This window comes from Beta vulgaris, chromosome 6, assembly GCF_026745355.1.
Source record: "Beta vulgaris subsp. vulgaris cultivar EL10 chromosome 6, EL10.2, whole genome shotgun sequence".
Classification (NCBI taxonomy): Eukaryota; Viridiplantae; Streptophyta; class Magnoliopsida; order Caryophyllales; family Amaranthaceae; genus Beta; species Beta vulgaris.
The window spans coordinates 12,763,055-12,820,557 of NC_079207.1; the positions used below are offsets into that span (position 1 = coordinate 12,763,055).

The following is a 57,503-nucleotide window of genomic DNA, read 5'->3' on the forward strand; positions in this document are numbered from 1 at the left end:
CATTTCATTATATAGCATTAAAGAAAACATTTTGCTAAGAAACAACCCATCAAGTTTTCTTCTTTTCTTTCCTTTTTTTTCTATAGCAACTATATTAAGCATGTAAATTATATTAAAGTAGACATTTTTTGTTAATAAAAAAGAGTAGAAATTACTTAACTGGTTGAACATCAGCAGTTGAAGATAATAGTTGGGTGTTATTATTAATGGAGGATAAATCAATGGAAATACCATCAAGTATGAATGAAATACCACACATCTCTCTAATTCTTTCTCTTTTCTCTCTCCTCTTTTTCCTCTTCTCGACTCTTTTGTACCTTGCCTGTTGACTGGTGTAAAATGAAATTGTACGTGGAAATAAATATACTATATAGAGGAGGTCGAAAAATTAGTCAAAGAACTGCCTCCATAGCATAGTGGTAGTGCGTTCGCTTCGTAAGCGAAAGGTCGCGAGTTCGATCCTCGCTGGGGGCTTGTTTTAGTTTGATTTAGTTATATTATTTTTAAATATTGTACTTTATAAAAATACTACTTTAAATAAATCGTCTTTTTTTTTTTTTTGTTCGTCTGATCTTTTTATTATCATATTATAGTCTTTAGAATTTTATAGACAATGAAATGCTCTCGATAATTATTGGGTGATTTGTTGAGTTCATGTTAAAACATGAAATTCATACAATTGCTAATTATTTTAGCTTCATTTAGTTCTATTATCGTTAAGAATTGTACTTTATAAAAATACTAGTTTAAAAGCTTTGGTTAAGATGATTAAATGCTCTCGATGAATATTGGATGGATGGTTGAATAGATAATTAATGTAAATCAACTTTGACAGTAAAACTCTCTCTCTAAAAACCTTCGGAAAACAAAACCTAACCCTAATAAAACCCTTCTCCAAGCTCTGCTACAGAGCACGCCAGCTAGGCATGCTCATAAAAAATCAAAACTAAAACCATAAAACTATATCGGAATACCGAAAAATCGGTCTAAATGGGCGGTTACCGTAACGATAAAAAAAAGTTTCAACGGTATGGTTACGAAACCGCTAATATTAACGGTTAAACGGTACGGTTATGATTTCTGAGTGAATGGTTAGCCGAAATATTTTTTCTCTATATAATTGTTGTAAAACATGTTCAAACAATTACATTGATTCTAATATTTTTGAAGTTACAACAATTAGAGTAAGTATGTAATTACTTGAAAACTCTAGTGCTAATATAAACATTATAATTAAGATATGAAGTGAATTATTAGTGTTAGTTATATTTTCCAATGGATTTAGTATCCACTTTATAATACATTTTATATCATAGTATATATAATATTAAAATATATGCACAAAAAAATTGAAAATATATAGTAGTACATTAAGTAAAACACAATAGTATAAATTAAATATCGATTAATGGTTAACCGAAAAACCATATTGAAAAATCGGTTAATCGCTTAAGTAGTAACCGAACGGTTACGGTCACGGTTCACAAAAAAGAGCGAACCAAAAATTTCGATTATCGAACCGAAATGTTGTTTCGGGACACTTAAGCACCCATGAACACCCCTAATAACGCTAGCCGGCGGCCTGCCACAACGTGTGCCGCTTACCAAGCCACCGATTGCCTGCTTACCCTCTCTACCATTGTCAGGTCTTGTGTTCATTTCCCCTCCCTTACCGTACGTCTTTGTCGGGTTAGTTCGTTTCCCATGGCCCGAACGTCCAGGCCAGAAATTCGGGCCATGGGAAGAATGTCCACGGCGGACGTTCGCCCACGACCCTAAAAAAAATTCGCCAGTTTTTTCGAGTGAGTGATGGAGGTCGCGAATGGGTGGAGAAGGTCGCAGGTGGGTGGTGGAGGAAGGTGATGGCGGTGGAGCTCGAGAGTGGGTGGAGAAGGTTGGTGGTGGTGGTGGTGAGGGTGGTGGAGGTAGGTGGTGGTAGTGTGGAAAAGAGGAAGGGTAAAATAGTCTATAAAAATATACTCGGAGCGATTTTAAGTAATTCTAGGGTGATGTTTAACAAACCTCATTTCTAAACCATAAACCCTGGCCTTACCACAACCACAAGGTAGTTTTTAGGAATGAGTTAGTTTTATACTTCTAGAAAATTTAGGCATACCAAACGTGTTTGGTCAAATCACTCCACCTTAAAATTATTTGTCCCAACCTTTTTATTTTTATTTTTGTAAGTATTTAACGTTTTATTTAACTTTTACTATTTCATGAAGTAACTAATTAACAATATGACCATACAACAAACTCATGATTTATTTTTTTCACTTTATTTTTCAGTCCTTTCAAGAAAATATAAGTTATGACATATTAGGTTTAATAAGTTTAGTTCAATAAAAATAATGCTTGGCACACTTACATAATAAGGCCTAATAAGTTCACATGAGTATGATAAATTTGACAAAAACTCATATAAGTTCAACTAGAGAAATTAAGTTGAAACGAACAAACTCTTAAACTTTGCAATCGGATAATCGAATGTCTGGTAAGGAAGTAAAAAAAAAAGAACCTTGAAAACATTAGGGTTAATAAGAAGGGGTGTACCAACACATGCTTAGATCAACTGGTAAAGAAGCTGTTCTAGCTTAATCAGAGGTCTCGGGTTCGAGCCCTGGGAACGCAGCAGTGTATGTTGGGAGAGCTTTCCCCCCAATTGGGGCCTGACCCGGCTCGAATCCGGATGAGCCGGATCCAAAAATGGATTTCGGAAACCGGATGGGTTCACCAAAAAAAAAAAATTAAGAAGGGGTGTAGGTTCGATTTGGTTTTAGGGCAAAACCAAACCAAACCAAAATAAATCCGATTTTCACATTTCCAAGTCCAAATCCAAACCGCAATTTATCCCAAATCAAACCAAACCAAACCGAAATTACAAAATCAAAATTAAACCAAATCGAAAAATTAAAATTCTTTTATGATGCAAAAAATTGTTTCCAAATCTTACAAATAATACGGAAATTATCAAGTTTCAAATCATCAAACATATAAGAATTACTTCAAATTACAATCAAAGCTTAAAATTAAAGTACTAGAACTAATGATAATTGATAAAATTAACAAAAATAATGAAAAAAGGTAAATACAATACAAGATGGGCAAAGTTTGGTTTGGTCTTTTTTCGATTTTTCAAAAAAACAAAAAAAACAAACTGAAAACTGAAAAAATGAAAATTTTGCAATCCAAACCAAACCGAAATTTGAAAAAAAAACAAACCAAATTACTAATTCGGTTTGGTTCGATTTTCGTTTCAAACCAAATAGCTTACACCCCTATTAATAAGGCCAAACTGAACTCAAAATATAAACAAAAACAACAACCAAAAATTACCCCACCAAAAACAGAAATCGGAAATATATGAGGCCGTTCGTTATCGTTTTTTATTTTCAGTTTTCAGTTTTTTTGGAAACTATAAACAGAAAACTAGAAAAAGTGGTTCACTTTTTAGTTGTCAGTTTCCAAAATCATCATGTTTCTAATAAATTTCACTAATTTTTTATTCATTATAGGACATAAATCATATAACTTTGAAAATCAAAAAACCAAAAAACAAAAAACCACAGTAATACGAACAGGCCTAAAAGTTTCGTTTCCGATTTTGCTCTCTTTTTCATTTTATCCAAACAACCTCTTGAGTCTTTACGGTCGGCGTTCATCCAAGACAAAAAAAAAACGTAGTCCACTCTGTAGGGGTGTGCTATATACATCACTTCGTCTTTTTCTTTTGTGTGAAGCATCCTATTTTGTATACTTGGATAAAATTTCCAAAGAGTGAAATGACATACTTGTAAAATTCAGTGTGCACAATATTATCAAGTTCAATAGATATTCACCAAATAAAATTTTCTTTTATTTTAGTTACTATTAAAGTTCAAAATATAATTCCACAACTATTACCCATTAAAGTAAAATTTGATAATTTACCTTCACTCACCCCATACATTTTTTCCTGTACCATGTTAATACTCTCAGCACCCCATCTTTTATTATAATTTGGCTTCAACGATGGAGGTCGTTTTAATAAACTACAACACATTTGTTCGGTGAGTACTCAATCAATTGTGTAAATTCAAATTTATTGTCAAAGTATACTAGGAAGTCAAATTCTTTTTTCTTTTCTTTTTCAGGGAGGGGTATCATACATGACCCCCTACAAGAGGATCATTTGGATATGATATAGATTGTAATACTGAGATACGTTTTTGGAGAACAAATTTGCAAGAACGATTTGATCAATAAAACATTTTAGATAGAACATAAATATTTATACGTTTAATTTCCTATGGCATGGACTAAGGCTATGTTTAGTTCACCTGAAATTTTCTGATCTGAACTTATCTGATCTGATCTGAACTTATTTTTTCTGATCTGATCTGATCTGATCTGAACTTATTTTTTCTTATCTGATCTGATCTGATCTGAACTGATCAGCTCTGATCTGATTTGATCTGGATTACAAGATCTTATCTTTTATAAAATATATTATTACTTTGTAAGTCATTATTATGCAATTTCCTATGGCATGGACTAAGGCTATGTTTAGTTCACCTGAAATTTTCTGATCTGAACTTATCTGATCTGATCTGAACTTATTTTTTCTGATCTGATCTGATCTGAACTTATTTTTTCTTATCTTATCTGATCTGATCTGAACTGATCTGCTCTGATCTGATTTGATCTGGATTACAAGATCTTATCTTTTATAAAATATATTATTACTTTGTAAGTCATTATTATGCAATACATTATAAGATATTATTTATAGTATTACTATTATTATCATTTTATTTCTATTACAACTTTTACACAACTTTTATTAATAATAATAATTATTATTATCATTGTTATAAGAACAACAACAATAATTATAATCATAATATTAATAATTATTACTAAAAATATTTATATAACCCAAGTCATTAATTTATAAGACCACTTGCACAATGTTTCATACTTTCCCTTAAAAAAAATGTTTCACACTTGAGAAGTCGGCAGGCTCAACTCTTTTTTTTTCATATAAAATAAAATAAGATATACAAACAACTATGACTCGCGCAAGAAAGAAATAAATAGCGTGCAACTTCAAGTAGCTAGAGAGATTTGGAATTCAGTAGGAAGAGGTATACCGAATCTAAATTTATAGTTTGTATCTCGCACTTAGCTTATTTTGGAATGTAATCCGAACTTAGTAGTTTCGTTGTCATAAATTTGAGCTATCATATTTTATATATTTCTTATTTTTGTGTCAATCTTATGTTCTTAACACGTGGCTTTTAGTTTTTTATTATTTAATAACAACAAAATAACTTAAAATAATGATAATACTGACATTTATAATGATAACAACAAGATTAATAATAATTGTCAATATTAATAATTAATAAGTACAACAACAACAATAATAATCCTTTTGAACAAATGTACTAGTAAATAATAATACTCCCTTTGTATTTTTTTATCTTTCTCACTTAGAATCTTGACACAATTCACAATTACAGAGAATCTTTTAGATTTTTCTCAATATATAAGAAAAAAGATAGTCATATGGGGTCTTGTTTGATTCGTCTCAATTAGTACTTTATTAATATTCAATTATTATAATTTTTACTAATATGTAATAAAAGATATTTAATAATAATGATGATTTTTTAAATATAAGCATGATCTGATTTGGTCTGATATGATCTGGTCTGATTTGAACTTATTTTTTCTGATCTGATATGATCTGATTAGATCTAAAATAAGCAAAAATAAGGTGAACTGAACATAGCCTAAGTAGTAGAATTTAATTTTCTTTCATAACTATTCTACTTATGCGTTTGTAAACACAAATTTTTGATGTCTGCAAAATGGAATCAAAATATGTGAACAAATGATAATTTTATTAATGTAAAATTATGAGTACAATCTCTAAATTAAATATCCACTGGTTCGATCTCCACGAATGATTTGATTTTTCTTGAATGAGGGCCTCTGGCTTGATCTCCTGAGTTTCTGAACTCTGGAGCAGCTTTCTCTCTCTTTTTTAGTCTTCTCCTTTTTTTGTTTTTTGTTCCCCTGACAAATGAGGAGGAGCTCTCTATTTATAGAGTTAGAAGAACCCTAGGATTTCCACTTGACCTGCCTCTTGGGCCTCACAAACATAAAAGTCCAACTTTCATTTAATTTGCTCACAAGTATTTTTGTGGTTGACTTTCCAAAATCAAGATATAATTTGCTCTTTCCTCAAAACGCTCGTCTTCCATGTTTGGCCGGATTTTACGGAATTTGAAGGAGATAATTGCTGCTTCAAACTTTAATCCAAATCTTTTGTGGTTTAGGATAAGTAAATTTTCAGAGTTTTATCCAACTCAAAAACTTATTACCTGGACAATTGTTTATCTTCCAGTCTCATAGGAATTAAGAATCATCCAATGATAACAGAAAACATTATACTTAAAGACTCCCTTGAACTGAACTATAGGTCGAAGAAGATAAAAATTTTCAATATAAAAATCAATCTAAATCCCTTACGTTTTAGGTTTAGGATAGATAAACTTATAGATTTTTTTTTTATCCAACTCAAACACTTCTTCCCACGGCCCACACTATATATATGCACCTTTGACGCCACAAATCTCACTCCACCATCAAAGCAAGACGCGACCTTCTACCGACGCGGAGGACCCGAAACCGAGACCGAGCATAAGTCGAAGCCACACACATTACTGCACTGCCCCGAGGCCCTTGCGTTCCCGAGTCGTGGTCTCGCCAGCACTACCACACCCGCATTGCTCTGCCCCCTGGCCCTGCGTTTCCGAGCCGTGGTCTCGCCAGCACTACCACACCCGCATTGCTCTGCCCCGAGGCCCAGGTGTTTGACAAGATTACGGCAAAGTGATCGACTTGGTATGATTTTTTTTTTTTCGCGACATCAGAAGATGTTACCATGTTTGATATAACAAAACCTTTAATGTTTCAGTGTAGGTGTGGTTGGATAGAGGCAATATGCATACTTGAATAAAGGAAAACAAAACTAATATGTGGCTTTTGTAAACGAACGGGAGAGTGACTATCCTTTCATGAGTGATTAATAAAATTGATTTTGTATTCCTTTTGATCATCATGGATGCCATCATGCTTCACCTCTTCAAGTTCACGTTTATTTTTCACCACCTGCCATATTTCATCAACTTTTCCATTCAAAATTTTCCTTCTTTTTTTTTTACCAATTTCCACAGATGCATCTTCAGATAATGATAGCAGATTTCCTCTAAGTTAATTAACACTTCCATCCTTGGGGATTTTGTGTGCTTCCATCCCTCTTTTTTAGCCGGTTTATTTTTGGTTGGAGCTTTCGCGGCGACGTCGGCTCTCTCGGCGGCGGACATCGGAAATCGAGGTGTTCACCGAGACAAACACGCCAAAAATCGACCGGAATATCGAAATTCCGGCGGCGTTCTTCTCGGCCAGTTTGTCTTTGACTTCTGGGCTCCATTGTTTGGGAGTTTTATTTGGTTTGAGGAGAAAGAAAATGAAAGTTTTGTATGCTTTGTTTTGTTAATGGAGGAGAGATAAGAGATAAGACTTGAGGAGTTTTTTTTTTTTTTTTTTCTGCCACAACAACAATACATAACTCCATGTCCCCATATATCATGGAATTCATGATACATAAGTTGCGTGCTCACGTTTTTTGTTTCTTTTTTGTTTCCTTTTTTTTTTTTTTTGCTTTTTTGTTTTATTCTACAAATCAATCTCACGTGTTTTTTGGTTGTACCACTAACTCCTTTTTCTTTCTTTTTTTTTTTTGAATTCTTTTTTTTTTTTTTTTTAACTTTTGTCTTATTATACATACATAAAATATATATGTACAATTCTGACTTTTCTTCCTTTTTTATTTTTTCAGGAATAAAATGGTGCGATTTGCATCCGTCAAGGCATCTACTGAAGATCATATGGAGACTGTTGACGATGCAAACGATGAACTTAACGCCCAATTACGTCCATATAGCCCCATGATCGGACCTTTTGCGAAGGATTGGGTAGTATTACATTACCCTCCCAGCCTGAAATATTGGTAAAAAGACATTTGTGAAGGCAAACCATCTGCCCAGAGACCCTCCAAACCAGTTCTTCTCGCCTCTCATCATCATTCATGCACTGAGATCAAACCACTGCCTACACTTCATGAACGCATTTCACAAAAAGAGGCTAGGTGGAGTCCGAATATGCACATTGGAGTCGAGTTCAGGCACATCCCCTGCCATTGGGAGTGGTTAGAAGACATCTTGCGCCATTTCAGAAGTGCCCTTTCCCGTATCCATCTACTCGATGCTGTCTATGCCTCCATGTTCATTTATAAGTGCGACAATTCAGTTATGCAAACTTTCTGCGAATCATGGTGTCCTCTAACAAACACTGTACTTCTGTCGGAGGGAGAGATGTCTATCAGCTTGTGGGACATTCATGTCCTTGGTGGTTTGCCCATCTCTGGTCTTCTTTATGACGAGGTGATCCCTGCCAAAGTGTTTGAAGAATCCAAAGCGGAGCACGATCTACGTCTTCCCCACAGTTGTACATACTTGTTTAAAGCTTTTCGCCACTTAACAACAAAATCAAACAGGTCAGGTGTAACTTTTTTGAAGAATGATGTCGTTTTTGGTTCCGTGACTCTCCCAAGTACTCAGCACCACCCAAAAGCACACGAAAAAAGGCGATTTACCCCGTATATGCCAAAGATTTTTCAGCATTTGGGAACCCTCAGCCATGGGGCGACACTACTCATGGAGCGCTTCTTGACCTAGACATTCCGGAGGCTCATCGTCGTGAAACCTATCTCGCAGCTTTCCTTTCATGTTGGATTTGCTCTTTTGCCCTTCCTTTAAGGAATCGGGGTCATATTCGTCATGGCGTTTTCAAACCTGCATCATACCTTGCAAGCGGTCGTGAAATTTCCTTAGCTATTCCTGTCCTTGCGAGCATTTATAGAGGCATGGGAGAGCTTTGTATTTCCTCTTCACCAGGCAAACATCCGGGTTCATTTCCTGCGCATTTTGTATATGCTTGGATCGCCAGCTACTTTCCAAGCCATCGTTCAACCGCACATGTTTCAGTTGGTGCCCGTATGATTAATTTTCACGGTCATGAAGCTGCCTTATCTTTCAATAGCTCAGAAGCAAGGTCTCTTATCCGATCGAACAAGTCAATTTCTTGGCTTGCTACTTTTGTGAACAGAAGCAGGGATGAAGATTTCATTGATGATAACATGCAATCCCGTCAGACCGCCGGACTATTCCTTAGTATGAGATCTAGCTTTGTAACCTTGAGGCATGATAATTGCTTTGTGATTCAGCAATACAGCCCTCATAGGTTTAGTCGACAATTTGGTTTTTACCAAGATCTGCCTGGCGAGCTGGAGATCCAAAAATTTCCTAGACAGGATCACCTATTTAGCTTATTCAGCACGAGTGTTCTTCTTGGGACCAACTCCTCTTTCCTAATACCTGGTCGTTGTACTAGCGTCCAAGCTCGGACTACCCCGGCCTTTGTATCTTGGTGGAAATCGGTCTATTCACTAACTTATTCGTTGCCCCCTTCGAGTCCTCCAGATGTCTCTAAAACTCGTGGCCAGATTAAGTTAAGAAAAAGAAAGGTGAATGATTCTCCTAGTTCACCAAAGGAGAAAGCTGCCAAGATTCTCATTGAGCCTGAAGAGAAGCGCAAGCTGAAGGTCAAGCTGACGAGTCATTGTGTACCTCCCCTTCCGCGTGACCTTGTTGCAAAAGGTGGGAAAGACGAGAAATCAGTTTTTGACGACATCTTCGGTAATGGCTATGATGAGGAATCAGATCATGAGGAAACACACGTAAGTTGCTTAATGTTCTACCTCATTCTCCTTTTTCTTTTTGTTTTTTGATTCTTACATCCTACCTCCTTCTTTGTGTATTTAGGATGACCCGAGTGAAATGGACATTGCTGAGGAGCTTCGAGCCTGCAACAATACATTCGCTTCTCCGGATCAAGAGTTGATTGATGCCTCGCATGATCCTGTCATAGTCCAAACTGCCGCCTGCATTTTGATGCGAGAGTCTAGCGACATTGTTGATGTCCCTCCTGTTTCTGCTAAGACGCCTTCTCAAAATGTTCGAGATGTGATCTCATGAGCAGAGCGACATGCTGCGAGCTATATGGTCCAGGCCATTAGGAAGAAGTTATTGGAAACCCCCCTAGAAGAAATACACGATTTAAAAGGAATGTGAAGAGCTTTTCCAGTATATTACGAGCAAAGGTATCGACATTTCCTTCTTACAAGGGCTTGCTGAAAAGTACATAGAGTGTGGCTTGAGATTTCGTTCTCAACAAAAGGCGCATGCAGAGAAACCTGCTTTGAGCGTGCTTGAGCAACAACTTTTGACAGCAGAATCAGACTTGAGTAGTGCTGTGAGTCGTCGCCACAAGGAAGAAGAACGAGTTCGGACACTTGAAGGAGAGATGAAAGACATCCACCAAAACCAAACTCGATTGAAGGCAGAACTCGCAGAGCTGACCATCAAGGAGAACAATCTTGTGATAGTCATTGCAGATTCAAAACACCTTCTTGAGGAGCATGCAACAATAGTGAAAGTCTTGACAAAATCACATACTTCTCTTGAAGAACGAGTTGTCGATGTCAAGCGAGTGGAGATTGAGCTATCGGCAACAAAGGAGTGTCTTGATGAGGTCCATGAGGCGTTGAAGACCCTGCGATGGGAACCATAGATCACTCTTTTCTTCCACTTTTTTTTTTTTTTGTTAGTTTTGATTTATGAGACTAGTGAATTGCCTTAGTTTGTTATTCCATTCGCTTTTGTGAAATAGAATACATAACCATTTGACTTAGTAATAAAGAATACTTGCGATACACGTTTGATTCTCTTATAAAACAAATGTCTGAATGTTTATGTTTTATTTATTTTTTTTAAACCGTTCACAGTTTATACTCTTGCGGGCCAGGAGTATTACATTTTTCATTTTGGTTTTCGTCGTTCACAGTTTATACTCTTGCGGGACAGGAGTATTACATTTTTTTTTTTTTTTTGGTGGGACTGGACTTGAAGTATAGATGACTTCTTCAAGCTGCCTACGTACTTGTGAAGCAAAGGAATTCACTCCACAAGATCAAGCCAACGTAGTTCGTCTAACACTAATTTTTTTTGTTTATTATATGAATATGCAGTTTATACTCTTACCTAGGAGTGTACATGGTGAAAAACTTCAAGGATAGTAACGCTTCAAGAACTTCCCGTTGATAGGGCCTATGCGCAATCCATCAGCATCAACAATCTTGTAAGCTCCATTTGTATATACTTCCTGAACCACATACGGGACATCCCATTTTGAGTCGAACTTGCTCCCTGTTTTGCGAGAGACAATGATGGGCCTCTTCACGGCAAGGACCATATCTCCAACTTGAAAAGAACGTACTCGCACCTTCTTATTGAATGCACGTGTCAGACGGGCTTGGTAGCACTCCAACTTTTGTTGTGCTTCAAGTCTTTTTTCATCAAGTGCTTCTAATTCTGCCAGCCGAATCTTAGCATTTTCTTCCGCCGTAAGATCTTCTTGAATGGCTATCCTCAATGATGGGACTTGTATTTCCAATGGCAATACTGACTCTACTCCATACACGAGTGCATAGGGTGTTGATTGAGTTGGTGTTTTATACGTAGTACGATATGCCACAATGCTTCACCGAGCTTCTCATGCCAATCTCGCTTATGCTTCGATACAACCTTACTGAGAAAAGTGCAAAGTGTTTTGTTGAAAGCCTCAGCCAACCCATTAGCAGGAGCGTTATACATCGAGGACTTACGTTGTGCAAATTTGAACTTCTCACAGAGACTTGTCATCAATCTGTTGCAAAATGGTGTGCCATTGTCTGTGATTATATAACGAGGTACACCGTAGCGATATATGATGTAATTTCGAACAAAATCAACGACATTTTCCTTCTTAACTTCTCGAAGAGCAACTGCTTCTGCCCATTTGGAGAAATAGTCTGTGCCTGCGAGGATGTAGGCGTGGCCGGCCGAGGACTTTGGTGTGATTGGACCAACAACGTCGAGACCCACGCTTCAAATGGCCAAGATGTCACAGTAGGATGCAGTGGCTCCGGAGGCTGATGAATGAAATTGGAATGATACTGACAAGCTTCGCATCTTTTTGCAAATTCCATGGAATCTTGAACCATGGTTGGCCAAAAATACCCCAATCTTTTGATCCGATCGTGAAGCTTTGGACCAGCTTGATGGGCACCGCAAACTCCTGAATGAGCCTCTTCTAATGTTTGATCGCTTCTTCGTCTCCAAGGCACCGCAACCAGGTTCCAAGAAATGAACGTCTATAAAGCGTCTCCTTGTAGTAGATGAAACGCGGAGCTCGTCGTCGAATTTCCGTCTTGTGTTTAGGATCACTTGGCAACTTTCCATGTTCTAAGTAATCTATGAGTGGTTGACGCCAATCATTTACATTTACTTCATAAACTGAGACTGCATTGGCACCTTCTTCTATTCCATCTTCAAGAGGTGTCACCACCCATCGATTGCAAACCGGGACTGACATGCTTTATTCTGCCCCCAGTGCCAATGTGGCTGCAAGGTTAGCAAGGGCGTCTGCCATCTTATTGGCACTCCTTGGAACGTGCTGTAATTTGACGCTCTGAAATGTCCCCAACAATTGTGAAGCATGTGTGTGATAGGGTATCAAATCCTCTTTCTTGACATCATAATCATTAAGCAGCTGATGTATCACCAATTTGGAATCTCCATAAACATCCATGTCTTGGATCTCCATCTCTTTGGCCATTTGAAGTCCAAAAATAAGCGCCTGGTACTCAGCGACATTATTGGAACAAAGCTCGGTAAGAACAAAAGAGTATGTGAGGATATGTTTTTCAGGAGAAATAAGAATCACTCCGGCCCCACACGATCTTGTCGCGCAGCGCCATCAAAGTACATTTCCCATGGTGGCAAGATGTCGATATAGAAGACTTCCTCTCCAGGTAAATCGTCTGAGAGTTCCCAATCTGACGGGGTTGGATGATCCGCCAAGAAGTCCGCCAAAGCTTGCCCCTTCATCGCCTTCTGAGAGACGTATACAATGTCATGTTGGCTTATGAGAATTGCCCACTTCGCGATTCGTCCGGACAATACTGGCCTTGACAAGATATACTTGATGGGATCCGCTTTGGAGATCACCCGCACGGTGTGTGCTTGCATGTAATGCTTCAATTTTTGAATGGCAAAAATCAACGCTAAACACATCTTCTCAATGGGAGAATATGTGCGCCCACCAATGTTCGACTAAGGTAGTATAGAGCTTTTTCTTTACCTTCGTCGTTTTCTTGTGCACATAATGCCCCCAATGATCTTTCTTGAGCTGCGATGTAGAGAAGAGAGGCCTTCCTGGAACTGGTGCCCCAAGCCGGAGGTGTAGATAAGTACTTTTTGATGCTTTCGAAGGCCCTGTGACATGACTCGTCCCATTGAATGGAGCACCTTTCTTCATAAGATGACTAAAGGGATGGCATCCTCCCGCTAAGTTTGAGATGAAGCGTCGGATATAGGCTAGCCTTCCTTGGAGTCCGCGTACGAATTCTCTAAGATTTCGTGGAGTGGCATGTCTTGGATTGCTATGATCTTGGATTGGTCAATCTCAATTCCCCTATGTCTCACAACGAATCCCAAGAACTTACCAGAGGTGACCCCAAATGCGCACTTCATAGGATTCATCTTTAACTGATACCTACGCAATTTCTCAAACACGTTACGCAAGTGAAGTAAATGATCGCCTCGTGTAACGCCCCGAAAATTCATAACCTTAATCAAACACAATTGCTCATACTTAGCAGCGGAAATGGAACTTAAGCCTGTGGGATATGGCCCACTAATACAATGCAACCTTAAATAGTCCTTGATAACTATACATAAATACTCGACCCAAATAATAATAATAATTTCTCCAACTCCAGATACCGCACACTTTCCCTTGAACATGTTCCTTATTAACAGCGCACTTGCAATGCCTATGCTCATACCTAAAACAGAAAACAAAACATCATGAGCCGAAGCTCAGTAACATACTACCCTAACAGCGTAAATTCATTTCAATTCATTTTATTTGCAAACAGGGAGAAGAGAATATAGTAAGACGTATTTAAATTCGTAATGAAATAATAGCAAAGTAAACAATTATAAATAGCATCGTGATACTTCATAAGTTCCCATTATCTTTTATCTTTTAGCTTGGTAACTGGCGAGTATAGACATGTGATGACCCTCAAGGAGCCCAGCTCCCTTTTTGGGTACACCACCATGTGATGATCCTCAAGGAGCCCAGCTCCCTTTTTGGATACACCACCATGCGATGATCTCAAGGAGCCCCGCTCCCTTTTTGGATACACCGCTCGCACCAAAATGCATGCGGTACCCCTCAAGGAGCCCAGCTCCCTTTTCGGGTGTACGGCGGGTGCGAAGGTACGTGCACGACCATGAAGTAGATAAGCGTAACATTATACTGCCAGAACCTCTTTCACTTTTATTTATCATGTTTCGTTCGTTTAGCATTTATCGGCATAAGCCATATATCTTTCATCAATCATACTTGAGCATCAATAACTCATAATATCATCATTTACGAAACTCATTCGAAAATAATTTAATCCCACAATCCATATAAGAATCACACTGCAAAATTCTTAACATAATTATAAACATCATTTCATAAACACATTTCGAAGGGGATCGTGGGTGTTAGCAATAGATGTTACCTGGAATCCTGCTTAATATCCTTGAAAGCCGGGGGAGGCTGTAATATCCTTTCCGTTTAATCTAATCAATTAAGGGATTAATAAAAAGGCTTGTTAATATTTTATTCTAAATTTGAGTTTCTTGATCCGTTTCCATCATGTTTCCATTTTAGGAGGTATTTAGGAGTTTTATATATTAACGTCTTTGGTGGTTGATAAAAAAGTCGTAGGTGTCCTTTCCACTTAACAACTTATAAGCGTCTAAGTCGTAATTCATTATTTATGAGCATGAACGTCTTGTTATAACCATTTCGTATTTTATAAATTGAACAATAAGATAATGTTATACTCTTGTTAACCTTTAGTTTGAAACTTCGTTCCACTAGTCATAGGGTCCCTTTTGAACATATTCGTCATTTCATAAATTAAAACAGTGGTTGTTGGTGATGTTACAAAGATTCATTATTTCAACTTTTATAATTAACTTTACTTATGTTACTATAATTAATAAAATTATAATTGGACTTATCATTTGTTTATACTACTAGGTATCTTATTCAATTTAATAAGTAAATTAGTTTCAACAAGTTCTATAATAATTTAAGTTATCATATGTTATCCTATTAAGTACCTGGTTCGATTTAATACGTAAATTATCTTCAACAAGTTAATAAAACCATTTCAATTATCGTAACCCAATTAATTGTAAATTACTAACATTCCTTTATTATTTTCATATTACAAGAGTAAATTGATAATTACTCAGTGACGTTATTGCTAAGTTTTCTTGTTAATCCGTTTATCATACATGGTTGTCATAAATTTATAATTTAATATATAAACTTAAGTGAATCTAACCAATTTCATATTACAAAAATAAGGTGAACTATTAGTGATAGTTAACCAAATTAGTTTAGTTCTTATTGCTTGATTTGAAATGTTAAATAAACATGTAGAGGTGTCAATTCAGTTCAACAGTTCAGTTATGGTTATAACCAAACAGTTCAGTTGATATCAGTTCAGTTTGTACCAGTTAAAATAATTAACAGTTCAGTTCAGTTCAGTTAACAAACTTTTCAGTTCAGTTTAATTCAGTTTTTTTTCCTTTCTATTTTCAGTTCAGTTCAGTTGCAGTTTAAATCAGTTTTATCCAAACAGTTAAACCAACCAACGGTTGAATCCATAGCAGTTAAAATTTGTTGCGGTTATTTATAGTTTCGTTTCGGTTTATTTCAGTTTTTGACGGAAACCAAATAACTTCGACGAGAATCGCATTGGTTCGGGTGGAAGTTAAACACGTTCTTGTATTTGTTCGGGGAAAATTGAGCTTCATGTCGGATTTGGCCAGATGTTTTTCGGGTCCGATTAAAAATTAATGCAGCAAATAAGTGTTATCGGCACTTCCGCAATTGCCTCGAAAAAAATAGTTGTACTTCATAAAAACGTGAATGAAAGTGACATCGGTAAAAGTTCTATTTTATTACTGATATATATGATTTGGAATAGGACAAATTTATATAATTCGATATTCAAACTTTTAGTTGTATGTAAATCATATCATACTTGGTTTAAAAAGGCCGTCTCATATCAATATAAATTATTATAAACTTCCTCAAAAGACGAGTTAAACATTTAAAAAAATGATTATAGTAATGTCTTACTCTTAGTGTATTAGTTCAATGGATTAATATAACTATACTAGTCATTAAGCTCTATACATTTGAAAATTGAAAGCCTATAATCGATGTAAAATAAGTTGATAATGGATTAGCTCAATGTATCTATGTGAATCGATAAGTGAAATCAAGATAACAATACTCCATTTAAGTTAATCGTTAACAATTTATATTCAATTTGAAACTCACTTATCTTAGCCAAACTAAAAGAAATTGCAATTGATATTAGATTAGACGAATGTATCAACGTAAGTCGATAAAATAACAGAAACTCAAAACGTTCACTTAAATTGAAACATGTTGTTATTGGAATGAGTGTATCAATGTAACTCGATAAGCTAATTCAAAATAATAACATTACTCTACTTAAGTTATTCATCTTTAAGGTAAATTCATTTTGGAACCGAAAGCATCTAATTTAGTTGCAACAAATGTAAAATGATGTAACTCAGTAGATTGGTTAATATAACAATACTCCATTTAAGTTAATCGTTTATACATTAAATTCGTATTGAAACTCAAAACATCTATTTAAACAGTACCCTAAGTTTATTTCAAGATAATAATAGTATTCTACGTAAGTACTTAGATTACTTATTAAGTTACAAAATCTTAGATTACTTATTAAGTTACAAAATCGTAAGTTATAACAACTAACACGTCAAACTTATATTACCAATGCTAAAGTAACTAAACTAAACTAAGACTTAACTTATATTATTGGCTAATACATATATATTATTGACTAAAGTTAAACTCAATTAACATGTCAAAACTTGCATTAATACATATATTGATATATATTAAAGATGTAAAGTTTAAAGTTATTAATCATTAATGAATAATGACCAATCACAAATTTATCAAATTCGGATTATAGTTTTGACTTTGAAGGTTGGACATTCGATAATCAAGATAAAATACTTTTGTTCTTCACTTCTTTGTGAACACAAACCACCTAACAATTAACAATCATACTCTATAAGTCCATACTCCATACTGATTAATGATTAGACTATTTATTAGAGTCATTAAACTTAGCCATTTAGTTAGTTAGTGACTTACTTAGTCTCATTGGGTCACTATATAACAAGAAAAAGAGTTAAATTAGTAAAGATGAGTTGTATTAAAGAATTAGTAATCAGTATACGAGAATATGATACTAGAGTATGATTAACTGATTGTATAAAGATAGAGACACCAGTTAGACTGCGAGGCATGAAGTGATGAAATATGAACTTATGAAATTATAAATAGGAAAGCATGAAAAGTATGAAGTTTATAATTTATTTGAACTTAATTAACTTATGATTAGTTAATACTAATTAAGGATTGATACATTAATGATCAAAGCACAAATAAGTGTGAAATGACTTAGAGTCTCGAATCAACTTGTTCTTGATATAATCCTAATTTGTTCATTTAGTTAATACTAATTAATGATTGATACTTTGGTACTAAGGTCTAAGTACTAGTAAATACTGTCTAGTAGTCTAGTAAGTACAATAATACGAAAATATAAATTGTCAAATACTAATTAATAAATAACTGATAAAGTGATAACATCTTCAAATGCTTGCAAGTTCGTATATTTATAATTTTTAAAGTTTATAATGAAAAGTTATTGGAAACAAATAAGACTAATAACTAATTAAATTTGAAAGTTTATAATCTATATACATTTCTAACAATAAGTCAATAATACTATTTTTTAAACTTAATTAAATCAATAATGGACAATAAGTCAATAATACATTAATAGTAGAATGATTAATTTAGAATTCTAAAATGAAAAAACTAAAAAGTATCAAATTAATCAAAATAACAAATTAAGACCATTGATTTGTGAGAAGATGAAAATGGACAAAATCCAACCATTGATCGAAATATGAATCCATGTACTTGCTCCAATTCAATGCTCATTGGTCAACTAGAGTAAGTAATGGATCTCCCTTAAATAAGCAAACCTCAACCCTTCATTAGATAAAGACGAAATCTGAACCCTTCATTTATGTTTTACTCTCTAACCCATTGAACTTGATCATCTCTTTTCCAGTTTCCACTTCCCACCCATTCCTTTCATGTATGCTTCTCTCTTTTTCTCTATTATGAATTTTGCTTTTGTCTTCTCTCTGTTTCCCTAGTCTGTTTTAATTTCTTTTTTTCTATACTCATTATTTAGCAAATTTATACAGATTACGTTGAAAATATTTTCATTATGAGCAAAATGGCAGACATTTTTTCTATGTTAGATCTGGAAAATTTAGTAACCATACGTATTGGGAGTTTTGTTAAGTTCCGAATTTTAAGTTGTCTCTCATAATCTACCTCTTTTTTTCTTTCTAATTCTTAACAAGAAATTCGAGCCCCAAGATCTGGGAATTGCTTTTGAGAATGGTATTCATGCGAGATTACTGCAAATGATGAAGATTGCCGAAGAACATAGAAAATTTTTGAGTTCGACATCTGACCCATCTGACCCGGACCCATCTGACCCATCTGACCCTGACCCGGACCCATCTGACCCTGACCCGGACCCATCTGACCCTGACCTATGTCTTTATTTGATTTTTTTTTTGAAGTTTTTGGTTTTGCTGTTGTTAGATTGCCCTAGTCTCAGTTGACATAGCCTTGTGTATTTCTTTTTTCTGTTTTTTTTGTTGATTCTTTTGTCTTTGCTGTTGTTTATTCTGCCCTAGTCTCACTTCATCTAGGCTTATTTATTTCTTTTATCTGTTTTTTTAGTATTATGTTTATGGTTGTTAACTTGTTACTTGACCAATTTAAATGTTTTCCAGAATCATACTTATGGATCCTGATTCACTTGGTCCACCACCTGGTTTTTCCCTAGGTATATTTTTTTACATTGGGTATTTTCATTTTCTGTTTTATTTATTTTATGCATTTCTGATTTTCTTTATTGTTGTTTGTAGAGGAGATTGAGACTATTGGGTCCAATAGGACCATAATTGAGACTTCTCCTGTTGTGTCAAGCAAAAAAAAAAGGAAGAGGTCTTCTCCACCGGAAGGTAAGCGTAGGGCTCCCATATGGAATCATTACACTTTTTCCATGGTGGAAGGTAAAGATGGTAAGGTTATGCCTCAGGCTACTTGTAAGTATTGCAATGTTGCAAAATACTGTGCTGACCCTTCTTATGGTACTTCTAATGCTTCTAATCACATTGAAAAGTGTCATGCTTATTTAAAACACAAAGCTGAAAATCCTGAGTGTGTTCTGTGTTTGATCAAAAGACTTATTGCAAAATGTTTGCTGAAGCTATAATGTGCCATGCATATTCACTTAGAATAGTTGAGCATGAGAAACTTAGAGAATTGCATTCTTACCTTAATCCGAATGTTAAACACATTACTAGGAATACAATATTAAGATATTGTCATGTACAACATAATGAAATGAAATCTTCTTTGCAAGCATCTCTTAGTTTGGTTAATAGTAGAGTATGTTTTACATGTGATTGTTGGACTTCTGGTGTATCTTCTCGTGGTTATCTAACTTTGACAGTACATTATGTGGATAATAATTGGAATTTAAAATCTCATATTCTGAATTTTAAGTACTTTCCACCACCACATAAAGGTATTGATATATTATGTTTGTTTTGGGGTTAATTAAGGAATGGAGGTTAGAGGGAAAAACATTTTCAATGACATGTGATAATGCTTCTTCTATGGATGTTATGGTAAGTAGATTGAAATCTGATTTACATACTCATGCTGGTTTACCTTTGAATGGTAAGTTTTTTCATGTGAGATGTTGTGCACATGTTTTAAATCTGATTGTGCAAGCTGGCATGAATGTTGTTGATGATTGTGTGAGAAAGTTACGTTGTGCTGTTAATTATATTGATGGATCGGATACTAGGTTGACCAAATTTGAACAATGTGTTGTTGATTCTCATATTTCATTTTAGGGAAAGTTGAGGTTGGATGTTCCCACAAGATGGAACTCCACTTATTTGTTGATGATGAGGGCTCTCCAAGCTAGGGAGGCTATTGATTTATTTGCTATTAGAGAGTCCTCTTTTGATTATGGACTAAATTTAGGGGAATGGGAGATTGTAAAGTATGTTTGTGACTTCCTTGAGCCTTTTTACCATATTACCGTTATGTTTTTTGGATCTGAATATCCTACTGCTAATTTATATTTCAAGAATATCATTGCAATTGAGAGATTATTAGAAGTAGGTCATGTTCATGAAGTTGATAGTATTAGGGAAATGGCAAAGGAAATGTTAAAAAAATTTGAGAAATATTGGGCTGATTATTCTCTTGTGCTTTCTATTGCTGTTTTGCTTGATCCTCGCTACAAGATGAAGTTTGTTCAAAGTATGTTTGGGTGTTTGGTTGTGGGAGTAGAAATGGAGAGAAAAGTGAAAGTTGTTTATAATGCATTTGTGGAGCTTTACAAATTCTATGACAACGTTTCTACGGCTTCTTCCTCTACTTCTTACCCCGGTTCTACACATACTCAAACAATGGCTAGTATGATTCAGGTGTTTATTTTGGCCAAATTTTTTTTTTATTTTGTTATTGTTGTAAATAAGCTGTCTTATTATATCCATTCTGTTTTTTTTTAGCAATTCGAGGCCAATAATTATTGTGGCTCCGATGCTGAAAGTGGTGTAGATGCATACCTAAATGCACCATTGATTCCACGCAGTGACGTTGATTTTGATGTTCTTAAATTTTGGCAGTCTTCTGCCTCTATATATCCTGTTTTGTCTAGGATGGCCAAGGATATTTTGGCAATCCCTATTACATCAGTTGCTTCGGAATCCTCATTCAGCATGGGTGGGAGAGTTTTGACCAAATATAGGTCATCTCTCCTTCCCAAAAATGTTGAGACTTTTGTGACAACTCAAAATTGGTTGTTTGGATACTTAAAAGAGGAAGAGGTTGATGAGTGTTATGAGGTTGTGAAAGATGCTCTTTGTGAGGAATTAGACTTATCACCAGATTGTTGATTGGTGTCCCCACTGTACTGATTTGTGGGTTTTTGTTTCTTATCAGTGCTCAAGTGTTAGTTGCTAACACTTGATATTCGCAATTTTTGGTTGCTCATTTTTTTGGTGGATACTAATTGGTTATATTTATAATCGTTTGATGGTCTTTTTTGGTGAAGGTAGCTAACAATGCGTTTTACTTTGATGAGCCCCTTTTGTTGTGTTGGGCCTGTTTTTTACTACATTGGTTGGCTGGTTCAGTTCCATGGTACTGGATTTTGTAATTGTTGGTTTGGTTGTTTGCCTTGAGGTGTTAATGAGTTTCAAGAAGAATTTCTTGAATGGTTTATTTAACCATTAGTTTTGGTTGTGATTCTTGGATTCTTAGATTCTTATGCTTTGGAACTCTCTCTTTTGAGGTATTCTGTTGAGCTTGAGTATTATGCCCCTTTTGTTTTGTTGGGCTGGTTATTGGTAATGGTATATTATGTCCCTTGAGCTGGTTTTTGATAAAGATATGTTGTCCCTATAATCTGTTGAGCTTGATGAATAAAGTTCCGAAAGATTTCCTAACCTATCTTTTTTGGTTGTGACCCTTGGATTCCTATGCTTGGGAACTCTTCTTTTTTGGGGTTTTTTTGGGTTTAAATAAAAGAGATGCCCATAGGTTTCCTTGCTGGATGCACTTAAATTGATTTGTTGTGGGAATAATTCGGGACAGTGCTCGATGATGATATTTTTCATGTAACAAAGTTGGGCTTTCGAGCTTTGTGAATCTTTGTTATCTGATCTGAGAGCCCAATACATTAGAAATATTAATATTTTCACAGTCAATGGTAAGTTTCTTTTTTGGACAGTGGCAATGGTAAGTTAAGGTAATTAGTTTGCTTTAATTTTTTATATTAAGTTTTTTTTTCTGTATCAAGTTAATTAAAAATTTGTGTTCTAATTGTGTTTTTATTCTTCTTATTAGCAAGAAATAGTAGAAGGCACAAGGCAGCTCCTCTAATGGAGGACAGAAGATGTAGTGTAGTTTAATCTTTCTTGTAATGTATTTAATTTATGATTTTTGTATAGTTAGTTTAGATTGTAAAATATATATGAATATTAGAGGTTATATACATTGGAAATTTTGTCCTAATTTTCTCTCTTCATTGAATTTTTTTTATTTATAGTAAGTTTAGTGTGAATGTTCTTTAAAGCCCATAACATTCAAACTATCTAAAGGTTTGAGATAACATTTTCAACTGAAAGTTTATTTATAAATATTATTTAAATATTAATTTAAGGTTTTTGATATGCAATTTATGATGGATATGTTGTGAAATCATCTTAATGAGAATGGTAAATGTGTAATATCTTTGGTCTGAAAAGATCATGTAATGAGAACTGAGAAATTATTTAACGATTTGTGTCAAATGTGTTGTGGACTTGTGGTTCAAATTTTCAATGAAATAAAATAAAAAGGTTTAATAGATTTGAATATATCATTTTATAATGAAATAAAGTGATAATGTCATAACTTTATATTAATAATATAATATTATCATAAATTTATGTGAGTGCTAATAATATCATCATAAATTTCATGAATTCGAATACTATAATAAATTTAGGTAATATGTAAATTCAGTTTGTTAGAGTTAGAAATTCGTTTCTAACAATTTCAATTTAAATGGGTTTTAGTTCAGTTTCGGTTTCAGTTCAGTTCAGTTTCAGTTTCAGTTTCAGTTTGAATCAGTTCAGTTAATTCAGTTACATATTCAGTTCAGTTCAGTTGATCAATCAACTTTTCAGTTTTTCACAGTTATTTTCAGTTACAGTTTGTTTCAGTTCAGTTGCAGTTCAGTTTTGGTTTTTCATTTACAGTTTATTTCAGTTTCAGTTTAGCATTTTTCAGTTGATTTCAGTTACAATTATTCTCAGTTCAGTTTAATTCAGTTTAAATTTCAGTTTATTCAGTTCAACCAGCAGTTTATTAACCAAACTGACAGCTCTATAAACATGTAACTTAACTAATTAGTCCACTAAGCCTAATAAATTGATGAGTATTGTAAGTTAGTTTTAATTGAAATTAAAAATCAGCTTGTTGGCCCAATGGGTTAACTGAGTAACATGATCTAATATATTTGGGCTTAATTCATTTAAACAAGAGAATAAAATGAAAACAAGTTAAAAGAAGGTATTTTCATACCTCCTGCTCCACTGAGCAGTCACGAAAACAGGGGAGGGAGGAAAAAGGAGGCTCGCGACGGGGTCCTGCGGCAGTGGCGAGGCGTCGCGGTGGGAGGCGCGGAAACCGGCGGTTCTGGGTGGTTCGTCGGCGCAAGGAGGAGAGAGAGAAACACGAGGGAGAGGGAGATGGAGCGCGAGAGAGGGAGAAGGTAGCGGTGTGGTGGCGCGGTGGTGGTGCACAGGAGGCGCGACGACGGTCGACTGTGGCAGGTAATGCGGCGGCGCCGCGGTGGTACGAAGGTGTGGGCAGGTGGTTTGTTTCGAAACAGAGGAGAGGGAGAAGTGGTGTGGGGCGAAAATAACAGAGGATTTTGGGTGGTTTTGGAGGCGTTTTTCCGGCGAGGGTGGTGGATTTCCGATGAGTGGTGGAGTTGTGAAGGTGAGTGGGTAGTGATTTTGGTGAAGAAAACTGAATTTTGGATGGGTTTGATTTGATGAATAAATTGAAATTTGGGTGGGTTGATTTGATAAATATTAGATTTTTGGATGGGTTTAGATTGGATTGTGGTTTTTAATTGAAGAAGAGTTTGTTTGTGCAAAATAAATCATGGTTGGGTTAAAATTTCCATTGCCGGGTTGTTTGGGAAGAGAAAATGAAGATGGGTTGAAATGTTACGTTGAATGAAACAGTGTTTCTGTTTTTTGATTTTCCTTTTTCTCTTTTTTTTTTTTTTTTTTTTTCTTTTCTCTTTTTCTTTTCCTTTTTCTTCTTAATACTAAATATTTAATTAGAACTTAGAAGTACTTCTAGTAATTCATTGGTTCGTTATTTTGTTTTCTTACTACCACTAATGTTATTATTTAATCTAACCTAACTTGTTATTAATTGCAACATATATTTATTTAACGAAATAATTATCATTACGTGGATATAAAGTAACAAAATCTCGACCGTAACTTATGATTAAAGGAAAAATTTAGTCACTAATTATTATTATATAATTTAAGAAAGTTTAAATTTTCGGGATATTACACCTCGCTTCTTTGATTTGACAACAAGATCGTCGACATAACACTCAACCGTCTTGTGCATCATGTCTTCAAAGATCTTTTGCATTGCACGTTGATAGGTGGCTCCTGCATTTTTTAAGCCAAAGGGCATCACCTTATAGCAGAATATGCCTTTTGGTGTGCGAAAAGCTGTTGCTTCTTGATCTTCTGAGCCATCAGGATCTGATTATATCCTGCAGTGCAATCCATGAAAGACAAGGCTTCATGGCCGGTCGTAGCATCAATCATTATTTCAGTGACTGGCAACGGGAAATCATCCTTGGGACAGCATCATTCAGGTCCCTGAAATCTACGCATACACGCAACTGACCATTTTTCTTCCTCACAGGGACAATATTTGCGATCCATGTAGGATATTTGACTTCACGAATGAAACCTGCATCGATGAGCTTATTAACTTCAATTTCAGGTATTAACTCAGGTCGAAAGCGTCTTTGAGGCTGCTTCATTGATGAAACCCCTTTCTTTATGGCTAAACGATGTACTACCACTCTTGGATCTAACCCGGGCATCTCTTTATAGCTCCATGCAAAGACATCTTTTACTCCATGAGTAGCTCAAGATACGCCTTTTCTTCTTCGTGGGTGAGCAATGCACTGACAAAAATTGGTCGTGGCTCATTGGGAGTGCCAAGACTCAACTCTTTTAGATCATCGACTGTGCACTGACCTCCATCTTCGAGCCTCGGCCGTTTCCACTTCCTCATCTTGGCCTTCAGCTTCACAAACCGTGACATGATTGCAGGAGGCGGCCGTTTCTTCATCTGACCCTTCATTTTGGACAATAGAGGGCTTTTGATTTGTGAGAACTATGGTGTGGCCTCGCACAGTAAGAGACTTGCCCATTTTTACCTCTAAAGTTGAGAAATGCTTCATTCGAGATGGTATGGTACTTCTGACCTCCTTCTCCAATTTGAATTCACCTTCCACCTTTACTACATCCTTCCGTCGCCATTGTTGTTTGGAATTAACTTTGCTTTTTCCAATCGACTGAAGACAGATTTCTTGCACTGCGTGTCTTTTCCCAGTCTGTTGAAGACGCTTCTTTTAGATGAATATGGTGTTGCATCCTTGCGCCTTCCAGCTAACCGTTGAAAGATCGGACTTGACGATGGAGACTTTTCTCGTCCTTCAAGCCTGTCAAACACCGAAAATTGTGGTTGAATCGAAGCAGGTTTAATCCTGTCAAAGACAGATTCCATCCTGACTGGTAAAGTATTTTCTCCTTCACTTTCCTCCAATTCTTCAACTGCAATGTATTGTGTTGCTTGTATTGGTCTTCGTCGTGCTGTTATTTAACCGGCTTAGATTCCTGAATCCCAGGCCAACCTTCTTCACAAAAACACGCTCTCCTTGCTTCTGGAGATTTTGCTGAGTCTTGCTGAGGCCATAAGCTTTAGCTTCTATGACCTTCCCCATAGGCTCTGGATTAGAGAAATCGTATCCAGAGTTCTCCATAAGCTTATACGCAACCGGATCAAAACCTTCTTTTCTCGCGCTTGGCGTTTCTGATGATTTCTCGAACCCCGGAAGTGGCACGCTGCTTATTTTTGAGTCGCTTATCCTTTGCACTGGTAAAGTCATTCTTTCAGAAATAACTTGTTTCTTTCACCCTGCGTTGGTACAGGTTTGTTTTTGCTTCGTTGCCCCCACATTGTGCAAAAGGAGATTGACCTTTCTTACGCCTCGACATTGGAATATAGCGCAGCACTGGCGCCGTTGAGGTAGATTTGGCTACATCTTCTTTCAAAGAGACCTTCTCATCCTTGCTTTCATCAATCTCTATGATCTCTGCTACTGCAAGCTTCTTCGAATGAAACTCCGCCTTGATTGGCTCTTGCTTGACAACAACACTCTTTCCTGTAGATGCAATCTCTACTGGCATGACCCTTGAGGCTCCTGCTGCTCAATATAGAACTTCGCATCGGCAAAATGTGACTCAGCTTCAGAGAATGGGTTCACATCTGCACTTACCTTTCTTTCGCCATTTCTATAGTATTTGAGGCATTGATGCAAGGTTGATGCCACAACGCCATTTTCATGCATCCAGGGCCGCCCTAACAACAAGTTATAAGATGTCTTCGAGTCAATCACATGGAAGACTGTGGTTGCCATCATCTCCCCTATAGACAAATCAACTCTGATCATCCCATGGCTCGTTGACCTCCTAAATTGAATCCTTGTATCATCAAGCGGCTTTCCGACAAATCCTCCCTAGTGATCTTCAATTTCTCCATAGTAGCCTTAGGCATGATATTGACTGCGGACCCTCCATCAATAAGAATGGGTTGATCCTTTGCTTTCGAATATACCCACAAACAAAGAGTGGTCTGTTATGGGGTTTTGACCCCAACATAAGATCAGCATCTGTGAATGCCAAGGCTGCGCTGCATGCTGCACACGGATCAGGATGGTTGTCATAAATTCCTTGCTCAATATTTTCCTTAGATGTATAAGAGTAGGATTTTCTATGGCGCGTGCAAGAGCAAATCGCATTTCTTCTGGGAGGGAAAGAGCTTGTCGCCATCCCATACGTGAAGGAACTGTTTCCAACAATGCAAGAATTTTGGCGTCTCTTACAGGATCATTACCATGATTGAGATTTTCTTTGGGAAGATGGCTTTGTCCACCTTGCTCCTTTCCTTCTTCCTCCACGTCACAGGTCACCATATTGACTGAAACTTCTTCAAAGTATTCTTCAGGAAAGAATTCGTCTAAGGTGATGGGCATTCGTGCCTCCTGTTCAAGAAGATCAATAGGTAAGACATTATATTTCCTAAGCGTTTGGGATGTTTCTTCTTTTGATGTCGTTTTCTTTGTCGAAGAGGTTGTTGTGCCTTTGGCGTCACCTTCTTTTTCTGCTTCCTTCTTGTGACTAAAGTCCAGCCTTCTTCTTCTTCATGAGGCATGGGAGCCAAATCCGAATACTCGTGATGCAATGTGCACGATAAATCCACCACTTCCACCATGACTGGCTCCAGGTTCCCGAACTGAATGAGTCTTATTTGCTTCACTTGGTCGTTGGATGGGAAGGCTTCCAAAATAACTGAAGCATGATTTGATTCCACCGTATCATCAAGATCTAGAACAATCTTCCCGTCATTGGCAAGTTGCATGATCTTCTCCTTCAGTGTGATGCACTTCTCGATAGGATGACTTACCAAACGGTGGTAACGACAGTAGTTCGGATCAGATGTTCTCCCGCCTCCTCTGGTCGCTTGGATCGGGCAATTCTATAATTCTCTTCTCGAGCAGATCCTCCAACATTCCTGCTAAGTCAGAATCTGGGAAGGGATACTTCTTAGCCTGCAATTCTTTCAACGTGAGTCTATCTTTCTTACCATTCTTAACAAATGACCCTTTCTTTTGTTCATCTTTTGGTTTTGCAGATATCTTCACCGGAGCAGACGTAGTGGTGACTGCAAAAGACTCCTTTGCAGAACTCTTGAAAGGCTTGTCATTCTTCTTGAAGTCCTTCTTCTCCTTCTTGTACTCTGAAGAACTTCCTTCACGGTTGGCGATAGTAAGCTCCATATCATGGGCCCTTGTTGCCAATTCCTGGAAAGATTTTGGTTTGATACCCTGCAAAATGTACAAAAGATCCCATTTCATACCTTGAATGCACATCTCCACAGCAGAAGTTTCTGACAGGCGATCCTTGCACTCTAGACTCAGAGCACGCCATCGATTATGTAATCAACAACAGGCTCGTCCTTCCATTGTTGCGTCTTGGTTAACTCTGTCATGCTGTTCATGAATGCCGTACTGTAAAACCTGTTCATGAACTCTTCCTCCATCTGGTCCCAACTGCTGATGGATTCTGGTGAAAGATCTGTGTACCAATCGAAGGCGATTCCCTTAAGGGAACGAACAAATTGCTTAACAAGCAAATCTCCTGTGGTCCCAGCATTGTTGCAAGTCTCCACAAAATGTGCTATATGCTGCTAGGGTTTCCCTTGCCATCAAATTGTTGAAATTTTGGAGGTTGATAGCTACTTGGCATTTTCATCTTGTCAATCCGCTTGTTTATGGCTTTACGTAACGATAATTGCCATGAGAATCTCCAACCAATTGCATTTTGAGCGCACTGGCTATCATATCCTGGATTTTTTGAACACTTACTGCATCACCATCCGGCTTTTCACCCTTCGAGCTATGTTTGGATCCGCGGCTTTGATTGCTGTCGGCATCCGAATCACTTTCACTAGGGCGTTTTCCAAGCTTCTTCTGCAAGGCAGCAATCTGGGCGTCTTTTTCTTCTCCATCCTTCATCATCCTTTGTATGAGATTCTTCATCTCGACCAATTGTTCTTCAATTGTTTTGGCTTCATGTACCATGACAGTAGCAACGTCGGGCTCTTGCATTGCTTTGAACAGATGCAGAATTGACGGATGTGATGAGGAGGAGAAACCACTATTACAATCATCATCATTGTCGGGCACGTTCCTTGGTTCAAACAGGGGATTCGAGGAGAACCCTTCGAGTAGAGCATCATCTGAATCTGACTTCTCATGTGTGAAAGGGTTTGCATTGAATACAGCAACTTCACGCGCTCCAAGGAAAAATGGCGCCATGGATGATTCCGAAGTGGATGAAAGACTTGGTTTAGTGCGCAATTTGGTAGGTATAGATGCCGCGCGCAAGTTGGAAGCAGCACTCCTGATAGCAGCCTTCTTCGTACCCTAGTATGGAAACCAAGGGTTACATCATCAATAAAATCACCCAGAGTCATGGATTTTCGCTGGAATTGATCAGGATTCTCCACATCAGGATGAGAGATGTTCTTCTTTGGTGCCATTGCTTGGAAAAGATTTGAACTTTGTTTGGAGAAAGAGATGAGTGGTAGAGATGTCCCACGAGCGTGCCAAAAATTTTAAACACAAATTTTGATGTCTGCAAAATGGAATCAAAATATGTGAACAAATGATAATTTTATTAATGTAAAATTATGAGTACAATCTCTAAATTAAATATACCACTGATTCGATCTCCACGAATGATTTGATTTTTCTTGAATGAGGGCCTCCGGCTTGATCTCCTTCAAGTATGTTTTTTTGAATAGAACGGCTTTGATGTTTGTTGTTCTTCTTCTAAATTGGATGATTTGATTTGATTTGAATGCGTGGAGTAGGAGAGTTTATGAACTCTGGAGCAGCTTTCTCTCTCTTTTTTAGTCTTCTCCTTTTTTTGTTTTTTGTTCCCCTGACAAATGAGGAGGAGCTCTCTATTTATAGAGTTAGAAGAACCCTAGAGTTTCCACTTGACCTGCCTCTTGGGCCTCACAAACATAAAAGTCCAACTTTCATTTAATGAGTCCAAAACTCAATAATAAATGATTTAATTAAAATAGACCACGTTTAATGGTGAGCCCAAATTAATTAATTTAGAAGATCATTTATTAATAAAAGTCAACATTTGACTTTAATGTGTGACGTGGCATATAATAAAAATTTTATGCCTACAACGTTTTAAGTTTGTAAAGTTTGTATTAGACCCCTCTATTTAGTTTATTTCAATTGAATATATAATAATGTCTCATGTTTTGGCTTTTTTCGTGCTTACTTATAATTGCAAGTAATGCTTTAAACCTATTATTATTAGGTGGCGACATCAACCACACAATTGATCAAGATGGTAACATATACGAACAAAATATAAATAACTTAAACACACATGTTTAAGAATAAATTTCCAAACAGTAACATTTAAAACTAATTAATAAATGTCATAACGAAAATACTAAGGTGATAAAAATACAATTATCAATTACCATGTCCACTATCGCCATGACCATATGCACGACCAACTCCTCTCCTTCGACGATCTTCTTCGAGTTCAGTCATTAGATCATCCAAACCAGTAGTTAACTCGTTGAGCCATCGATAATTGAATGATTCCACAATATCGCGAAATTGCAGTTCTAATTGTGCGACGCCAGTTATTCCTCCTTATCAATCAATTTTGGCGACAGGGCTGGACGAAATTTGATAGTTCCTCCTAAGGTTGTTGCTGTATTGCGAAGGTCGTAATTGAGGGGATCAAATCTGGGGGTATTAGTATTGTTGAGTTTAAATTATAAAAGAGGTAGATTAGTCTTATAACCCGTTTTGTTGTATTTAACCTTTTTTTGTTGGATATAGCACACCACTAACTAGAGATGACAATTCAATCTGGTCCCAGCCCTGGTCCGCTCTGATGTGAAGGAAAAAATCTTAGTCGGTTATGGCAAAAACTTATTCCGAATCCAACTCAATTGAAAAAGTCCGACTCCCAATAAAAAAAACCCGACTCCAACTTTAAGGCAATTAATCCTTTTATTATTTATATTAATGTATATGTATGTATAATCTGACTCCGACTTTAAGACAATTGTATTATTTAAGATTTTTCCATTAAAAAAACCATTGTTAAAAATAATAGTAATGTTTAGATTATTTGTACTTCATATGATTTCCATATAATTATTAAAAAAAGGTAAAAATTCGATTATTTGTATTATAGAAGATTTTTCTATTAACGAAATGGGGAGAAAGATTAAAAGTCAAATTGGAGTCGGATGTTAGGATTTTAAGTTGGATTGGGCTCAAATTTTCGAAATCAGAGTTAGACCCAAATTTAAAATTGGACTTTTTATAGAGTCGTAGTTGAATTATGCTTAATCCGATCTAAGTCTGATCCGTTATCCACCCCCTCACAGATATATAAATTCGTTTCGGTGTTCTCTCTCTAATTGTAGCTCGTATTACCCTAGTCCCTCTTCTCTCACATCTCGACTTTTTGGTTTTCTCTGTGATAATATATACACACACGTTCATTCATTTCATACTACCTAATTAATTTATTTCTCTCACACTCTCTCTCTCCCTCTCTTTCTCTTCTCCTGTCAACTTTTACTCCGGTTATTTTCGGCGGCGCTTTTTTCTCTCTTTCACTTCGATCTCTCTCTCCGATCTTCCGGAAAGAGGTATGATTTTTTTTATATTTTATATATTTTTTAATATTTTTTTCTCTTTTTGTTCGTGATTTTTGCTTTTTGCGCTTTATTGTTGATTTTTGTACAATTTTATTTTTGTATTGGAGTAATTTTTTACAAGAATGTTGATTATTGTTTCAGTGTTGATGATAGTATTTGTGATCTGTACATGATTGTGTATTTTCGTTTGATTTTATCAATCTAGTGAGGGTTTTTCTAGGGTTTTAGGTTCTAGATCTAGGGTTTTAGGTTTTTATTTTTGATTTTTTTATTAGTTTCAATTATATATTGGCGTTTATGTAATTTGTTGTGTTCGATTTATGAGATTACGTAGATTTATTTAGAACAAGTTTTTGAGAAGTGATATTTCTGTTGTATGTTGTGTGTGGTTATTAATTGCTTGTAAATGTCGAATTTTTCAGAGATGGCTACTCAAACGGATGTCTCTTCGTCGGATTTTAGTGCTGAAACTGTGGGGCATGCTTTTGTCAGTCAATTTTACCGTATTTTGCACCAATCGCCGGACCTTGTGCATCGATTTTATCAGGATTCAAGCGCAATGAGTCGACCAGGTCCTGATGGTACATTGGTCACTGTGACTGCCATGGATGTAAGTTTATCATTATATGTCCTTAAATTTTGCCTTAAGTGCTCTGTTGGGTTAGTAGATAGGATGCACAAACAAAAAGATGTAGGTTCCGGTTCCACGCGATGCAGTATCCTTCTGTAGATCTAGATTCTAGAACTACTTGTGATACAGGTCCTGTCTTGGGTGGGTACCATGGAGGTTTCAATGTTTTTAATTCTGTTAATACCTCGCGTAACCTGATACTTGGTATTTTTGGGTTGGAGCAAATATGAGGTAATATGAATGTTGAGTCTTTTTTGTTGGATTTGTCATTAACTTCAGTTAAAATATAAAGCAAGTCAAGGAACTTTCATAATGATGTATGTTGATTAACTCACCTTATGTATTAGCAAAAGAAAAACTCCCATGTGAGAGTAAAAATTCTTATTATGCCTTTTGTGTTTGTTTATATCTCCATTTTTACCTTGTACTTCTGCTATATGTGGATTTCTACATGTGTTGAGAATTGTGTTTACCTGTGTTGAGCATTGAACACAAGCTAAGCTAGAGGCATGAGTATGGTGACTGTCATCAAGATTTGGTAGGAGAAGATTTTGGATGCTTTGCCTAGAAGGGTTATTGTCATAGTGTGAATTGACAAGTTTTGAAACATAAATTTACAGTTTATAATTTGAGCGATTCCATTATTACGTGTTGTATTATGCTTACTACAACTCGTATATTCTATGAAAAGAGAGGCACTAAATGTTTGTGTTGACTAAGATATGTGCGAATAGTTTTGAGATATTCTAACTGCATAATGTTAATAGGTTTGCTTGTAATGGCCTATTATGTATTGATAATATTTTTTCGTTGGTTCTATGGTTTGGATTTCTCTTTACTGGTGGAGAAGATCTTTTGGTGTTTTTTCTTTTTTGGTGTTTATGCAGTCGTATTCTTTGTTTTGGTATTTCCTTGACTAGCTCCAGGTGAATGGTTGTTTATTTGCTTGTTGGTTTAAGGTTGAATTGGACTTCTATTTATGTTTTTGGGGTAGGTGGTATCTTTCGTGGAAGTTTTTTTTGGGCACTAAAATTTCGTGCAATTCTTCTTACAGGGGATTAAGGATCTCATACTCTCCTTAAATTGCAAAGATTACAAAGCAGAGATACTGACAGCTGATGCCCAAGCCTCCTATATGGATGGGGTGATTGTGTTGGTGACAGGTTGTTTAACTGGAAAGGACGACGTGAGAAGGAAGTTCACTGAGTCATTCTTTTTAGCTCCACAAGACAAAGGTTTTTTTGTACTCAATGATGCATTTAGGTTTATTGAAGAAGACAGCTTGCCAGTGCCTAATTCATTGGAAGAGGAGGATGTTGCTAATAGTGCACCAACAGCATCTGTGATGTCTGAAGGTAAGATTTTTTTTTGTCTTTCAATTTCTATCTCATAATGTTGTTTTCTAGGATCTGTTACCCAAGGCACCCCCAAGTGAAGGGTCGATATCTGTAACCACCCTTCACTTGGAATTTATTTTTAATCTTCTCAGTTATGAGTGGTTTATCTTAATTTTCTTAGTTAGGGGTAGTTAGGGGAATAGACCCTTCACTTAGGGGTTGTCTTGCTTAAAATCCTATTTTGTAGTTTATATATAGAGGGTGACTCTCCAATGTTGAATGTTGTCTCTTGCAGAGACTACTGAAGCTTCAGATGTTACTGTAAACCATACTCCAGCTGTAGTGGCTGAAACGGAAACAAGTAGCACATCCAAAGACGAGTCAACTGTTGCCGAAAATGCCATTCCTCAAGCCCCTGTTGATCCTGTACACAATGTCCAACCAGTTGCTGAGACTTTATCTAATGGTCATGTGGATGCTCCTAAAAAGTCATATGCTTCACTTGTAAGTTCTGTTTGCATGTGTTTCTACTAGATATGTTTTACAGTTTTACTGATGTTTCTCTTCATTTATTTTACGAAAAAATTCAGCTCAAGAATATGAAGGAGGGTTCTACTACAACACTCGTGTCTAATGTTGCTAAAGTTGCAACTTCAAATGCACCAAAGAAGACTGTTGCCTCTCCTGCTGTACAACAATCTCGTGCTGCTACAGTGCCTGCAGTTTCAGTTGAATCTTCTGCTTCCAATGGCAGCAATGGCAATGTTGCTGATGAAGCTGAAGGTACTAAGGCATCAACAAAATAATATTAGTATATATATAGCTACTTCTATTGGTGCACGTATTTATAACTACTATCTTATTGTTCAATAGTATTAGCAATGATATGATTAATCCTAAGATTTTCCTTGAATTTTGTGCAGAGAAGGGTCATTCCGTATACATTGGAGATTTACCCTTTAATGCAACCCCGGATCAACTTGAGCAGGAATTCCAGAAGTTTGGACGCATTAAACGCAATGGCATCCAAGTACGATCAAACAAGGTATGTAGTCATATAAAAGTGTGCTTTTTTGATCTAATTTATAAGCGTGTCATTGATGCAAACTTTTTCTTTTGTAAATTTGCTTGCTGCAGGGTTATTGTTTTGGTTTTGTTGAGTATGAAGATTTCGCTGGGAAACAGAAGGCACTTGAGGTAAGTTCAGAAGTCTTTACTTTTTTGTTCCTTAAATAGTGAACTGTCCTGCTAATTTCCTCTTATATCTACTGTACAAAATGGCTACTGGGATGGTTTACCCCCTGCTGCTGTAGCCTATAACCCTTTTGTAATCAGAAGCTTAACTTTTATTTGTTCTTTGCTTGAAGAGTGACATAGTTTTTTATGGCATTTATGCTGTGGCTGTGTGGGCTTTCCTTATTACATGAAGCCAATTGTTTGATAAAATGCTAGTAATTTATTTGTGATCCTTATAGATGTAGGAAATTTCTCCTAGTTTTTTTCCCACTATGGAACTTGTCCATTTTCTTTATTAAATTTTGCTTTAGATAAAATATTCTGCAATACACAGCTCTTGGATATTTCTTATCGCATAGGCAATATCTGATGTTTCGATTTATGTTTCAGATGGCCTACATTATTATCGGTGGGAAAAAAGCTAGTATACAAGAGAAAAAAACTAGTACTCGAGGTAAGCACAGCATGCTACATCTTTCTTCTTTGCTTCTCTTCCTTTTCCTACTGTTTATTATTCTGAAAATATGGGGAAATCTTTCTATAATGACGTGTTTCCCCTTTCTGGGGGGTGGAGTGGACTAGGCTGTGAGGTTAAAACAGTTGCGCCTCTTAATCTGGACTACATCTTTAACTTCAGTTTGTTTGATTTCTTTGATATTTGAACTTTCATTATTATTGTTGTTCAAGAGAAAGTTCTTCTGGAGTTCTGTTAGCTCTTTCTTAGATCATCTGTCCTCATTAATGACTAATTTGCTCAATATGTAACCAACTTTATCTCGCAATTGAGTGGAGGGAGTCTTTCATCGAGAAAAAATCTAATTTAAATCACGCGTTTTACTGATGGTGGTTGTATTTCAATATTAAAATCTTGAAATATACAAGTACAATTTTATTTTAGTTGATATGCATGCTAGTTAATAAAAAATGCTATGTCTGATGGTCTATTGCCTGCAGTTGTCAATGGTGTGAGCATGTACCCCTCTGGACGAAATGGCTACAGGAATGATGGTTTCAGGGGACGAGGCAACTATTCAAATGGTGGTCGCGGCTACGTAAGAAACGACTTCAACAAGCGCAATGGGGAAGTTCCTTCTCGAGGAAACCGTAATGGGGATGGATATGTTTACCAGAATGATGGTGGAAGAGGAGGTGCCCGTCAAGGGGGTGGACCCAAGTAGGAGCGATTTTTGCACCAGTCTTTTTTCCGAGTTGGTGATACATAGAGAGAATTTTGTAGTGAGTAGGACGAGTCTTCTCTTGATTCTCTTCACTTCATTGGATTTACATTTTGAACTAAGCAAAAAAAATTCCTCTGAAGATTGTGAGGGAAAGCTAGAAGAGTGATTGTTATTATCATTATTATTTTTTTAGTTTCTATTATTACTCTAATTTTGCTAAGGCTAGTTAGGGAATTTTCTGCCCGGAGAAAACATTGATGGGTATTTGTCTGAGATTGATCTTATGTGAATTGTTAATTTTCTTGTTGGTAACTACATGAGTTTTTTTACTTGCACTCTTTGCAGATTATATTTTCATGTATTGTAGAGCTATCAATTTTCAATTTAACGTTCCAACATTCATCTTATGATCAAGCGGTTTGGCGGGGAAAATAAAGGTTGTAAAACGATACATTATATCGATACAACAAAATCTGAATTCTATCCCTTAAGATCATACTCATCATGCATCAAGAAGACCAACCAGGCATACTTACAACCAAAGTGTGTTTTTTTTATTCCGAGACATTCTAAACTAAAATCTTGTTAAGAACATTCATTTGTTGCATATATTATCATAAATGTTGTGTATGTTGTATAGCGTCATAAAATTGTATCCGAAAATCATGTATTAGTGTTATCTATTTACTTTTTTTAAAATGTAAGGAAAAACGGGAATATTAGGAAATCCTTCGTACGATGAGGGGTGGATCTAATATATCTATCGTTTACAATAATTGAGTGAAATTGTAGAATTTGTACAATCATCAACCATAAAAGGAGTATCAATTAAATGTTCTAGATTAGCTATTCAGTTTGCTGCCTCATTTGCTTCTCTATTGATGTGCTGGATATGCCAGTGTGAGAATGAATTGATAAGATGTTGGATGTCTGTGATGATGTTTGCAATCTGCCATGGTGGGTCCCATTTACATTGGACGACGTTAATGATGAGAAGATTATCACCTTCTATGTGAATGGCGAGAAAAAAGCCTTGTTGAAGGATTGTGGCTTCGGCTATGGATACCTGTGATTGACCGAGGTTGTAGGCACATGCTTGGACTAGTTGGCTTTGACTGTCACGAATAATGACCCCTGCTTAAGCTGACCCGCGTCGGACAGATCCATCGAAGTTGAGCTTGTGAAATGTATTAGGAGGCAGTGGTGACCACTTGACTTGAGATTGGGAGCGAATGGAGAAGGGTTAGTGATTGGCCTGGAGTATGGGAACTTGTGGAATCATTATAGTCTATAACGGTTCGAACAGACCATTCGTGTGACAAAATCGTGCTTTGTGGAAGATGCGATAATCATTTAGTTTTGTTATCTACTAACTACTTCTATATAAGATGGTGAGTGTAGAATTATGTAAACAACATTTGTATGCGAGGAGCTAAAATTGTTCAGCCCAGTTTCATTGGGCCTTCTCCAACCACGACAGACCGGGAAAGAAGAAAAATAAATTTCCAAGGAAAAAAAGAGGTCGGAAAAATAGGAATGTTGTAGCCTTGTAGGCACAAGAAATCTGGATGAGGGAACTGAAAGTTGAGATAAAATAGAGAAAGGTAGAATAGGGATGGCAATGAATACAATTTAGATAGGCTTTTTGGCCTTTTGTCCACGTCTAATTTTTTTTTTAAGTCAATCATGCCCTACAATTCATAGGGTTTATAAACTTCATCTGGTCTACTAGCGGGTCTAATGCAAGGTTCGGGTACGAAATTCGTCCAAAACTGAGTAGGAGTAGTTTCAATTGCTGAGAAATATTTCATAAGATATTACTAACTAAATTAGATGATATCAATAAAGTTTTATGGGTACGATTCGGTCTTTGGTCTTAGATACCATTTTCAAAATAAATTACTAACTAAATTAGATAACAAACCTAAAAATATTAGTATTTATATTAATCAAATCAATTTTTCTAACATATGCACCTAGTGCGTAAGTTTAGTTATTTGTTTTTAGCTTTATTTAACAAAATTGATAAATATGACATAGTTAATAAAAGATATTATTATCATAGTTGATATCTAATTTCTATTATGTGAATAATATCGCTAATTATGTCGTATTTATCAATTTCGTTGAACAAAACAAAAAACAAATAGATAAGTATTTACACTAGGTGCATAACTTAGAAAAATCCTAATCAAATAACAATTATATTTAGGGCTTGCTCGACAACAATAACTGTGGTGGTAGCTTTTAGTTGTGAGAGTAGTTGTTAGTTGTGCTGCTAGCTGTTAGTGGTTGGTGTGTAGCTGTAGCTGTTAGTTGTTCAAGTAGCTGTATAAGATATTGATGTTCGGTAAAACAAGCTGTCAAAGTAGTTGTTTACAAATAACTAGTTAAAAACTCAATCAAAACTTTAATACTACCTCCGTTTCGTTTTAAACGCAACAATTGGAGTGGCACGTACTCCTAGTCGAAATTTCTTAAGAGGTGATTAAAAATAGGAAAGGGCATGTGATTATATTTAAGTGGAGAGAGAAAGTGGGACCAAGCACCACCTAATGCCACCAAACTGTCACTACTTATTGCCACTACCACCACCGGAGCACCACCAGTACCAGTACCTACTGCCACCACTACTGTCAGAGCACCACCAATACCATTACTTACTGCCACCACCAGAGCACCACCAGCATCACCAGCTTCACCGAAACACCGCCAGCAGCTTGATAGGCTTGTCGTACACCCGTCAAAAATAATTCCTGCAAAACCTTCTAACAATGTAGTAGGGTCGAATCCATAGAGAGATAGTCGTTTTAATCTAACTTCTAATATATAGAGAAACTAAACAAGATCAGAAATATGTGAATTAAGGTTCTAAACTAATAAATAAAGAAAATCAAACTAAAAAGGATATAGGGTAATGGTTCACCATGTTTATAACTATAATATATCAAAATATCATCAATAGTTCAATCAATCAGATATCTAGAGCACAGATTAATCCTTGGTCAGGCATTAACACTCTCAAATCAACATATGCTAGTACGATCGCTCAACATAATCAGATTTGCTAATTGTAGGTAAGCCTCTAAAGAGTACTATCTCTCGATCTATGACTCGATATTAACAATATTTAATCAAACAATTGATCAGGTTGCAAGATTAACAATAAAACACTAATCAATTAGAGATATCAATAACTAATCAAACCATAAATAAATATCAATCAAATCATAGCATATAAACATGGATTCCCAAAACCCTAGAAATAAAAACTACTCTAACATGAAATTAAAGATCAAATCTAAAACTTTAAAAGAAAACATAATTAAAGAAATCAAGGAAAGAAACTAAAAGAAATCATGAATTAATGAAGAATAAAAATTAGGGTTTACAACTAAAACTAGAGAGAAAGAGAGAGAAAACTAAAACCTAAAGATTAACGTGAAGGGGGGGGGGGAGAGAGAATGAAAACTAATCTAAAAAATATTCTTTAACCTAATATGACTAGGAAAGTAATTTACAAGATAAGGAAAGTCTTAAATAAATCATTAATAGGCGGATTAGTGATCCGCGCGTACGCGTGGCAGATTCCAGCAGAAACAGTGCAATCTTCCGGAAAGCATTACTCCTTGACTAGAAGTCTCCTCGGGGCGTGCCACCTATCGTTGGAAAGATCTTCAAGTCTAGTTTCCAAATCTGCTGGAATTACTCGATTTTAAGGAGCACATCAAAAGTTATGATCAGAAGAGTAGACGTGACTCCTTTTCCACATTTCTTCTAATGATTTTCCGCTTCGTTTTTGCTCAAACTCGTACTATGACATATCCATACGATCCTTATTCATTGTAGCTTCCCTCCAAGTGCTCCTAATCCTCAAGCTTAGCTAATCATACTCCAAATACGTTATCAATGCCTGAAATTCATCAAAAATAAGAAAACATACCGAATAGGAGTAAAAATCATAACTTAAGAATATAATGCAATAATGAACCTAAATATGAAACTAAATGCTCTAAAATGCAACCTAAATGCACCTAAAAACTATATATAAATATGACTTATCACAGCTCCACTGAAACACTAGCTAGCTCCACCAAAATCTTCGATATTCACCACCCAAGCAACTGAATTCACAATCAAACCACCACAAAAACCGCCAAAATCAAACCCAAACTGCCAGAATCACAAACAAGATCCCAAATCTGCAACTACCAACGAATTTTAACCCATTAAAACCCATAATTTAACCCACCATAATGAAACTCGAAATTCCGAAATTGCGGTCGTTGAAGATGATAAAAACCAAAGTTTACAGCGAGAATCCAAATCGAAACTTCACATGTGGATTAAGGATTACCTGAGGATGAGATTGCAGATGAGAGAGAAGAGGGGTTTTGAGAAGTGACACCATTGATGAACTTCAATTTTAAGCTTATGAAGAGGGAGATAAAGGAATGTTCGAAGATGATGTTGGCGGCGGAAAGAGGGGTGGTTGGTGAGTTCAGCGGTGAAAGGTTGGGACGATTTCCGGAGGGTGGTGGTGGAGATATAAAGTGGTGGTGGGTGGGAGTGAGGAGAGAGAAATTTAGGGGATGATGATGGAGGTTTAGATGATGATGAAGAAAAGTGGTGGTGGTGGGAATAATAAGTTTTTGATTAAGGGTTCAATTAGTTTCTAGGTATAATTAAGGGTACGTTCTCTTCAACTTATTGGCACTAAACTTATTTGAACTGAACTTATTGAACCTGAACTATATGATTGGAAGTTATTAAACCTGATTGGACCTGATTCAACTTATTGGACCTGATTGAACCTGATTGTAACTTATTGGACCTGATTGAAACTTATTGACCTTATTGGACCTGATTGAAACTTATTAGACCTTAACAACTTTTAGCAATTGGAACTTATTGCACCTGATTGGAACTTATTGCACCTGATTGAAACTTATTGGACCTTATCAGAGCTAATTGGAACTTATTGCCCTGATTGGACCTGATTGCAACTTATCTGAACTGATCTGAACTTATTGGACCTGAAACTTAATTTTTAAAGTTGAAGAGAACGCACCCTAAGTGTGGTTTAATTTTTTAGTAAGGGTGTTTTTGTAAATTCAAACTTAAAAAGTTTGTCAAAATAGAAAGTTTGAAATTGTTGCATTTAATTTGAAACTTTTCAAAATAGAAACTGTTGTGTTTAAAACGAAATGGAGGTAATATATAATTTATACACCACTAAACGCTACCTCAAAAGCTACAAATTGTAGCTTTTGACAAACTCTATTAAAACACTACTTGTATCACCAAAAGCTACTTACACTTAGGGATGACAACGGGCCGAATCTGGACCGGATCTTGGTGGTACCAGATCCGGATCCGTTTTTTGAGCCCGGACCCAGATCCGGACCGGATCCTACGGATCTCAAAAGGTAATACCCAGATCCAGATCCACTAGATCCACGGTTCTACGGATCTGGATCTGGATCTGACTGTTTCTTCAAAAAGTTGTACAAAACAATTGCTAATATTTTATCACTAAATAATATAATTATTATAACATTCACCAAACTACAATATAGCAACATCCCAACATTTAAAATATTCAATCTTGTATGAGAGTGAGATAAACAGTAGCCTTAAGTTACTAATTAAAAATTAAAATATTCAAACTATAAGAAAAACGAATCTGCGAGTCGGATCTGGATCCTCTCCATAAGATCCAGATCCCTTTTTTGTGTGGGATCCGGATCCGACCCAGATCCGTAGGGTCCAAAATGCTAAGATCCAGATCCTTCAAAACGGATCTGGAACGAGTCCAGGATCCATTGCCATCTCTACTTACACCACTACCTTGTTAAACACTGTTATTTTTTCGAATTAGTGTTTTAACCAAGTCAAAATACTTAAACTTCTTTAAAAACTTGTGCAAAACACCTGGTTTAATAATAGTTAATCCACATATAGTTTTTGCACTAGGGAAAAAAAAAAAAAACTTTTGTCGCACCTTACAAGTTGGTCCATAAAGCAAATCAAATTTGAGATGTGGTGCAACACGTGGCCTTTGTAGATGTCGGGAATCTTAATCTTCCCACGACTCCACGAGTCCACGACAATAGGAGTACTCAACTACTCAACTCTTAAACCTTTGGTCTTGCATTGCTGTCCATAATTGGGAGAAAGGAGGATGGAGATGGACAAATATTTGGTGATAATCAATCAATGTTCACGTAAATTTTTCCTATTGCTTGGAGTACATAGATCAAGTATTTATGACTCACAATTTTATTATTAAATATAATTTATTTAATTTAAGTGGGTCTCAATAGTTTGTTTGAGGGAAAGGTCTCAATAGGTTAGTATAAATTCAATATTAAATTTATTATAGAGCTATGCATGTTAAGGTGTACCTTGTACCTTTTATAATATTAAGTAAATAATAATAGTAGTGTGTACTTTTGTTTGGTACACGAGTTTGTGAGCTGGAATCCCTATTTGAGGATTCGAATTAAACCTCGGCTAGGCCGGGCCTGTTCAGGGGCTCGGCCCGCAAGCTTGGGGAAATGACGGATTGGGCCGGACCTGATCCCGTGGGTGGCGAGGCGGGTTTGAAATTTCCAAATTTTGTCCACGGTCCGGCCCAAGCCCACGGACTCGCGGGACGGGCTCGTGCCTCATACGAGCTGACCCGTGTTTTATGTTGTTTATTTTTTGGATTTTTGACAGTTTTAGACTAAAAAGCAAAGGAAAGGAGCGTTCGGCTCGCGGGACATCTAGGCGGGCTCGTGGCGGTGCGGGCCTGAAATAAAATTTATTGATCTTGACATGCCTGTGGCCCACGTAGTGGACAACGGGCCGGGCCGTCCAGCGTGTTGGCCCGACCCATGCCCACCTCTTGTTCGAAAGAAACTTTTCCCCTACCCTTATTAACTACCAGCTCGAACACTTAATGAGGAATCAAACCCAGACAAACTGCTTGGAATTTAGAGTGCGAAGCCACTGCTCTCCCACCGTCTTTTCGTTTTGAATTAATAATAATAATAATAATAATAGTATATATATATATAAAAGTATAAAATTAATACTTTTAATTAAGTAATATAATAGTATATGGGGCACATGTAACAATACTTTGTATGATAGACGATGTCTTATGAGGTCCCTTTTGATTATTTTTAATGCACTAGATGACCAGGAGAGCTAAATACTATTTCCTTCGATTTTCTTTAATTTGTTCACTTCACTTTAGGAAATAATCAAAGAGGAAGCCCATAAGCGAAAGATAAACAAACAGTAGGAGAGATAAACTAACAAGGTAAAGAGAGAAATTGTAAGATGGGTTATTATGTTAAAATTTGGATCACATGAGTGATGGAACAACTAACTAAAAATTAAAAGCAACAATGTATAGATTAAAAAGATTTGGATAAAAAAAGGTGTGTACACTAAAAAGAAACGGAGGTAGTATACAATAATGAGCATTCATATAAAACTATAAAAATTGATTATCTCAAGTTTTAAAAAAGGATTTTGTTATTGAAAACTACTACCATCTTATAGTCGGTGTCTAGTTTCCAAATTAACTAAACTAACAGAATCCATAATTATCAATGTCTTTTTACAAGTATCCATTTAACATTTTTTTTTTATCTTCAATCATTTATAATTTTGTTGAAACAACATAAATTGGCAATAAATATATATTTTTAACTTAAACTCAAATAAGTAATTCTCAATCAACTTTCAATTTCCTCTTAAAAAACCCTACAATCTGCATTAGGGTTAACTTTAGTAGATAAGTAAATTGCCCTAAATTAATCCCTAAAACAAATATATACATATATACACTCGCAATGCGAGATACTAGTCTTATATATAAGCGTTTTTTTGTGAAAGTAAATATAATGTTAAATTGTATTATTTTATTTAATAATCTCAAATAGTAGGTAAGCAATTTTTTCACAAAAAGTTCCTCTAAAGAAAAATTTGACATCATTTCTATTTAGCAAACATTAAACAGTCATGTGCATATTAGCGAAATTAATTGATTGAATAATGTTGCATCATTTTTTAATTTGATTTGATTTCATTATTATATAAGATATGATACTTTAGTCTTTTTTGAGGTTGTTTCGCAATTGGTTGCTGGCTGTTTTAGTTGGCTTGTTTGACTGGCTGGAAACATTGGTTGTATATAGACTTGATCAAATCAGCCCGGCCCGATTTTTGGGCGGGTTTTGGGCAGTTTTTTTGGTTTGCGATCGTGCCCGACCTGATTTTTTTTGCTTTGGGTCGGGCTTTGGGCAAGTCAAAAATGATTTTTTAGTCTATTTTTTTTTGGCTCGGATCGATTTTAACCCAAAAAACCCGCTCATTTAGGCCCGAAATAGCGGGCTTTGGGCACAAAATTTTGGCCCGAAATTCCTCCTACACTGCCCGACCAATGGGCAATTTTTTAAAGGTGCGACCCGGCCCGACCCATGATCACCTCTAGTTGTATGTAATGGCTTTTTGAGTTGGTTGTTCAAGTCAGTTGTTTGCAAAAATGTTTGGTAAAAATTAGTTGTGGCTGTTGGTTGTTTATTAGATAGTTCACAGGACAACAAGTCAAAAGACAATCCAAAAAACTACTTCAGATAGCTTTTTTATTTTGACTTAAAAACCAGCTTTTCAGCCAACGAAAAAGCCAATAACCAAACACTTTTTTTAGTTGTTTGACCAAATTAAAAAGCTAAAAGCTAAAAGCTAAAAGCCAAAAGCCAATAAAAAAAGCCAAAAGCCAATTACCAAACATGTTCTTTATGTGAACACAAGCTCTTCACAAATTGGCTTATAAAATAGAAATATATAAGCATATTTGTCTTTCCTTTTAATTATTATTTTTCCTAGAAAACTTACCACTTAGTTTCCTCAATCTTTTAAGAGAACGTATTGTGTCGGACTCGTCCGACCATAATCTTGGTCGGACGACTTTCAGGTGGTTCCAATTTTTTTCAGGTAATCTTCATTTTTTTTTTCAGGTGGTTCCAAATTTTTTTTCAGGTAGTCTTCATTTTGTTTTCAGTTAGTCTTCTTTGTTTTTCAGTGAGTTTTTGTGCTTCAGTTAGACTTACTTGGGTTTCAGTTGGTCTTTATTCTTTTTCAGGTAGTCTACATTTTTCTTCAGGTAGTCTTCATTTTGTTTCAGTTAGTCCATTATTTCTTTCAGTTGGCCCATTATTTTTCAGTTGGTCCAACTGAAAGAAAAGAAAGTCCAACTGAAAGAAAAGAAAGTCTAACTGAAAGAAAAGAAAGTCCAACTGAAAGAAAACAAAGACCAACTGAAAAGAAAACAAAACACTAACCTCTGCTTTCTCTCACTTTCTCCTTCTTCTTCATTCCTCTTAGAACTGAAAAAATTCAAAGCCCTGGTTTTCCTCCAAGCCATATTCATCTTGCTTTACCATAATGCCATCCCTTCTTCCAGTAGCAACATCATTAAAGACAGGTGCAATGCTTTACCATAATGTCATCCCTTCTTCCAGTATTGAATGAGAGATTCCACTGTATTTCTTAAAGGATAGAGAATTTGTAAGCAAACTTACGAAAAGAAATGGAGGCACCATTGTTGGACGACGTCGTAGGCAATGAGAGATCGGAGGCACCAAACGACGACGTTGTAGTCGGAGACGCCGGAGATTACGCGGCTGTGAATAGCGTGAAAGAGGCGGCGTCGGTGTTCTGGATTCAATCATTGAAGTTATGGAAGATTGCTGCTCCATTGGTGTTTAACATATTTTGTCAGTACGCTAGTAATTCTCTCACTAACATTTTTGTAGGTCATCTCGGCGACCTTGAACTCTCTGCTGTATCTATTTCTCTCTCTGTTATCGGCGCTTTCTCCTTCAGATTCATGGTTTACATTCTATCTCTCGCACTCTCTCGTTAGTAAAAGAGAGTATGGCATCAGTCCGACGAAACCTATTGGATCAGACGGTCTGACCCAATACTTTCACATCTTTTAATTCGTATTATTAAGGAAATTATGTAGGTTCCTAGATAGTCTAGAATTAATTTTTCAAACTCATCATGAAGTAGGGCCGGGTAATTTTTATTTACTTCCAGATGAAAAGTTCAATTTAAATTAAATTTGTTTAACGTGGAATTTTGCTATAACTCAAGAATAACTTGTAAATTTCAATCTTGGTAAAAGTAGGTGTTCAATTTTGCAAGAGGGTAAACCATACTTGAATCCACTCTTACCATTTTGGGGTTTTGAGGCATGTCAAGGAAAGGGTGGGTGCTAACTGATTTATGAACCCTTTATTTGGTACTTTAGATTAAACTAGTGAGAGCTAGACACGTGGGAGGGCAGTAAAGAAATTATACTTTTTTGTGTGAGATTTTGAAACATTAGTAGGTGAACCAATCTCACAAATTGTTAAGACCGGGATCAATGATTGTCCTATAGTTTGTGGTTATTAATTATTTTATTATTTTTTGACTCTTTCATCTATGCCACCATATGTTTTCTTTCCTCCAATTCCTTCTTTGCTCCTCTTTATCTTGATCCATCATGAAAAGTTGGGCATCAGTTTTTTGACCAATTTTTTTCTCTCTTCTAATAAACTAATATTACTTTTATACTTTCTCTCCCCATAAGGCCATAACCCACAAGAAAGGCAACGATTGAAAGAACTCTTGGAAAAAAATAAAGATTGAAATAAAGGTCGAGGCAAAGTTAGTGGAATATGAGGTACAAAAAGGAGGAAAAGATAGAAAGACGAGGGATGAAGGTAGACGAACCTCAATAAGTCAATATTGTGAATGCTTTTCTAGAATCTAGAAAAAAAGAAAACGGGAGAAGTTAAAGATCCCAGTTAGCTTTTCTTTCTTTTATTGCTTATCTCTATTATAATATGAGTATAAGACAATACATTAGGGATATTAAAAAAATAGAAAAAAGGAAGATTAACTACCTATTTTGATTAAACAAAAAAATTAAAATATAAGTGTATCTCTATCTTTATTACTCTTGAATATGAAATTTTTTATATGTTTTTATATGCATAGTGTGCTTATAAAACTAGTAACCATCAAACAAGATTTTGTACAATGGCAAAAGGTTTGGCCTCATGACTTAAATGTCATAGGATCAAATTCCACTAAGACCTCTTTGGGGGGAGGTTTTCCTTACCATCTCTCCTTCTCTAACGTCCCATTTGATAGTTGGTCATAAATGGTGGTAATGAGAATGAATTTGTGTATAAATTTGTGAAAAATATCATTGTTCATTCCCATGGTAATTACATTTATCCTAAAGTGTCCACTTTCTTTCTTGAATTTTCATTCCCATCCAATACCACCTTGTATAGGTGGTAATGAGAATTGCTTTCCCTTGGAGTCAAAAACACAAGTTTAGGGGTGAGATTGTTTGCCCATGGAGAAAAAATGTCTCCCCATGGAGATTTTAAAGGTGCTTCCCTAATATAATTATAGTACTTAAAATTCATTCCCATTACAGCAATTTATTAACGACTACCAAACAGGCCGTAAATAGTTTGACATACAAACTCGGCTGATTATACTTGTGCAAGATACTAATTTAGTCGGGTCCTTCATCTTATCCACTTTTTTAAAAAAGATGAGACTAGTAAGCAATGTTAAAAGTGACCAACCCAAAGCTAGCAAGATCTATGTAGATTAGGGAAATAAAAGAGGTAGACCATGAGATGATAATCGTAGGGTTGTTATTCTTTGATGAGTGCATAAAAATAAAGTAGTGGTGTGGTGGAGTAAATAAGTGAATTGTGTATGTGTATTATACAATGATGATGAAAGAGAAACGCTGCGGCTAGGAGACGGGTAAAAGACACGTGGTTGATACTAGTGCTTTGTCGTCCAACTTGACACGTGTTTATTATTGCCTGATCTCATGTCCTTTAGACGCGTGTCACACTCAAAGTGACTGTCCAAAAACAGCCCCACACTTCAATCTTCTTTCTTCATTTTTTTATTTCCTAAATCTGTTTTTATATTCTTAGTTTTTGGTGAGATGTTTTTATATTCTTTGGAAATTTTGGATTAATTGATACTGTCTCATAGTAGAACCTTATTACTACGAATAAAGTACAGGGGTGAGGAGTGCATACATAACGTGTCACTTTCGCAAGGAGGCCACGCCACACTTCCACGCACTTTTTTTTACCTAATTAAAGGGCAATTTTGTCATTTAGGTGCCCTTTCTATGTTTTAGTGACTTCAAAGTTCTTTTAAATTCCATGCCCTTTCTTTAATCTATAATTAGTCTTATATGTACGCGATTGTGCGTTAATTTAATATAGTGTCTTAATTTCACTTAAAATGCAAAGTTGAAATGGAAAATGATTCTTAAATTTTTTTTTGTAATTTTTTTTATTCCATTAAATTATTAAGAGCAATTTAGTTTTTTTAAACGGGAACATCATCTTCCTCTCCATTCTCTTATATGATAGAAATACTGTAGTATTATACCCTTACTTCTTCAAATTCTTCACCTCACCTATGGAATCCACCATGTAGTTACGGTCAAGGTTGTGAGATCAAACTCTATTAGAGATACTTTAAAAATAGGTTTTTTTTATTTTTCTTCGTGTAATTAAGTCGTCAGATTAAACTATACGAGGTTTTGATTCAATAGAGTACTTGTCTTTACCAATTTTTAAAAAAGGAATCCAAATATTTTGCTCGACAAGTGTACACCTTATATAACACCTCTTTATATCGATTTCTTTTTATGTATTTTAAGTTTTAAATTATTGAATGATCATGATGGGTCATATTAATAGCAACAACTAATAAAATAGCGTGACACGAATGATACACAATTTATAGGATAAAAGACTTGAATTTATACCTATATAATTTTCAAAATGTTTAATTATACCTTTAATGTCACCTGTCTATTAAAAATAAATCGATAAAAGAGATGTTACATGTTTTAACTTCATTTTGAAAATTTGAAACAATTAAATTAGTGTAGTTCCATTATTATTATACTCGAATAAAAACAATTTTTTCCATAAGATTTTTATTTACCAAGTTTAAATCTCAAAAATAATTTCATTATTAGAAAAATAAGTTTAAAACAACATGAGTAAAACAATTTCACAAACAAATTTATGTGCTAAAGGATAATTTATGTTAATATCATTGAAACATAAGTCATACATGTTAATTTATTGATAAGATTTTATCTCACAATTTAAGAAAGATATTATCCTATTAAAGACACTTTAAGATCAATATTTCCTTATCTTTTCCTACTCCTAAAGAACCTTTGAGAATGTAATGAGACACTTCTCTTCCATAATCATATGATAGCATGATATCATCATCTAAAATTTCAACAAATATGAATCAACCCTATAAAATTAATTAAATTAACAGAACTGGTTTAGATGTGTAGAATAAAAACATTTCTAAAGGTCTAATTTTGCTAAACTTTATTTTGGTGCATCATTTTTTTTTCTCTCTCATCAACTTCTCCCCCAATCATAGATAGACAGACAGAGAGAGAAAATTAGAGAAAATAGAGAGGAGAGAGAAGGGAAAAGGATGCTTCCACTATTCTCCTCTTCCCTCTCTGAATTTTGAACAATTAGAGAAAGAGAGAGAGAGAGTTAAAAATAAAAATTACTCACAAGAAGTCATTGATAATTTCTTCCACTCAGAAACCAAGAAAACGTTTTATGTTGTTTTCTGGCTTCACTTCTCCACGTGTTGAAGATTAAATGTTTCTGTAGAACTTCAATAAACTGTCTTTTTTTCTTCTTCTTCTGTTCTATTTCTCTCTCTTCCAAATCCAGTAATTTTTTTTAAAAATTTTATAAAAATTAAGTATTTTTTTTTTTTTTAAAAAAGATTTGGGTTCCTCTGAATCTGGGTTTTCATAAAAAAAAACTCCAAAAATGTTAGCAAAGATGAAAACTTTAGTTGTGGGTATGCTGAAATAAAGATGATAGAAGAGTTGAATTACCAAAAAATCAACCAATTTTTTGTGGGTTGTTTAGATTAAGCAGGAAATTAAAAGGGGTATTAGAGGAGTTTGTTGAATGGACAGTTCATCTGAGCTGTATTCAAGCAGTAGCTCAAAATCAAAAGCAATGGGTGAAGCAATAAACATAAAGAGTAGTACAGGAATTATGAGTATGAGCAGCAGTAGTAATATTAGTGGTAGTAATAATAGTAATAGTAGACATCATAGAAGCAAAGAAATGGAAAATCTATCATTTGAAATAAGCAAATACCCAAGAGATCTGTTGCAAACATTTTTGGGTAATAGTAGTAGTTCATCAACAAGAGGAAGAGGTGTAATTAGATCAGAAGAGGGAAAAAAAGGGGAAGAAGAAGAGGATGATGAGGGTTTAAATCTTGGACTTGGGTTATCATTAGGGGGTATATTTGGGGTAGATAAGTCAAAGAACATGGGGGGGTTGATAAGGTCATCCTCAATAGCTGGGACTATGCCCTTATTTAGGGATAGGGATAGGGATAGAGATGAAGATACGGCGGTAGCGCCGCGGGGGGCGGCAGTGTCTAACCTTGTTAGAACTTCATCTTTGCCTGTGGAGAGTGAGGAGGAGTGGAGGAAGAGGAAAGAGATGCAGACATTGAGGAGGATGGAGGCGAAACGACGCCGGTCAGAGAAGCAGAGGGTTTCCAAGGAGACTGGTGGAAATGGAAATGGTGCTGAGGATAAAGGGGTTGAAGGGTTGAAGTTGAGAGCAAGGTTGGAGAGAGAACAACAATGTTTAGGGATAACTAATAAACTTATTGGTTCTTCAATGGCCAACTTTTTTGGTTCATCAAATTCTAAACCACCCACAATTACTAATAATTTTGAGGTCAAAGGAAGAAGAACTACTTTTGGTAGTTTGCAAGGTTTTTTGATTGCTCAGGGTCAGGTTCAGGTTCAGGGTCAGGGTCAGGGTCAACTTCAGCAGGGATCTTCTCAGGGTTCAGGGGAATCACAAGGGGGTAGCTCTTCTGAGGCTTCTGAGCTTGAGAGTAGAATCCATCCAGGTAACAATTTGGTTTTTGGTTTTTACTGACTGTATTTTTCAGGTTGATGTTCTTATTTCTGCTTATGGGTTATTTTTTGTACACTGATTGCCTTAGTTTTTTTGCATCAGATTCTCAATGGATGCTGTTGTTCAAGTTGTTTTTTTGTAGATTCTTTTCTGCAATTTGAACTGGATTTGGTATTGTTTGTTGTGTAATTTAGGTTGTTATCTAAATTTGTTGAATCCGATTCGGATTTGCTGTAATTGGGCCTTATCTCCTTCCCCTTGCCTTAATAATGTTTCCATATTAATATGTCATGATTATTGTTGGTTGTTTTCTGTTGGTTGGAGTGACTGAGTGAGATCTTTGATTGTTTCTCGCCAATTGCGGCTGTTGACTTGTTGTTGGGTCTTCCATTGATTGTTATTGTAGTCCCTCTGTTCTAGTGTTGATATTCCGGATCTTTTTGTGATAGTATGTCATGATTTTTTGTTTATAGCTATGTTGCTCTGATTCGGGTACCCATGTCTGATACAAATACATGTCCAAGCTGGCTATTTTTTGGAACTTTTTCAATTTTTTGGCCCAAAACAAAGTGTCCAAGTGTCCCACCCATGTTTGAGTGTGGAGAATCCGACACGGGTACTTGAGGTGTAATGAAGAGTCTGAGCAACATAGGTCTATAGCTTCCGTGGGGTGGAGTCAGATCCTTTGTGATTGCTAATATGCCACGATTATCCTGATGATTTTTATTTGTAATTCTCTGTTCTGCTTTAGCTATTTAAAAAGCCCTGGATTTTAAGTCATTGGAGGTTGATATTGTAAACCCTTAACTGCAGTGCCGAGTTTATCTTTCTTCGTCTTCGTATGATCTCTATAGACCTCTTCTCTGGTAAGTGACTTGTGCTTGGAGAAAGAAACATTGTATAATATGAACCCTTTTTTGTCCATGATATGATGTCTAATATGCTGCTCCCATTAAGATAGGTACTTGACTAGTTTCAGAGTTTTCAGGTGGGGATGAATATCAAACTAAGATTATGATCTCCTCACCTAATATGAGGTGATTGGTCTGATTTTATTAAAGCATGTTCTGGATGTCCTGGTTTGACTCAACTTTGACCATATTTTATTCACTATTACATAGATAAACATTAATCTTGTGGAATGTTATTGAATAAATCTTATTGAAATAATATCTGATGTGTGTTCTCAGAAAAAGATTTTTCATAATTTTGTTTCATGTGTAATTAGAGATGTTAATGGAGATGGATAGTCCAAATAAGCTCATCTTGTATGGTCTGAATGTTTCCTGGTCTGGTATGAAATTCTCTGATCTGATCAAGGTTGACATACTGATTCATCAAGAGCAAAGTAATACGTTCGTGAAATAAGGTGTAGAGAACATAGTCTGATTCATTGCAAACATGAAATTCTGATCTATATTACTTTGTCAAGGTTGGGGATGATATGGTGAATGTTGCTTGAATCGCCTTATCCGTATAGATGAAATTATCTCCTTTTTCCTCATTTGGAAAAGAAAGATTCTAACTTTGGAGAATTAGTGAGAAATTCTGTATGGTCTTGCAGTATTGAATTTGGAGATATTGGGGGTAGAGTTTCTTCTGGATGTGTTCTGATTCATGTCTTACAAGTTGTATTAGTTGCGAAGATCCTGCAGGCACTAATCTGACTCTTTCTAAAACCTGTTATTGAGGATGGGCACATTAGATATGCTCTTTTTTTGGGGTGGGAACAAAGAGTGATTTTTGAGGAAGAAAGGAGAGAGATTTGAGTGGACTACATTTTTTAAAAAATGCATTCTGTTAAGAGAAGAACATGCATTATTGAAATAGCCTGTTACTGTGAACCACTTGGCTAGGGGCACCATCTTAATTTCTGACGGTGAATCGTCATATAACTACTAGTGGAAGTGGATGAATCTAGTTCATCCGAAATGATCTCACACTTGCATAAAGTAAAATGTGATTCTTCCAATCTCAAACATTTCATTTCTCTCCTTTTACTACATCATATGTCGTCTTAGCAAATTTTCTCAAAAAGGCTAATGCTCGAAGAGTATCACTTTAGAGGGAGACACGTTAATGGATGATCGATTACTGAAGCGAAGGCTTCTGACCTAGGAATTCAGGAAATAATCTTGTTTTCTCAAGTTCTCTCCCTACTTCTCAATATTGTCTGCCTAGGGCTTTTTCCCATGGATCAACTTTTCAGATAGCATTTCATTTATCTTGTAGTGAAGGGAGCATAAAGTTTTGATGGGGAAGCATGTGGTGAAAGTAGAATGAATTAGGCAATAAATCTGTTGAAGTCGTACCATTCATTGCATTTGTTATATGTAAGCAATCAGGTTTCATCATGTAGCATCGGTTTGAAGACCAATTGTCTCTGAGAAGCCACTGGACCCTTTAGTCCGTTTATTCTACTTAACATGTGAAAATTGAAATGGGCTTAAATTGCTGAGGGCTAACTGTATTAAACCAGAACAGGATCACTTTTGTCTGGTGTCAGTGTTGCTATATTGAAAGGTGTTTACTGGGAATCTTATCGAGTGTTAGTAGTGTTGCTGCCGAGGTCATCAATCATCATGAAATTTAAATGTTGATTAGCTGATCTCATCAGTGCTGTACAAGCTGTGTACAGACACTAGTACAACGGGATTAACAGAGTTGGTTAGATCAACAAACTGAAGTTCATGGGATCTCTTTGCAATTGTTGGGTAATTCTGTATACAGTTAGACTCTTCCTTTGCTTTCTGTTATTGCCTTGTTTACGGTCTTACGACTCGTTTGGCAGTAATGGTAATGAACATCAGTATAATTTTGCCAAAAAGCCTAATTTTAATGTCCATAGTGATGAAACTTACCACTCAACATGTGTTTTCTATCATAAACTCGCATCACTGATCAATACCACCTTCCAAAGCGGTAATGAATGATAATGAAATTTTTGAGGAAAGGAGATGTTTTGGGGGTGGACAACATGGACATCGACATGAGAATTTTCTTACAACTTTACACTATGTTTATTAACATTATCGTCATTCATTCGCCTACCAAACAATCTATTAGGTTGAAGTTCTAGAATGGATTTGTTTGTTTACATGCTTGATTTAATGATGGAAGGACCTAACTTCATTGTAAAGATATACATGCTCAATAGGAGACATCTTATGTCATTTTGTTTCTTTGTATAATCAATCTTATCTACATCATGACGTTCTATGTTTTAAGCTTATTAGAACCATGTCTTTCTCTTGATTTGGGACCTTAAACCTTCTTTGTTACTCTATTCCTAATATGCATAGGATCAAGCAGCTGTGGTGAACAACGAAGCCCAGCTAGTAACCAATCCCAACAAGATCGAGGTAGCCAGGAGTCCATGGGTCCTTCACGAACTAAAGACGACTCCATCCAGCGAGCTTGTGGTCCTGAGCCGGAGAGTTCATCTAAGCAACCTGAGAGTGCAGACAACAAAAGGAAAGAGACAGGATCAACTGCGATAGAGGATATGCCATGTGTGTTCACGATAGGGGATGGTCCTAACGGTAGGAAAGTGGAAGGGATCTTATACAAGTACGGGAAAGGCGAGGGAGTGCGTATAATGTGTGTGTGTCATGGAAACTTCTTCTCCCCTTCCGAGTTTGTCAAGCACGCTGGTGGCAAAGACGTAGAGCACCCTCTTAGACATATCGTTGTTAGCCCATCTGCTTCGCCCTTCTAGTGACCACTAATGGTAATCCCTTTCTATAAACCTGGTATTACTCCTCTCTATGAAACCCGGGGAAATGTATAATATTTGTTATAATTTGGATGTAGAGTTATTTGCTGGTGGATACGTAAGTTTCTTGGCCCCCCCTTTTTTTAAATTTAAATTTTATTTTGTTCTTGAGGGACTTTTTTTTGTTACCAGGAATTCACTTAACTGTGATGAGAAATAGTAAAGAGGCAAATTTTCTTTTGCCTTCTTTTAATTGGCTTGAAGGGTTTTGTCTACTCTTTTTTCCCCTCTTTTCCAAGTTCCCTAACGTTGAGATGGAGTGCAGTAAGTGAGGGTGATAAATTGATAATTGGAGGAAGCTAAAGGTTTAGCTGCCACCAGTGTGAAGGTTCATCTTTGTTTTTGCCGTGGTCGTTGCAAGCGCAAGCTAGGGAGTTCTATCCCATCAGATGTCTCCCCTCCCCCCTTTAAGAAACTTCGTACTAATGTGGTGTTTGATAAAGTTTGCGGTAGGTTTAGTGTGTCGACCCATGCAATGACGAGTTATCACTTATCTGAAATAATGGGTTAAATTGTCTGTTGTTAACTTGTTTTGTACTTTTTACTTCTTGTCAAAAAAAGAAAAAAAAAAGAAGGGAGATCATGAAAGATTTTGCATGGTTGGTGGAAGTGTTTTCGGGTTACTTCAAGGTGTTGAGTCTGTTGACACATCGTTGCGGACATGATTTTTGCAACTTTTTTGGGTATTTTGTGGTCACCAAATCATGATTTGCCAATTTGCACACCAATCTTTAATAATTTGGGATTGTTTTGGACGTATCACAATGGTTCGAGTTAACAAGTTGAAGTAGGTAGGGCCGTAGGGAATAAATTATTTCGGGAAGGAAATAGGGAATAGATGTTTTATGATATAGATAAGTATATGGAAAAATTAATTCTAATAATATAATCTTTGAGTTATTTACTCAAATTAATCTCATCTTTTGATTATTGTTTAATAATTCAACCTTTTAACGTCCTTTGCGTATTTTGAACCACAATATCGGTAACCTGCTAAAGTAGTAAAATTAATTGTTTTTTTTTACTTTTTTTGTTTTCTTATCTCCTTTTATCTCTTTCTCCTCCTACCTCCTTTTATCTCTTTTTCCCCCTCACCACGCCTCACCAACGCCCTACACCATCACATCATGCGAACGTCCTACAACCCCATCCCACCCCACACCTTGCGAACACCCTACCACCCCTTACCTCTTGCACAAAGCTCCTTACCACCTCTCCCTTCCCCGCGAACTTTATCACCCCGTGCGTAAAGCGACATACCGCGCCCTCCCCTACCCCAGCGAGCGTCCAACCACCCGTACCCCTGCGCAAAGTAGAGATGACCACTGGTGCGGGAAGGGCGAGACAATCCGTGGGACCTAGCGGCACGAGTTGAGATTCACGGCTCACGAACGAATGGCGAGAATAACGATTTGGGAGGGCTAGCCTACGGGCTAAAAATTCTTGGCCCCACATCGGTCTGTTATCGATTTTAACGGTTCGATGAGCGGTTTGGCGGTTTGTGGGTCTAGCGGGCTGGACCAGGCTAACGGTCTGACACGAGATTTTTTTTTCAAAATTATTGAATCAATGAAATTATTCATTATTGTTACATAAAATCTTTAAATTAACTAAAATATAATAATTAATAATACTAATGAATAATTTTATTATTTTTGAATTTGATTAAATCATAATATATGCAATTTGAGTAAAATATACACTAATGGAATTGAATAAGGGGGTTACTATTTATCGTCCGAATTTTAGTAAAAATCGCCCGTATTTTGTTCACTATTTTCTAAACTACCCTTACTTATACCCCCTTCACTCTTCACTCTCACTCTCACTCACTCTCACTTTCTCTCTCACCTTACAACCACCAGCATCACAATTACCACACCTCCGCACCACCGCCGCCTCCCTCACCACCGCCACCACCATAGCAAGGAGATCCGGTAAAGCACGAACACCACCTCAACCACCACCACCGGCGGGACGTTAGCGAGGAGCATGGGTCCAAGAAAGAAGGTGAAAGAAGTTGGAATCCTCAAACCAGGTAATCAATCTTTGCTATTATTGTTTTTGTAATATCGCCGAAAAATGAGGCCACCACTACCGGCCATTTCTTTGTAATTTTCGTTTCCTTGGCTGCCGTCTAGGGAACGAAATTTTTTTCGTTTCCTCCATGGAGGAAACGAAAAAGTGTTTCGTTTCCATGGAAACAAGGCTCTTTTTCGTTTCCTCCACCGAGGAAACGAAGATCTACTTTGTTTCCTCGGTGGAGGAACCAAAAACATGGGTCGTTTCCTCAGTGGAGGAACCGAAAAAATGGGCGGAGGAAACGAAAAAAAATGTATTTCCCTCGGCGGCAGCAAAGGAAACGGAAAATTACAAAGAAATGGACGGCGGTGGTGGCCTCATTTTCCGGCGAAATTACAAAAACAATAATGGTGGTGGTCGGCCAAGTGACAAGCTAAGGGAAGTGAGCGAGTGGATGAGAAGTGAGAGATTAAGAGTGCATGAGTGGAGTGGAGTGAAGTGGGAGGGACAATGGGGGAATATAAAGGCAAAAATACGGTCAATTTTTAGTAAAGACGGGGGGTGAATAGCAATAGGGTTGAATAATTAATTGAGCTATGTTGGTTCGGTTCATGGGACGGGCTGGACCGATTTCGCGGTCGGGCTGGA

General features: G+C 36.2%; 3 protein-coding genes and 1 non-coding gene across 6 annotated transcripts in view; 3 read left to right on the top strand and 1 right to left on the bottom strand.

Moving 5' to 3' along the window:
• LOC104895781 (uncharacterized) overlaps positions 1–325 on the bottom strand; it is a 12,089-nt gene extending 11,764 nt beyond the window's left edge. Inside the window, exon 1 of one of the 3 annotated variants that reach the window (XR_007274989.2) lies at positions 161–325. Coding sequence is in view for 1 of the 3 variants with exons in the window: in XM_010682376.4 (XP_010680678.1) it covers positions 161–259 (99 nt within the window). In the remaining 2 variants the exon portion in view is untranslated. The remainder of the gene's footprint in view (positions 1–160) is intronic. The other 2 variants (XM_010682376.4, XM_048645897.1) reach the window with 2 other exon arrangements.
• Positions 326–402: 77 nt separating this feature from the next.
• Positions 403–474, top strand: TRNAT-CGU (transfer RNA threonine (anticodon CGU)). The gene has a single exon. It is a non-coding gene; the product is annotated as a tRNA-Thr (tRNA).
• Positions 475–31,384: 30,910 nt separating this feature from the next.
• LOC104895782 (nuclear transport factor 2) lies at positions 31,385–36,340 on the top strand. Its single transcript, XM_010682379.4, has 9 exons — positions 31,385–31,620; positions 32,052–32,239; positions 33,315–33,615; positions 33,893–34,101; positions 34,188–34,380; positions 34,521–34,642; positions 34,735–34,794; positions 35,224–35,287; positions 35,788–36,340. The coding sequence occupies exons 2-9, from the start codon at positions 32,054–32,056 to the stop codon at positions 36,009–36,011; spliced, it is 1,359 nt and encodes a 452-aa protein (XP_010680681.1). The 5' UTR covers positions 31,385–31,620; positions 32,052–32,053; the 3' UTR covers positions 36,012–36,340.
• Positions 36,341–49,443: 13,103 nt separating this feature from the next.
• LOC104895783 (ninja-family protein AFP1) lies at positions 49,444–55,026 on the top strand. Its single transcript, XM_010682381.4, has 2 exons — positions 49,444–51,050; positions 54,361–55,026. The coding sequence occupies exons 1-2, from the start codon at positions 50,081–50,083 to the stop codon at positions 54,774–54,776; spliced, it is 1,386 nt and encodes a 461-aa protein (XP_010680683.1). The 5' UTR covers positions 49,444–50,080; the 3' UTR covers positions 54,777–55,026.
• The last annotated feature ends 2,477 nt before the right edge of the window (positions 55,027–57,503 follow it).

What these genes read in the sequence shown, in the direction of transcription:
- LOC104895783 (XM_010682381.4), top strand. Translation starts at nt 50,081, where the DNA reads ATGGACAGTTCATCTGAGCTGTATTCAAGCAGTAGCTCAAAATCAAAA. An exon ending in TGAGAGTAGAATCCATCCAG is followed by an intron (nt 51,051 to 54,360) that starts GTAACAATTTGG and finishes TAATATGCATAG; the next exon opens with GATCAAGCAGCTGTGGTGAA.
- LOC104895782 (XM_010682379.4), top strand. Translation starts at nt 32,054, where the DNA reads ATGGCTACTCAAACGGATGTCTCTTCGTCGGATTTTAGTGCTGAAACT. An exon ending in AAAAGTCATATGCTTCACTT is followed by an intron (nt 34,102 to 34,187) that starts GTAAGTTCTGTT and finishes GAAAAAATTCAG; the next exon opens with CTCAAGAATATGAAGGAGGG. An exon ending in GAAAAAAACTAGTACTCGAG is followed by an intron (nt 35,288 to 35,787) that starts GTAAGCACAGCA and finishes TATTGCCTGCAG; the next exon opens with TTGTCAATGGTGTGAGCATG.